The 72,089-nt window shown below is 37.9% G+C and overlaps 3 protein-coding genes, 2 long non-coding RNA genes and 1 pseudogene across 15 annotated transcripts in view; 3 read left to right on the forward strand and 3 right to left on the reverse strand.

Moving 5' to 3' along the window:
• LOC113327796 overlaps window positions 1–4,311 on the reverse strand; it is an 8,083-nt gene extending 3,772 nt beyond the window's left edge. For 2 of the 3 annotated variants that reach the window (XM_026574928.1, XM_026574926.1), the window contains exons 1-3: window positions 3,870–4,311; window positions 3,576–3,746; window positions 2,964–3,479 (exon numbers count right to left, since the gene is read on the reverse strand). In XM_026574928.1, the coding sequence (XP_026430713.1) occupies window positions 2,964–3,479; window positions 3,576–3,746; window positions 3,870–4,116 (934 nt within the window). In that variant the 5' untranslated portion in view covers window positions 4,117–4,311. The remainder of the gene's footprint in view (window positions 1–2,963; window positions 3,480–3,575; window positions 3,747–3,869) is intronic. The other variant, XM_026574927.1, reaches the window with a different exon arrangement.
• Window positions 4,312–40,947: 36,636 nt separating this feature from the next.
• LOC113327963 lies at window positions 40,948–41,887 on the reverse strand (annotated as a pseudogene).
• Window positions 41,888–42,906: 1,019 nt separating this feature from the next.
• Window positions 42,907–46,614, forward strand: LOC113328251 (DNA-directed RNA polymerases II, IV and V subunit 12-like). Of its 3 annotated transcripts, none has more exons than XM_026575363.1 (5): window positions 42,907–43,086; window positions 43,972–44,025; window positions 45,345–45,416; window positions 45,543–45,635; window positions 46,360–46,614. In XM_026575363.1, the coding sequence occupies exons 3-5, from the start codon at window positions 45,374–45,376 to the stop codon at window positions 46,380–46,382; spliced, it is 159 nt and encodes a 52-aa protein (XP_026431148.1). In that variant the 5' UTR covers window positions 42,907–43,086; window positions 43,972–44,025; window positions 45,345–45,373; the 3' UTR covers window positions 46,383–46,614. The 3 variants fall into 3 exon arrangements, with proteins under 3 accessions (XP_026431148.1, XP_026431147.1, XP_026431146.1); XM_026575362.1 differs by having other exon boundaries at window positions 43,972–44,016; XM_026575361.1 differs by having other exon boundaries at window positions 42,923–43,039.
• A 592-nt stretch (window positions 46,615–47,206) lies between these two features.
• LOC113327964 lies at window positions 47,207–47,965 on the reverse strand. The gene has a single exon (XM_026575068.1). It carries the CDS (start codon window positions 47,963–47,965, stop codon window positions 47,207–47,209), a length of 759 nt encoding a protein of 252 aa, XP_026430853.1.
• A 186-nt stretch (window positions 47,966–48,151) lies between these two features.
• Window positions 48,152–50,712, forward strand: LOC113327640. 2 transcript variants are annotated; one of them, XR_003349105.1, is made up of 3 exons: window positions 48,152–48,492; window positions 48,596–48,796; window positions 49,474–50,712. It is a non-coding gene; the product is annotated as an uncharacterized LOC113327640 (long non-coding RNA). The 2 variants fall into 2 exon arrangements; XR_003349104.1 differs by having other exon boundaries at window positions 48,596–48,785.
• An 18,001-nt stretch (window positions 50,713–68,713) lies between these two features.
• The window catches only part of LOC113327632, a 3,965-nt gene continuing 589 nt past the window's right edge, over window positions 68,714–72,089 (forward strand). Inside the window, exons 1-9 of one of the 6 annotated variants that reach the window (XR_003349095.1) lie at window positions 68,714–68,930; window positions 69,077–69,846; window positions 70,244–70,330; window positions 70,563–70,695; window positions 70,951–71,045; window positions 71,166–71,228; window positions 71,317–71,388; window positions 71,474–71,591; window positions 71,686–71,902. This is a non-coding gene — a long non-coding RNA (uncharacterized LOC113327632). The remainder of the gene's footprint in view (window positions 68,931–69,076; window positions 69,847–70,243; window positions 70,331–70,562; window positions 70,696–70,950; window positions 71,046–71,165; window positions 71,229–71,316; window positions 71,389–71,473; window positions 71,592–71,685; window positions 71,903–72,089) is intronic. The other 5 variants (XR_003349092.1, XR_003349091.1, XR_003349093.1 and 2 more) reach the window with 5 other exon arrangements.

Genomic DNA, 72,089 nt, shown 5'->3' on the forward strand with positions numbered 1-72,089 from the left:
TTGTAAAAATTCTTTCTAATTATTTTAACCCTACTGTTCGGTTACATGAAAGTTTCAAGATGTGTGCGAACAAACCGAACTCATAGTTCATAGTTCGGTTATAAGACTAATAAAACTAATGGGAAAAGTGGTAAGGTTCGGTTACATCCTCAAAATTTCTTTCTAATTTTTTTAACCCTACAGTTCGGTTACATGGAAATTTTACAATTTCTTTGCGATCGAACCGAACTCGTAGGTCATAGTTCGGTGCTTACAATACTCAAAAGAATGAGAATAACAGAAAGGTTCGGTTACATAAAAAAAAAATCTCTCTAATCTTTTTAACCTTACATTTCGGTTGCATGGAAATTTTACAATTTCTTTGCGATCGAACCGAACTCGTAGGTCATAGTTCGGTGCTTACAATACTCAAAAGAATGGGAATAACAAAAAGGTTCGGTTACATAAAAAAAATTCTTTCTAATTATTTTAACCCTACAGTTCGGTTACGTAGAAATTTTACAATTTCTTTGCGATTGAACCGAACTTAACCTTTAAAAAATTAGAAGTTTAAGGCTTGAGTTCGGTTACTTGTAAAATTGTGTAGGTAACCGAACTCCGCAGTTCGGTTACATAATCTGAATCACATATAACCGAACTGTTCTTCGTGTTCTTCAATTCAGTGAGTTCGGTTAGGAACCTAGGGCAAATAGAAAACACGATCTAACCGAACCTAACACTGTAACTACCATTCCAAACCTATTTTGATGATTTCTATTCAATTGAATCGATGAAAAACCAATTAAAATGAATGGGTTTGTCAAAAAATACCCGTGTATGATTTCTATTCAACTGAATCGATGAAAAACAAATTAAAATGAATGATTCCTATTTTGATGAAGACGAGTTTGAAATGAAGAAGAGGAAGAGGAAGACAAGTAGGGAATGGTTGAGTGGGTGCGAAAGTTTTTTTTTTTAGATTAGGATTAATCACGGTTAGGGTTAGTATTAGGGTTAATGTTATTAGGTTAAGGGCAAATTAGTAAACTTAATAGGTAGGATTATTGTTAGGACATCCCTTATCATTGTAAGGTGAGTGGCCTAATAAGACCATGGTCCCCAAAAAACCATGGTCCCAAAAAATCGTTCTTTTCTTATCCAGCCGTACCAACAACTCCAAGCCCATTTTGAGAAGCTGCAGTCGAACCACGTTTCAGTTTCTGTACCATTTTCTTATCCCTTTCATTTCTAATCAAGGAAACAGATCTGAGCTCATGTTGTAGACGTCAAGGATTTGACAAAGGCGGTAATTGAATAGGGAAAAGAAGATTTTGGGGTTCGATATGGACTGAAATTGGGTTGAAATGGAAGTGCATGGGACGGAATTGGTGGCAGTAGTTGTTACAGCAGCAACACGTCAATGGGAGTTGGAGGTAAGTTTTATGTCTTTCTGTGTGGTCTTGCTGTTATTGCAGGCAGTGATTGATTGGATATGCTGTGTTGGTGTTGAGATGAGAAATGAATGCATCATACAGTCTAGAATTGGAACCTAAATTGATTTCATGATGGAAGAATACACAACAATTAGGAGGTGAGTGGAGATGGCAAAGACTGATGTTCAAATTCAATTAAAGAGGAATCGAGAAATTGATTCACCAAATCAATTAGGTGAAGACATGATCGGTTAGTTGAGATTTATGACAAGATACAGATGGTGGAGGAAGTGAATAGATGGGGACTGCCGTTACTGGGAATTGAATGGAGATGGTTAGAAGCAATTGAATTGATTAGTAGTTCTAGCGAAGAATTAAGTGGATGCAGTTCTCAAAATGGTGATCGTATGGGAAGTTTGAATTGGAATTAATCTTATGGTGGTGTTGCTTGTAGTGGGAGGTAGCGGTGGTGCTGGTAGCGATGGAGGCAATTGAATAGGGTGGTGATGTTCTTAGAGCGGTGGCGGTAGGAGTGGCAGAGGTGCTTCTGTGGTGCTGGTAGTATCGGAGGAGGTGTGTTCCATATTGTAGTAGCAGTGATAATGATTTTGGCAGTTATCATGGTTGTGGTGGCGGTGGCATGGTACTGGTGGCGGTGTCAAAGTGTTGGTGCTGCTGGTGATGGTGATAGTTGGTCGCGGCGGTGTTGAATTCGTGAAAAATAATACAGAATGGTGGGAACCAATGTTAATAGAGTTAGGGCATTTTAATCTTTTCAGCCCACCAAAATTTCCAATTTTTTTCTCAAATTCCAACTTTTAGTCAGGTTTCGATTGACAAAAAACCGGTCATAAAAGGACTCCCTCCTTACGGATCCTCCGTTCCGTAACCCGTCTTTGTTAATGTATAGAGCTAAATTTGTTTTATCGATATTATCAAGGCTACTGATATGGCACACCGTTATAGATCTTACAGCTAGGTATATAAAACAATCTCATCTCTAACATAATCACCAGTTCTTCCCAAACAACTCTTTATTCACATCACCAACAGTAATCCCATTGGAAGAAGCAGCAGCAACAACCACTCGTTCGTTTGATAGTTTCACAACTTCTCAATGAATTAAGGGTGGTGAATCGGGTCATCACTTCATCTTGAGATTATTAATCAATAGCAGATGGTGATTTAAAATCGAACTCTGTTACCTTGTAATTCTTTAACTGTTAGTTTTTCGGCTAGTGTTCACTAAGCACTTCTTCTGTTGGAAGTGACCGAGCGGCGTAGAGGAAGAGATGAAGAAGGAAAATAACAAGATAAGCAAGTTACAGCCGTTCATTTAAAGTAATTCTTCACCGCACACGGGCATTAGCTGTCTTAACGTTTTGACCAAACTTTTATGCTGACCAACGGATCAACGATCCAAATACTAAATTGGGCGAACTTAGGACTCGAACACCAAGATATACCAAAATCTACGACCCAAACACTAATTAACTCTAGAAATTAACTGCATGGTGAAACCTCCAAAGAGTTAAGGATTTATACACATACCGTAAAAGCCAGCATCAATCGTCCGACATAAAAGAGATTCACCTTGACTACCAGAGAACGGACTTGGGTGCTCGTGTCTAGTTACGGAATAAAGATACTCAACTGTCTCTCTTTGTCCGGCTGTAACTGATGTTAGAGCACTATCAAGTGGTACCCTTCCTAACCCGTTAACTATCTGAGGCAAATTGGGAGTTTTGCATACCATCACCTCAGCGGCTTTAGCGAATCCATACATAGCAGCATAATGAAGTGCTGTATAACCACTAGTCCTTGTTCTATATTCAAGTATTTCTGGGGGCATGATACTCACAATCTCCTCTATAAACATCAGATTTCCTTCAATTACAGCTACATGCAACACTGTTTGTGAATCACTAGTAATCACTTTTGTAATTGCTTCTGGATTCTTTTCCAAAAAAATTTTAGCCACTTTCCAGTCACTCTTTATCGCTGCACAGTATAGCTCCTGGTATCCATCCAAATAAACTTTAGTCGTCACCTGCTCACCATCTCCAGCTTAAACATACAGGAGCAACACGATCAGTAAAATATCAACAAAATAAAATAAAACAAAATCTAATCTAATATTTCATTTTCGGTTATCTCTTTTACCAGATTTCTCTATCTGATCATTATGATCATTATGTATCACTTGGGTAATGTCCTTATTATCGTTCACTGTTGATGGCTTTTCCATGATTGCACTTAAATTATCCGTAGTAGCAGTAGTGATGATAGTATCTTCTTCTGGTGTCAATAATGTTGATGACGTCGACGCTAAATCTACCAAATATTCATCAAAATTGAAGAAAGCGTGAAAGAGATGTTGGATCACATGATATAGCTAGGAATAATGTGGAAATATTAACCGACAATTTTCTACACAAAACGAATAATTTTACGAACCTGGATGATGAAGAGGATTAATTAATAAAGATGATGGGTTTGTGGCAGTTTTATGTTTTTCTTCGTCAATACTAATAACAACGCCAGTGTTTTTTACAAACTGTGATGCATTTACTTGCGATTCCACAAGTACCTTAAGTAACGCCTCAACCCTGCCAAGTGATTCGACCAATTTCTGTAGACTTAGTGCCATTATTTCCTGATGACTATCCCGATCATTGCCTACTAATTCTGCAGTAGCAGCCATGGCCGTATGAGATATAATTTATTGAGAGAGAGAGATGAGGTTCAGGTGTGGCCTAGGTGTGTCTAATACATGTCCTTCAAACTTCAATCCAACAAAAGGTTGGATTTTTACAGGAGATTGAAGTGCACTTCCTGCTTAATTTGTTCAATCAAATTACTTAGCTGTCTTAATAATAAAAAATCAAATATAGCTTATCCAAAGTTTGAGCCACTTAATCATACAAAAGTCGTTGATGCCAATTTATTCATGATTATCTCACTATATATTGTTTTAATATGCAGTTCATTATTATATCTAGATTCCAGAGTAGCTGACATATTTGATAATAATAAACTGAATATGGACCCGTAATGGCATGCACTATGCATGTTCAGGCAACCACCGTTAATAATTGAACTGAAATACCCCTCTCTAAATATTTAGCTTCTTCTTTTCTTGGAACTTGCCACTTGTATTTACCACGTAAATCAATGCACCATTAAAACGTGGTGCATGAATTGGATAAACAGATTGACATCAGAGAGACTTGGTTCATATGAAAGTACAGGCGTGGGGTTGTGTTTGACAACATTAAAACCAATCCTTCTGACTTGATCAAATCTATGACAAAAGAGTTGGCTTATTTTCTAAATAATAAAGATTCAGGGAAAAATAGCAGAAAGATTTCTAGAGTGTGTGACTGCTCGCATCGGGCGTGCATATTGAATGGTTCAAATACTTCCAACAATGTTAACTATATCATGTTTGATGTTGCCTTCAATAAAAATACTTCAGAAACTGCAATTTATTTTGTGTTAGGTTCCATTTTAACCATTAAAAATGAAAAAAAAAATATCTACTCATGACCTCGTTATTTTTCCATGCCATGTTATAAACCATTACGGGAAAAATCATCATTGACGACTACATATTAGAGTTATAGTACCCCTACGACAACTCCATTTTATGTATTGTGGAAGGGGGGTGTTGTAGTCCAAGCTTTTCTACAATACTTGATTAAGAGTTGTAAAGGGTAATTTGATTCGTGGTTCGACAATATTTTTCCAAATTCTTGATTCTTTTTCGATTTTTTCTTGAAAGCCTAACATAACTCTTGCTTGTGTTGTAGGACTATTTTACACAACAAAGTATGCGTATCGTAGAAATATGTAACACAACACTTGTATAAATTGAAGGACTATCTTAGACAACCTAGGATGTGTATTGTAGAAATATGTAACAACTCTTATTACTATTATGAATAAGATTTGCACGACACTTGTTAGAGTTGTAGAACGATGTTGGACAACACCTCGTTATATCGTAAAGACATTCTTTCACAACCTTTGGTTTGTGTAGTTGAAATATGGAACACAACTCTTATTAGAAGTTGTGTGCATATAACTATTTTGAAAAAAAAAAGATTATAGCTGAAACCGAATTGCTGAAAGTATTTCATATTCATAATTTCATATTAACCTACAAGTGTAACACATTTACATTCATTCAAGACCTGCCACTCCAATTGCATTACCTAGTTAACTTCAAATCAGCTTGTATGTAAATGTGTTGTGCAACGAAAGAAAAGAAAATGACAGATTCTTTGAACATGACTAAAAATATCATATAAATCGTAAAATGCAGATACGGGCCTCCGCTACAAATGTGGCAGTAGTATACCGGTTCCAGTATGGTAGTCTGGGTTACATTGCTAAATGGAAGTGGTCCGTTTTTGCTGCACACTGTCTTCTTGGTAAACTGAACGACGATTACAGACAACATAAAGGTAGATGATACGGTAGGGGCACTGGCTTAGACGTGAAGTGCCATAGTTTTCAATGAACATCATATCAGTTGGCATAGCTTTAGCACCTGCAAATCGCTGGTACTCTTCAAGTACAGCAGGCAAACACTAGTTCTCCATTTTCCTCAAACAACCAATAACACTGCCCGCCATATGCTGAAGTTCAAAGCAAAGGAAAATTTATCAGAAAATGAATACTGCTTGTGAACACACAAATCACGAAGGCATCCGAATGCTCACAACCAATCATCGTAATCTAGAGAGATTTGTGATGATGATATCCTAGTGTTGATTCCTTGGCTCAAAACCTTCGGGTTTATCATAGCCTCATCTAACAACTCCATGCGAGGCGTTTGCGCACGAGATATAGGTAAAAACAAAGAAAGCAAAACGCATAAGTAAAGATCCATGGGATTAGACAAATATAAAGTGCTGAAATGTAAACAAGACCGAGGTTTACGTGGTTCAGCACTAAGGCCTACGTCCACGGGGTTTGTTGTTTTACTATATTCTTCACGGTTACACGAGTAGTCGAATGACTTTTTGGGTTTACATGTTTCTCTCTTCTAAAGGATTAACTTACACTTGCAATCTCTCTCTCTCCTTCCCTTCCTGATTTTTCCGATCCCCCTTCCTCTTGGTGGAGAAGGGGTATTTATAAGGTTAGAATGCGGGACCCATCTCTGAAGGCCGTTGAAACCTTATCTTCTTGAGTTCTTGCGTATATCACGCAGAGGTCTGCGTTTGCCCCTTGATCCCGCAGATATATCCTCGCTCGTTCCACAGGTTGATCGACACGTACACTGCTCAGAGTGTTTAATGCGGGTAGTTGAGAGGTCTGCTCGTGTCAGACAAGTGTCTTCTACCCCTGTCACTTCCGTGTCAGCTAACTTTCTCTCCACCGTTGATCTTAGCTTCTTTTGGGATGAGATAAAGTAACTCCTCGGGGTTTATTCAGTGTTTCGCAGCGCATCATGTTTTGATGTCTTGGCTTGCATGCTTTCCACGTATCTTTTTATATACACGTGTATGATAGTGAGATATATGTGTACACAATTTGCCCCTTTTCTTCGGGCTTGAATGTCTAATGGGTGCCTTGAAGAAAAACCATCGTCGCATATTCTTCTCACTCCTAATAACTTCTTCTAGATACTCGGGCACGTCTTTTATTCGTGCATTAACTTCTTATGTAACGGGCACGTTTCCCATTCCTCCATTAATTTCCTTCTCTTTCTTTCGGGTATATTAAGGAGAGAAAGAAAATTAATTTCATTCTTCCTAAACATTCTCTCAGTTTTCATTCTTTGTTTTTCAGCCCTTAAATTCTCTGTCAGTCTTCATTGAACCTGTGACCTTAAATTCTCTGTCGGTCTTCATTGAACCTGTGACCTTAAATTCTCTGTCGGTCTTCATTGAACCTGTGACCTTAAATTCTCTCCACCTTAGCATTAATCACGCCTTCTTCCACTGTTTGTTTCTTCTGCTGCTGTTTTTGCTGGTAAGTTTTTCTTTTCTTTGTTTCCACTGTTTTACGCTATGTTGATTTGTAAATTCTCTGCTACTGTTGTTCCTTGTTTGTGATGAAGAACTTCTTTTAATGCTTGCATACTAGTTTGCCCCTGTTCTTCATCTTAAATCAAGGAGGCCACTGTTTTGCTTGTATTTGAGTTTTTCAGGGTGTGAATTTTATGGAATTTTGAGCATGTATACTAATTTTAGGGTTTCTGCGTTATCGTGTGTTGATTGCTATTGATGTGGTTTTTTTATCTTTGGTAATGTTTTTGAATTTGTGTGTAACTTGTTCATGATTTTAATCTTTTCGCAGCCATGTCTGACCGTCCGCGGCTTCCTTATCAGACTCCTGGTTCTGGCCTATCGAGATATCCTCCACGTAGAGAGTCTCAAGATGATGTTCGTCGAAGTCGAGTTTATTCTGGAGCGAAGGCTTCGTCTTCTAGGGAAGAGATTCCTTCGACAAATCCTTCTGGGTCCCGAAGAGTCTTCGATCGCGCAGCGTCTCGTCCTCGTGATGATATTAGGAGTACGCAGGCTCCGCCTCGTGCTGTTGCTTTTGATGTTCCTCCTCTACGTTCTGTAGTGCCCGAGCATCATCTGCCGTCCCCTCCAACTTTTAAAGGGAAGAATACGAAGGGTGTAGTTCCGAGGGCTGAATCTTCAAAGAATCCTCCTGTGAAGAGAAAAGCTTCCGAAGCGTTCATTAGTTCATCCGGCCCCGCCGAGGAGGATGAGGCTGCTCCCTCGATACGCAGTGTTTCGGTTAGTAAGAAAAAAGTAACCTTCAAGCATATTGATCTCGAAATATTCAAGGAAAAGCATGAGCTTCAAGCCTTCGAGGTTCGTTTCTATGACCCTGAGGATGATATTACTTATGAGCTTATCTCAAAGTATGAGTTCGATGAATTTCATTTGTTGACGACGGTTGGAGCGTTCGAAGCTGGTCTTATGCTGCCGTTGTACAAATCAGGTGATTCCTTCTACTATGACGTGCTTGCTAGTCGTGAGGGCTCTTCCACCAATACTCACATCCGTTCCGTATCCCAACTATCGGGGAATTATCTCCGCGCCCTGAAGGAGTGCTATCTGCGGAGTAAGGGGGAGACGCCAATGACTTGCTACGTTCCCAATCCCGCGGAGAAGGAATGGTATACTCCTGAGAATTTCAATAACTCCTTCGGTGATTACGTCAATAGTAGGAACCGCAAGCCGTGGAGTGTCAGCCTTCGGAATCTCGCTGCTCCTCGGGGCGAGATTCGTCTGTTAAATGAGGTCAGCGATGCCAAGCTGAAGTATGTTCCTGGCACGGAGGGGTCTAGTCGTCGGAAACTTTTCCCAGCGCGCGAGAGGATCAAGCGCGACCATGACTACGAGTGGCACGCTACCGTTATCGAAATAGTTGGTCCATGGGCTTACGGTTGGATTCCTGGTCCCCGCGGTTGGCGGCCTACCGAGAGTAGCAAGCCACGCGAGTCTCCTCCTGCTCGTTATGGGAATTTTTGTCCCTGGCGTTTGAACTTTGCAGGTATGAATTTCCCTTATGCCCTTGACGTCGTAGAGGGAGACGAGGAGGAAGGTTCTGGTGCTATACTTCCACCGAGGAGTACCTCAACTGCTCAGGTACGCGGACTCTAGCTGCGCTTCTCCTTTTTTAGAAATTCAACTGTTCGGGAAAAATAATTATTTTTGTGGTGTGTTGGTTCAGGCGTTGAAGAAGAAAAAGATTAAGCCGAAGCAGTCTTCTACCATTGTGATGGGCGAGGCTGAGGCCCATGAAGAAGTTACTAGTCCAGTGAACGAAGAGTTTGCTGAGGATGAGGAGATTACAGACGGGGAGGAACGTACTGGTACTTCCCCTATCAATGTCGAAGAAGCGGTCTTCGTGGGCCAGGATGGTGATGAAGGGAGAAACAAAGCCGTGGTGGCTGATGACGGTGTTATCGGTGACATTTTTGTCCCTGCTGGTGATGTCGCGGATACCCTTCCCACCTCTCAAGAATTTTCTTTTGATCGGATGTACTCCACAGGGGAGTTCTTTGACGATGTCCTCGACTTTCCTGAGGACTTCTCTTTACTTTCCCCCGATGATAATTGGGATGTTCTTGGTGGTGATGGTAATAGAGACGCTACTGTAGAAGATGGTGGCGCGGAGGAGCATGTTGCGCATGTAGGTGCCGACATTTGTGCTGAAGGGGCCGTGTCAGAGAAGGGGAAGTCGGTCATTGATGCGCCTGCTGGTAATTTTTCACAGTCGCCGACGTCTGAGGGTGAGGACGCCATAATGGATTGGTTCAAGGAAAAGAATCTTCTATTTGTCCCTCATCCCGCCCCTGTTGTTGCTGGGGAAAAGGAATCTACTGCGTATACCCGTCGCATGATGGAGATGTCTTCCAAGGCGCGGGTGTCTGAAGCCTGGGGAAAAAATTTGAGTGTTCCCGAAGGTACCCTTGTGCCGGAGCCTCCTACTTCGATTGCAGATATGATGGCCATAGCTGATGGGTATCAATATGGCTTTCCGCAGCAGCGTGTCTTGGAGGTAAATTTTCGTACATACTTCTTCGTGACGATCGAATTCTTCGGTGAAATAATGTTTGTCGTCTTGATGTGTAGATGATGAGGAGTGGGCATTGTAACCACGTGCTGTATCAGTTCTTCAAAGCGAAATCTCTGAAGCTCGAGGCTAAGCTTCGTCACAGAGAAAAGGAATTATCTACGGCTGAGGTGGAAATAGAAGAGCTGAAGAAAAGCCTCAAGGAGAAAGAAAAGCTGGGTGAAGCAGAGGCCGGTCTTCGTTCAGAGCTTGTTGTTGTTCGCGCTGAGTTAGAGCAAACTCGCGGCCAAATTTCAGCTTGCACAGGTTTGGTTCTTTTTCCCTCGCAGTGTGTCGTCATTCCTTTATTTCTTAGTTGTTCTGTCTGAGTCTCCCCACCCTATCTCCAGTGGGTGGCGTCCCCGAGCTGATATGGCTTCGAAAGGAAAGAGCACGGCAAAAATCTCGTATTAATGATCTCGTTGAGAAAATTAAGAATGAAGCCAAGAAATGGGATGCTCGGGCTGAGGTATGGCGCGCAAGGCATGTTCAGATGGTCGACATGCAAAATCTGTACAACCATGATCGTGCTTTATTTAACGGCACACTGCTGTGGACACGTGATAGTCTACGGGAAGCCCGTGAGCGTACTTCCTTGCTGGAGTCTAGGATTCAGCTGCTGGAAGAAGAATTACAGAAGGCTCGATCCATTCCTCTTCCAGGAGTTAAGGATAGTATGCTCTGTCTTGTCAGAGAAAGAGATGATGCCCGTGCCGAAGTCTGCGCTCTCAGCAATGCTCTTGCCGCGTCCCGTGCCGACGTAGCTCGTCAGGCTGAGTCTGAGAGGAATCTTGAAGTGTGTATGTACAGACTTAGCAAAGGGGTATCAGAGATAAATAAAGAGGTCGACCACCTTCGTCACATGGATTCGATGAAGCAGGTAGAATTAGATGCATGTCAATTTACTCTCACCAACCTTCAACTAGACTATAAGAAATTATCCGCGGAATATGAACATCTTGATGAAGCGCGAGATGCGGTTGTTAATGAGTATGAAGAGGCTTCGGCTTGTGTCGAAGGTATAACCCTATTTCATCGAGTGTGACCGTGTTTTTTCTGCGCTAACTCCGTGGTGTTGTCTTTTTCAGAGATCGAGGGACACCTTCGCGTCACAAATGAAAAACTTGAAAAGGCTCAATCTTCCTTAGCGCAGCAGGAAGAACAAACCAATCATTTCAAGAATTTAGCGGCAACCCGCGAGAAGGCCGTTGGTGCTGCTTCTAGAGAAGTGAATCGGCTATCTTCGTTATTATCCCAAGCCCAACAGTGGACAACAGTTATTAAGCACAAGGCTCGTTGTCAATTGGCTGAGGAGACGAACAAGATGCTGGAGAGGATAGAACTTGGCCTAAAGAACGAGCATGGTCTCGTGAAGAACTATCCTCGTCGTCTAGTTCCTTCTGCCTTGCCTGGCTCCTCGGAACCCTCTTCTGGTGGGAGCGTCCCTTCAAGTCTTCAGAACAATCCTGCCGATGGGGCGGCATCATCTAGGTAGAGACCGCAGCATTTTGTAGAGACCGCGGCGTCATTATCCTTCCCTTTTTGTAATCATGTAACAAGAATATTTTTTTCTAATATCATGTAAAAGGAATGTTTTTTGATGTGTATCCTTCCTTGAATTGGCCTTCACTTTTTGTAATCATCCTTTATGAAATGGATCCTTTTCTTGATATACCTGCAATGTTGGTTTGTTTTTATTTTAAGCATTTGTGTAAAAAAACAAAACAAAGTTTTAGTGTTTGGGTGCGATACTGAAGGAAGGTACCTTCGTGATCGTCTTGAGACCTGTCACCCCGCTGGCGAATCCTGGGCCAGAGGATTCCCAGACGGTGGGGGCCGAGGCAACGTTCTAGGATATGGGGTTAAAATATTTACACACCCATTCCGTCGACCCGTTGCCTTAAGATTGGTTGGGTATCTCTTTCTGCTGGGTGACGTCCCCCTGGTCTTACACTTATGGACACTGATGGGGGAGCCCTGAGAGATTGTAGATTAACTACTTTCCCCAATATTGTCGATAGATCCTTTGACTTGATAATTTGAAAGCTTGTTTGATTGATAGGTTGAGGCCTGCAATTCCTATTCCAGAGATAGAAACATGTGGAGCGGTCAGGCTCCCTTCTTCTTCTGGTACACTCCAAGCAGATTCAAGTCTGCGTTACTCCTATGGGAAGTATGGTTTGAGCCACTTAGCATTCCAAGGATGCCGGAGGACCTCGCCTTTTAGATTACGAAGGTAGTAGGAACCGTTACCCGCAACGTCGTGTATTATAAAAGGTCCTCCCCACGTCGGTGCTAATTTTCCCCATTTCTTTTCTTGTTGATACCGTGGGATTGTTCTCAACACATACTGCCCCTCTACAAAATTCCTAAGCTTTACCTTTTTGTTGTACTCCCTTGCTAGTCTTCGTTGATAATTTTCCATTTTTTGTAATGCTGCTTCCCTTCTTCCTTCCAAGTCGTCCAACCTTTCTAACATCATATTTGTTGTGAGGTTTTTCTCCCAAGCTTCGGTCTTCGTGGTTGGCATGAGGATTTCCGTAGGGATGACTGCTTCAGCTCCATAAGTTAGAAGAAACGGGGATTCTCCGGTGGCGGATCTTCGTGTTGTCCTGTATGCCCATAACACATTGTGCAGTTGTTCGCACCATCTTCCCTTATGCTCGTCTAATTGTTTTTTGAGTATAAGGGCGAGGGTCTTGTTGGTAGCTTCCGCTTGTCCGTTGCTTTGAGGGTATATGGGGGTGGACTTGTTCTTTCTTATTTTGAAAGTATCGAAGAGCATGTCTATATTTTTCCCCTGTAATTGCTTGCCATTATCAGACACAATTTCAGCGGGTATACCGAATCTGCAAATGATGTTCTGGAATATGAAAGTAAACACATCCGCGTCTCTGATCCTGGCCAAGGCCTTAGCCTCCACCCATTTACTGAAGTAGTCCGTGGCTACTATCAAAAATCGTCTTTTCCCTGATCCTTCGATGAAAGGTCCGACGATGTCTACGCCCCATTTTGAAAATGGCCACGGGCTATCGACGGAGTTTAACATTGTTGCCGGCGCGTGGATCTTTTTGGCGAAGCGCTGACATTCTTCACACCGTCGGGACATCCTCGCGGCGTCCTGTATCATTTTCGGCCAGTAATATCCTTGCGTTTTCGCTTTGTCAGCTAGTGATCTCATGCCGCTATGATTCCCCGCGTCACCATAATGGATATCTTTTAGAATTCGATGCCCCTCTTTCCGGGACAAGCAACGTAGTAATGGTCCAAGGAAGGATTTCTTGTACAGGACCCCATCCCGAAGATCATATCTTTCTACTTTGGAGAGTATCTTCCTAGCTTGTTTCTGATCCGCAGGTAAGCTTCCCTTTTCGAGAAAGGCATGGATCGTCACTCTCCAGTCATCTTCGTTGCTGAAGTCTTCGTCTTGATTTGCTCTTGACAGGATATCTTCTTCGTCAAAGTCGTTATGGATGTCTTATCCTACCTGGTCTTCGATATTTTCTCCACTGTATCTTGATTGGTAGCGAAGGAGAATTGAGATGCAATCGAAGGCTCGTATACTCTTGCTATTTTAATAGCTTCGACATTTTTATCCCTCAGCTTGGATGATATATATGCTAGGGCATCCGCGTGCCTGAGGTCCCTTCTGCATAAGTGCCGGAACTTAATGTTCGGGATTTGTGATGCCAATGTTTGGACCAAGGCCATGTAAGCTGAGAGGGTGTCATCGTACACATTATACTCGAGCCCTATTTGCCGTATGACAAGCTGCGAATCACTTGTCAGCCTTACATCGGTTATCCCCATCTCTATTATTATACGGAGGGCATGTACGACAGCTTCGTATTCAACAATGTTGTTGGTATGCTCTTTGAATTCCAACCTAAGTGCCTGTATAATCCTTTCTACGGTTGGGGTGATAATGACAATGCCTATTCCTGCTCCTTCCTTATTTTTGGATCCGTCGACGAAGACTTCCCATTGTCTTTGACTCGCAGGTTCGAGAATATCCATTGGATCCTTGTTTTCTTCCTCGGCTTCTGGTATTCCCTTAATCTCTTCGTCGTTGTCAAGGGGGAGGTCTGCTAAGAAATCCGCCAGAACTTGGGACTTCCGAGAATGTTGAATTTCATGAATGATGTTGAAATGGTCCAGATGGGTGTTCCATTTGGATATTCGGCCCACTTTTCCCGTGCTTTTGAGGACTGCTTCCAATGGTGCTTTGCATGGGACCCTGACGAGGTGAGTTAGGAAGTAGGTTCTCAGTTTTTGTGTAGCCCACACCAATGCGAGGATGAGCTGTTCAATCTTAGTATAGTTCCTTTCCGCAGGATTGAGGGTCTTGCTGACGTAATAGATAGGTTGTTCTATCTTTGTATTGGTTTTGACCAATACTGCGCTGACTGCGTCTTCTGTTGCTGCTATGTACAGTGCCAAAACCTCGTCAGGATCTGGCTTCTGCAGGATCGGGATTGAGGCTAGGTGTTCTTTGATTTTTTGGAATGCTTCCTCGCATTCAACGGTCCATTCGAACCTGCTCCCTTTTTTGAGAATATTGAAGAAATGTTTACATTTGTCCGAGGATCGGGCAATAAATCTGCCCAACACTGCTATGGATCCATTGAGTTTCTGTACTTCCTTTAAATTCTTTGGGGATGGCATCTCTACTATGGCTTTAATCTTTGTTGGGTCTACCTCGATGCCCCTTTTTGTTACCAGATACCCGAGGAATTTCCCCGAGGTGACACCGAAAGTACATTTATCCGGATTCACTTTCATGTGATGTTTTCTCATCGCTTCGAAGATATTCCTCAGGTCCTGGTGGTGATCTTTATGCAGATTTCTTTTGACGAGCATGTCGTCAACGTAGACTTCTAAGGTTCCTCCAATCCATGGCTTGAAGATAGCATCGACCATCCTTTGGTATGTTGCCCCTGTGTTTCGAAGTCCGAAGGGCATACTAGTGTAGCAATAAAGGCCATGTGGGGTGTAGAACGCTGTGTGAGGTTGATCTTCTTCTGCCAGGGCCACTTGGTTGTAGCCAGAATGTCCATCCATGAATGACAGTTCTTCATATCCTTCTACTGCTTCTACCAGCTGGTCTATGCTCGGCAGGGGATAGTTGTCCTTTGGACATGCCTTGTTGAGATTAGTAAAGTCGATGCATATTCTAACCCCTCCATTTTTCTTAGGAACAATGACCATGTTGGAGATCCAGGTAGGATACTTGACTTCCTTGATAAATCCTGCGTCTAGTAGTTTCCGAAGTTCTGTTTCTACTGCCTCATGATACTCTGGAGCTACTTTTCGTATTTTCTGCCTGAATGGGGGCGTGCCTGGTTTGATGCGTAGCTCGTGTTGGATTACTTTTGGGTCAATCCCCGGCATATCTCCTAGCTTCCAGGCGAACACATCCGCGTATTCCTTAAGTAATTTGGTTAAAGAATGTTCCCTTCCTTCGTCCATTATGGTCCCTATTTTGATCATCTTCGGGTTTTCTTCCGTTCCTATGTTGATTTCTTTTACGGGCTCCACTGGTGTGAACACAGGCTTCGGGTTTCCGAGGACTGGGACGTTCTTTAATTGCTATTTAGCGTGTTTCTGTTCTTCGCTGGTTGTTGAAGTACTTGTCTCTGTGCTTAGGACATTATCATCTTTCGTCAAGCCCTTCCCTGTAGTTTCCTTGAGGAACAGGTCTATGGCCTTCTCTTTCGCGGTTTCTTTATTTTTTACTCTTCGGATTTTTCGTTGCTCTTCTTGCTCGTTGTTGATATGATCCTGAGTGGCCTGGAACTCTCTCGTAGTGACCCGATCTCCCTTGATTTCCATTACTCCCTCAGGTGTTGGAAATCTGAGATATTGGTGGTATGTTGCTGCAACTCCTTTGAGTTTATGTATCCATTTTCGTCCAATAATAGCGTTGTAGGGGGAAGGGGTGTCCACCACACTGAATCGGGTTTCCAGTTTCATGGGCCCTGCGTTAACCTGCAACACGATGTCTCCCAAGGGCTTCGTGGCTGCTCCATTGAATCCGTAGATGGTGTGATAAGAGGTCATTAACTGTTCATCATGGAGCTTCATCCGTTTGAATGCATCGTAAAATAGGACGTTTACGGAGCTTCCCCCGTCTATGAGGATCTTTTTGAGGTTACATCCAGCTACTGGTAGTGTTAGGACCAAGGGATCGTTATGGTCTTCCATATCTTCTTCGATATCCTCGGCATCGAAGATGATAGGATATTCCATTCATTCTTCGTGCTCGTCCACCACTATCCCATCGACCTTATACAATTCGCAGCGGTCTTCGAATTGCTTCCGTAACCTATTTCCTATCTGCGCTGTAAGTGAGGGCCCTATGGCTTCGGAACACGAGATGGTGTTGATTGTTCGGTTTCCTTCCGGAAGTTGGACTGGTTTGGTTCGCTTGGATCTATCCTCGGTAACATCCTTTCGTACGTAATGTTTGAGCTCTCCCGCATCAATTAATTTTTGGATCATTATTTTAAGGTTCTTGCATTTTTCGATCTGGTGTCCGTTGAAACAATGATATTCACAGTAATCTTTAGACTTCTCGGATCTCGGGGGCTGCTTTCCCTTAGACCATGGCCACTCCAAGTTTTCCCTCCCTTTGATCTCTCTTAGGATACGAGCATAGCTAGCGTTGAGTTTCGTGTATACTTGATCTTCAAATTTTCGGTCACCTGTTCTTCGTTCATCCCTTCGTTCCTTCCTATCTTCGTGAGGTCTCTCCACTGAGCAACTCCTTTTGGCCCCATTGGTTTGTTCCGCTGAATTGGTACGGTGAGATCTCTGCGGATATGCCCTCGGGTTTTCCCGTTGAATTTCTTCAAGTCGAGCATGCTTTTCGATAATTATTCGAAGATCTCCCTCTGTCTTAGGCACGCTCCTATGAATTTCAACAAATAGGGGACTCATTCGGTCTAATCCCCATTTGTAGCAATTGATGCTTACCACTGGGTCCACGCTCCCTATGGCTTGGCAGATCTTGTGCCATCTGTTAGTGTACTCCCTCGTGGTTTCCTTGTATCCAATCGCTAGTGAAAAGAGCTTATCCATTCCGGTGTTTACAGTCTTATTGTACATGTACGTTCTTAAGAATTTCTCTGCGAGTTGGTCGTATGAGTGGATGGAGTTTGGTGGCAGATTATCGAACCATGATAATGCCGATCCCTTCAGGCTTGACGGGAAATATATGCAGAGTACGGCGTCGTTCTGACCCCATCTAGCTAAGACACGGTTGTAGTACCGAATATGTGCAGCAGGGTCACTGGATCCATCATATCATTCGAACGTTGGGACAGGGCATTTCAGTGGAATAGGGGTGTTGGAAAAGCGATGAGTTAAGGGCGTAGAGTTAGCTTCTCTCATGACCTCTTCTAACCTCTCCCCGCCTTGTCTATTTTTTAATTGCCTGATCTCGGCCATCATCTCATCTCGTAGCTCTTCCATCGCGCGGTGGTGCCCTAAATTCTTCTGCTCGTTACGGTCTGACTCTCCGTCGTCATAATCCGGGTCGGATACGCTACTTCCCCTAGTCGCGTCTCCATTAGCCGCTATGACGATTCTACAATCTCGGTTTGGCTCTGGTGCTTTGGAATTTGCTTCGTCAAGTTGTTGGCTGGTCTTCGTGCTTAGAGCAATCCGCTCCTTTAAATCTTGATTTTCTCTGGCCAACAGGGCTACAGCATCTGCGTAAACCTGTTGGCTCTTCTTCAGTTCCTCAAGCTCAGCCATCAGTCGATGTGATTGGTTGGACCCCTGATTGGGAGTCCCCGCGCGTGCCACTACGGCCATGGTGCCACCTTCCTCTACGGTCTGCACTAAAGGTGGCAGAGGTTCAACTTCGGTTGCTGGCATTTCCAAATAGGGGTGAGTGCCCCTCTGCGGTGCTAGAGCCGCCGGTATGGTTTGATTTTGATCATTTGTTGGTGGCATTCCAAAAGTTGGAAGGTGCACGGGTTGGAATGTTCTGGATTCATCCACCCTTTCTCTTGGTTGATGAAGTTGATTCATGGCGCAAGTTTTGCTAGCCTCTGCAGCCTTCGGGACTACCGCAGCTGCACCGTACTTTGTCGCCGCTGCTCTGAGAGCCGCTGCTGCAACTGAATTAGCGTTCATAGGTGAAGTGATTTCCGCAGTATCTTGCCTTTGACTGGTCATTTTAGCTTTGTCTTCTTTCTGCTTGCTTCGGGTGATGACCGGGGTTGTCCTGGGTGTTTCTTTCGACAAAGCTTTGGATTTTCCTGCTTCCTGCGTCTTTTCCATCACGGGTCCTTTTGTCGACAATGAAATCTCGCACAAACTCGCCTTCTTTACTCACAATACGTTCTTTCTGCACAAGGAATTTCAAACAAAAAACGGGAATATCCGCGTGAATCGGGTTAGTTGGCGAAATATCTTCTTCTAGGAGAGGATTAATACACACGAGTTACAATATACGGGTTAAAGTTTTATTAAAGGAGATCCTTTTTAAAAATGCAAGTATAAAAACTACGAAAAAAACCCCCCAGAGAGACGGGTTCGCACGAGATCTAAAGAAAATCGTAAATCCACGGATTAAAACAATAAATCTTATCGAAGATAATAGGTGGGTTTTTGAATACAATACAGTTAACAAATGATCTAAACGATCCGAGTTGATAAATCAGAACAATCATATGCCAATTTAAAATGAAATCACGGGACAAGATAAATCTTTTACCGGGACGAAGTCCCTGTTTCTAGCGCCAAATTGTGAACACACAAATCACGAAGGCATCCGAATGCTCACAACCAATCATCGTAATCTAGAGACATTTGTGATGATGATATCCTAGTGTTGATTCCTTGGCTCAAAACCTTCGGGTTTATCATAGCCTCATCTAACAACTCCATGCGAGGCGTTTGCGCACGGGATATAGGTAAAAACAAAGAAAGCAAAACGCATAAGTAAAGATCCATGGGATTAGACAAATATAAAGTGCTGAAATGTAAACAAGACCGAGGTTTACGTGGTTCAGCACTAAGGCCTACGTCCACGCGGTTTGTTGTTTTACTATATTCTTCACGGTTACACGAGTAGTCGAATGACTTTTTGGGTTTACATGTTTCTCTCTTCTAAAGGATTAACTTACACTTGCAATCTCTCTCTCTCATTCCCTTCCTGATTTTTCCGATCCCCCTTCCTCTTGGTGGAGAAGGGGTATTTATAAGGTTAGAATGCGGGACCCATCTCTGAAGGCCGTTGAAACCTTATCTTCTTGAGTTCTTGCGTGTATCACGCAGAGGTCTGCGTTTGCCCCTTGATCCCGCAGATATATCCTCGCTCATTCCACAGGTTGATCGACACGTACACTGCTCAGAGTGTTTAATGCGGGTAGTTGAGAGGTCTGCTCGTGTCAGACAAGTGTCTTCTGCCCCTGTCACGTCCGTGTCAGCTAACTTTCTCTCCACCATTGATCTTACCTTCTTTTGGGGATGAGATAAAGTAACTCCTCGGGGTTTATTCGGTGTTTCGCAGCGCATCATGTTTTGATGTCTTGGCCTGCATGCTTTCCATGTATCTTTTTATATACACGTGTCTGATAGTGAGATATATGTGTACACACTGCTTAATCATTGAGCTACGACCAGAAATAAAAAATAGAGAAAGGAAGTTGACTGTTAGATCATGTTTCCATACCATTCCATGTCTTCACTGCAGTAGAAATCCCCCATCATACGGCTGCACATAAAAGATTGTAGTAAGTAATATGCATTGCAGTAGACATTTGTTATAAGTAGCACCTTTAGTAACCCTAAAACGACCTTTATTAAAGGTTGTGAAAGGGGTAATGGAAAATACTCCCTCTGACCTAAAATTTCTGTCCTCTATTCTTTTTCGTCTATCCTAAAATACTGGTCAGTTTTTGTTTATATTTATATTTTGTAGTCAAATTTTCGAATATACCCTTCAATTTTTTATAATTATAAAATTATCTTTAATTATAACCAATCTATAAACTTTAATGATATCTTCATGAATAGGAAAGAAGTCTACTAAATCCATCCATAAAATTATTTTTAAATATGCCCAATCTATAATTTTTAATGATATCTTCCTGAAAAGGAAACAAATCTCCTAAATCAATCCATAAAGATTTTTATTTTTATCTTCTATTTAAATATTTCTGTAAATAATAAAAGTATTGAATATGTATTCTTCTTACATACTAAATAATTCATACGCTATTTTTAATTTTTGTAATAATATAACATTTAATAGGGGTAATTTTGTACACTCCTCCAGTCTTCTTAATATCTTGACTTAGTCAAAGCAGACTCATAATTTAGGACGGAGGGAGTAGTTATTATTTTAATACATAAATAATTTAGCGGAAATGCATACCAAACTAGTTTTTAGCTTAATAGAGAAAATTTAATAGAAGTGAATAAAAATTTAGCAGAAGTGAATTTTTTTTAGCAGAAGTGAATAAAATTTAACCATCCATTACAAAAATTTTACAGAAGTGCATTGTCATTGTAGAATGCATGTGTTTGTTTAAATAGAAGGCTTCGCACTGTTTGCGGCTCAGTCACATGAGCATTAAAGAACCACAAACTTGACATAACTTGTGATTGTGTAGGTATGGTTAGTGGTGTAGAATTCCATGCAGGAGGCTGAGGATCAAATCCCCCAACCTCATTTTCCATCCAACATTCTATATTTTTATTTCAACAACTCTTATAAGTGTTGTTATACCTTTTTATTAAAAAAAAACACAAAAATCAAAACTTGTGAACTCTAAGGATGGTTGATGATCTAGACTTCCATGTAGTTCAACAACATTCTATCACTATTTTTCATTATCATATTTTGGTGTTCTTCAACAACTCTTGTGAGAATTGTGATAGGCTAAGTCACTACCTTTATGGAACAAATTTGTTATAGCTAAATGTCATCACAACTCTTTTTCCTAAGGAGTTGTCGTTTGTTTTCTTAGAGCAACCCCTTGGTCCTAAGGGTTGGTAGTGATGATATACTACAACTCTTCCTTTGAAACCAGTTGTAAAACATATGACTTTCTACGATGTTTAGGAAAAAGTTGTAAAACTCCAGTTGTAGATGTATATTTTTCCTGTAGTGAACAATACTGCTATATATCATCCACTAGCTTACAGAATTAATCCATTTTTACTCACAACTCGAAAAATCATTGTATTGGTGACAAGTAAACTTTAGATGGGATTCTCCTCAGTATTAAAAATGTCTTGGGTTCGAAATGTAAAAATAACAATTGAGGATAACTTGATTATTACCATGTAGCAATTTTGATGGTTATGCTTAGCAACTTGGAAACGTAAGAAAAAAAAACGAAAACGAAGCAAAAGTGTGATCTAGAGTTTTTATAAGTTAACTAATTCTGTTTTCGAAAGGGGTCGTACCCAGCTAGTTATAATCAAGTTTCCATATTCACGGAAAAAGCAATTAAAACCATTAATTCAGTACATCAGCAATCCCTAGATTTCAGGGTACTCGTCTAGTTATAATCGCCACAGAACAAGATTAGGGAACAACCTTTGACAGTTCCACAAGTTCCACCTCAGGACCAACATCTGAAATAAAAGGAAATTAATTCAAATTATAAAGTAGAAAGGTATTGTTTGGATGGTAAAATATTCTACCTCAAACACGAATCTGATGGTGATTATTCGATGACCGAACCACTACCTTTCTCTCCACGTAAATAGTGAACGGAAATACCTGTAAAAAATCCTCCGATGCTTAAGTTAGCTAGAATTTTTTTATAGGGGCTTGTGTAGAGAAGATTGGATACCTTTTAGGATTGTAAACCCATGTTTATATATCTCGCAAATTTGGGTGTTACTCTAATTTCGAGGTCAACATAAAATGTATTAACTTTCCTTGCATGCCTCATGGCATAAAAATTGTATTCATTTCCCTCCTGGCATATACGCCTATCATGTCTGTTTCAGAGAACTCGATCTTTGTGCATCTAAGTTCCAGAATTTCTGTTCCATTTCAACTAACAAAGTCGATGTAATTTTGCATGTACCATTCCTTTAATTGCCTGAGCTTTCTCCTAGTATCGTTTTCTGATGCATGTATGGTCATTGAATGGATCCTGGCGTGACTGACATTAATCACATGTGCACAGGTAGGGCTGCCAACGGGTACCCGTTTACCCGGAACTGGACCGGACCTGGTTGATACGGGTCCGGTTCTGGGTCCTAATATCATATCCGTTAGATGTTTTATTACCCGTCGGGTAGATCCAATAAGGAACCGTTTAATATCGGGTCCTTATCGGGTCTACCCGATGGTGATGAGTGCCAAATATTGTATATATTTGCACCTTTTTATTGGCATTTAACTCATCATTTGTGCACTAGCGCTTCATTTTATCCCATATTCGATGTTTTCGTTGTTTTCAAGAATAAATACTTTTCTTAATTAATTTTGCATTTTTAGGTACTAAATAAAGCCTGGTTAACTCACGGAGCGAAAAGAGGAAAGGAACGGCAAAGACTCCCACGGAAAGGCAGCGAAGAATGATGTTTGCAAGAGCCGGATCAACTAGAAGTGGGCTTGAAGAGGAAGAATTGTCCTTAAAGAAGATATGGGATTGGAATACCCAAGGCCCAAAATCCTTACCCAAATCCATTCCATTATCCATACCCATTTCCATGAGAGCCGTCAGATTGGATCCATCTCATCATCTAATGGTGGCCTCATCACCGAGCATTAAATCTTGAAGCTCATGTGAAACATCATAGCACCTAACTCCATCTTGAGCCGTCAGTTTCGTTGTGTCACGCATACAACGGTATCTCCACGTCTGTCTACATCTCGCCGTTAGATCCGTTTCAGAAGTTATCATCCCACGGCTCAGTTTCGCGAAACATCAAAAATTTCTATGCCCGCTTCACACTATAACAACCTACACCTATACCCATCGCCAAACACTCCCCTCCTTCTTTCCATAGAACCCATCTTCTTCCTCCCACTCCCTCTGCAACTACTCCACTGTCACCACCTTCTCCATCATCGCCACTAACTGCTACCAAACGCCATGATGGCTACAACCCATCTCCTTTCTCATCATTTCCCTACCACTCTACCCACCTAATTCATCGATTTCTCCTCTTTTCTCTGAAACCCTAGATGAGAAAATCAATGAATTAGGTCGAGCTAGAAGATCAATTGAGGCATGGGAATGGACCAGGAGAAGAAGGGAAGAAATGGGTCGACCTTCTTGAGTGATTTGTCACGTCAAAATTAGGTAAAAATCAAACCCTAATTTCACTGATTTGGTGGAAAAATTGTATAAACCCTAATTGAGACTTTGGGTATAAATAGATGGTGAATGGGGATGTTGTACACATGCCTGGGCTAGCCACAGCTTCACCCAAGAGGACTGGAATAGCCAGTGCCTCATCTGTGCTTTTTTGATTTGTTCTATCAATGCTCTGTTTATGTTCAATGTTTCAATTCCAGTTATTTAATGTGTTAAACATGTTCTAGTTTAATTTGTCAGGGTTTAGATGAAACCCTAGCTTAAAATTTGTTATCCATGCTCTTGTCAGTAGCCATGATGTGTTTAAATGCTCAGAGTGAAACTCCATCTTAGGGCTTCAACACTAGCCTTCACATTGGATGTCAGGCATCCATTGTAGTTAGAATCATCTAGTGTTGCTGAACTGCAACTCATGCTTAATTTTATATATTTTTCTTTTGATTAATTGTGATTTAGCTAGACAGTTAATGCTTAGGAGGAGTACCTTAGTTGTGATAGGAGATTTCATATCAAAATGACCCTTGCTATATAGAGGATTGACATCCCTCTTGCTAGTGGTTATAGAAAAACAAAGTTACTGTCAGTGATGAATAATCAGTGTGAGTTAGAGGTGGATTCAAAGACCTTGGTATTTTGTTTACATTTGTTTCCAAATTCTTGCTTCATTGTTTGCTTCTAAATTTTATACTTCACTTCCTTTGGCTCATTGCCATTGTAACTGTCATTTGCCACTGTCACTCTTTGCTTCATTAGTTCACTGCTCAGAGAATTAGCTTAGGAAACTTCAACTCACACCCTAGTCCTTGTGGATTCGACCCGTATTTTCACAAGCTACAACCGACACCGTGCACTTGCGGTATAACCATGTAGGCTTCCCTTATACTCTTATTTCATACATCTTTCAAAGTCTACCAAGTTTTTGGCGCCGCTGCCGGGGACTTGGCTGCTGTGTAGTTGAACTGTTGTCTTAACTGTTTTCTGGGCTAATTTATGTCATAGCTGTGTAGTTTTGTTGTGCATCGTAGTCCCTGTATTTTAGCTCATGTGCATCTTAGTTCCTGCATCTTCTGTGCATCTTAGTCTCACTTGGCATAACTTAGTTCTGTAAGCATTTAGCTCACTTGATGTGCATTTAGTGTAAGCATACTTGTTGTTCTTCTTACTTGTTGTGCATTTAGTGTAAGCTCACTTGCTGTCTTGTTCTTTGCATCTTTTAGCTTAGTGCTATTCTTGCATCTTTTAACTAAGTGTTGTTCGTGATTCTTGCATATTCATCTTACTTGCATCTTCACTGCATATTGTTCTTGCATTTATCTTTGCATACTGTTCTGCATCATAACTTGCATCTTTCAATTAATCTTACTGCCTCCTGCATTCACATAATCTCTGCCTTCTTGCTGTGCATCTCATTGCATTTCACTGAACTTTCAAATTTTGCTGCTGCTGTGGTGCTGTGGAGCTGGTGTTGCTGCTGCTGCTCTTGGCTGTGCTGCTGCTGTTGTTGTTGTGTTTCTGCTACTGAGCTGCTGCTGGTGGTGCTGCTGTGTTGCTGCTGAAGTTGTTGTTGCTGTGAACCAAGACCAACTGGGCTGTGCAACTAAGAAAGCCCAACTGGGCTGTGCCAAAAAGGGGTAAGCCTAAACCCATTAAGTGAACCCAAATTGTGAGCTTCCAATTTCTGTTGGCTTTGTAATTTGATTGAACTGTGGGCTTGTTTTCAATTTTTTGGGTTTATTGTTCAAGAATTCTATAGGCTTGTGTAAACTGTGACTCTTGAACTGTGGGCTTAGCCCAACACAAAGTTTGTAAAACAATGTTGTTTTAAAAACTGAAACTGTTATAACTGTGGGCCTAACCCAACTCAAATTTGAAAAACAAATTCCAAGCCCAAGTGGGCCTTATGTTAGGCAAATTTTCAAAAGCGACACAATCAAAAACACCCATTTGGGCCTAGTCTTTTAGCTAGTCTGGGAGCCCAAATAGAAACCAAAGTTTCTCAAGCCCATCAAAAACCAAATTTCTTTTTCCTTAAAAAAACCAAGGTTTCTTTTTAAACCCAACAAAACCAAATGTCTCCCATTAAAACCAATTTTTTCCCAAAAATACAAACCCATTAAAAACCAAAAAGTGGGCTTTTTAACATTTTTACTTAGCTTTTGAGCCCAATCATGTCTAGATTTTTGTCTACAATTGGGGATTACAACAAATCCCTTAGAGAAACTGCAATGGTGCGAGTATAACCAAAGATCAAAGACCAAAAAAAATGACCAAATTTGAGTTTAGTCTAGTGTGTGACGTTACGGGTGGAAGACTAAATTTGATCGAGCGTACACTATATACTCGCCTGGTGTGGGGCGTGGGCTATACGTCCGCCTGATTGGGGAGATTCTGAAAAAAAAAAAAAAAAAAAAAAAAAAAGAAGTGGGGCGGAGGTATAAAGCCCGCACTAAAATTGTTTTGGAAAACAAAGAATGGGGCGGGGGTATAATGCCCGCCCCATACAAAATTTTTTTTAAAAAAAATGGGGCGTAGACTTTGCGTACGCCCCATGTGGAGCGTAGACTTTACGTACGCCTGGTGTGGTGCGGGGACTTTACGTACGCCTGGTGTGGGACGTAGATTATATAACCGCCTGGTGGTGGGGCGTGAACTATACGACCGCTCGACTATATTTGGGTTTAGTCTTGGTCCCAGACCAAATATACTCTGGGTTTTAGTCGTCGATCAAAATTTGATCGATAGTACGTTCCACTACGTCTGTTCAAAAGACCAAATATTTGGGTTTAGTCGCCCACTGTGGACGCTCTTAGAGAACTTGCTTATGGACATACTTCACGTTATGAACCTACCATAGACCATGATGCCAATAGTTATAGGAATTATTATGGACATTTTCAAAGACCCGAGCTTCAATACATGAACCCTAATGACTATTCGCACATGCATCATTCGCCACAACGTGAAAATGAACATTTAGACAATATCCAACTCACACATTCGTCACTTGTGAATCAGTTAGAGGCTCGGATCACTGCTTTAGAAATGCAAACACATGAGAAATCTGTAGCATCTAGTTCACATAGATGACCTGAAATCTATGCATGTACCTTATGTGATGGTTTATACCACCCGGATAAATATTGCTATATTTTGCATGATTATAGGCAATTTAGAGAATCCCATGAAAATCCAAATTATGAAATGCCCACAAATTGTGAGGCTGGTAGTCATTGGGACCATAATCAATCCTTTGAGGGTTGCGATCAATCTTTTATAAACCCTAATGACCATGCACACATGTACCATTCACCACAATTTGAACATGAAGAATTTTGTACTCCCATGAATTTAGACTCCACCACAGAAGCTTTCAGACTCAGTGAGCAAAACTTTGCTAGGTCTACATCACGAATTCATGCATATTTAGATCAGATTTTGCATCACCTACAAAAGGAGGAAATTCATGAGGAAATGTATGTTGTCCCTAATGAAGTGTCTAGTCCCATTCATTTAAGTGATGTTGAATATGAACCTAATTTAGAGGAACATGAATTGACTAAGGACACCACCATTGTTAATGAGAACCAATATGCATGCTACCATGATGATGATTATGATGATTATGATGATATGTTAGAAGAACATGAAAATATTGTGGAACCGGTTGGTTCAATAACATATGGCTTCTCGCCCTCGACCTTCATGAATGTTGTTTTTTCTAATACTCATTGTAATTCATATGATTTTGATATTGACATGGGATTCGTATAATTATTCTGTGAAGATGAACATGACATAGGAGAATTTGAATCTTCTGTAGACACTAATGTTATTATGCATGAAAATGAATTTGATGTGTCTGATTCCTTGCCTAAGTCACAAAATGTTTTTTCTTCCGGTGTTGATTTGAGTACTTCGGACAATCATGATACCGATTTAGGTCTTGATGTTTTGTTCGATGAATGTGAGCATGATTTACCCATTTCTGATTTAGGGAAAGTATGTGTTGGTACTATTGATCTTATCCATGAAAACAATTTAGAAGTACCTACTTTCTTACCCAAATCACAGATTGAGATTATTCCATCCAACCCGGATTTGGTTTGTAACAAAAATTTTAAACCAACTTTTCTCAAAATTCCTAATCTAGGATTGGAACTGTGTGCCTCCCAAGTTCTCTTGGACTATTTTGCATCCAAATACAATACTTTTAAGGAGCCACAATTGGAATACATTTCTTTGCCCATCCCGAAAAAAGTCCATTTTGAGTTAGACCTTGTGAATCCCGAACCCCTGAAATTGTTAGATTTTGTGCTTAAAAATAAATCCGTTGAAAAATTTAGGTTTAGGGGTGATTCATTCGGTTTTTCACTCTCACTCCCATTTAAGTCTAATTTTATTGTTTTGAAACTGTCTATGTTTCAACACTTTGTCTTTTGGGTTGATCCTCCACTCTTTAGACTTTATGTATATAGTGAATTTTTTGTATATAATCCGGTAGGTAGTTTTTAGTGGAATTTTATGTTTCTTTTTCTTTATATTTTGCTAGTTCATGGCGATCGCGGCTGAAATATGTTGGATTCTAACTATGAATAATGGAGTTCGGTTCTTTCTTTCGTCAAATCGGGTAATCTCTTTCCTTTCTCTCAAAACTCAACATGTTCTTCTGATTTGTCCAAGTTATAAATCTGTTTATCATTAGAAACATTGAGGACAATGTTTAGTTTAGGTTTAGGGGTGAAAAGTAGATACCTTGATAACATGCTATAATTGAAAACAAAACTCCTCCTTCCTTTTGAAAAAAAAAATCAAAAAATATATAATTGAAAAAAACATAAAAATGGAGCTCGTTTACCTTGAAATGTTGACTCTTGTGCATGTATGTAAACATAAGGATTCTTAGTCTAGATATTTAGGCACCCTGATTCTAGCACAATTCACATAGTGATAAGAAACTTGCACGCGCACGATCTACCAATACATGTATAGCCTCATCCTTGAGGTGTTCTATCGGAAGTCACGATTGCCAATCACTTTAGAATACTAAACGAAACTTGACTAGCTTGTTCTTTGGTTGGTTGAGATAGAAGGTGGAGGTTACATTAAGAAAAACAACCATCGAATTTAACTGGGTGCATCAAAAAGCGCTACCTCTTGCAAAGTGTCATGTAATTTTTTGTTTCTTTTTTTTTCTATGTATCAAAAGTGTTTCCAAATTCAAAAAAAAAAAAAAAAAAAAAAAAAAACGATGTATATATTCAGAAAAATATCAAAAAAAAAAAACAAGTATTTATCAATTCCATCCTCTCTTGTTCCAAAAATAAAAAAGAGTAGTTAATGTAAATAAGAGTCATGTAAAGAGTCATCTTTTGTGTTCTGGTGTAATAAGCAAGGAAGGGTGTATGCCATTGATGTACAACGCGAGTAATTGTGAAATACCTCCAACTCATTCACAATTCTCGTAAAGTCCGGACAGCTAGCTAGATTTCGACCTCGGTTCTTAGCCTGAGAAACTATCTCTTGGTGATTAGTAGTCATAACATCCGATCTTTCTTTACACATGTGTAGATACACTTTACACTCTTATCGCATGTCTTTATTTGTTATCAATGATAGGATTGTGCCTTTGATAGCTAGATTGACATCTCCATTTTGCTGTGAGCTTCTACTGTCTTGCACATGTCACATTTCATGGAATCTGAGCTTATATTTTGGCCTAGAACTTTGTAGGTACGTTCTAAGCAAACCTTCACGAGACTTCACTCGTCCACTAGGGACACTTAGTGGTTCAAAAGGCTTATTGCATTCGCTAAATGCAATCGAGAGACCAGCTACAGTGGTATAGGTAGGATTTCCTTAGTTTTGTTTTACTTGAGGACAAGTAAAATTCAGGTTTGGGGGTATTTGATGAGTGCCAAATATTGTATATATTTGCACCTTTTTATTGGCATTTAACTCATCATTTGTGCACTAACGCTCCATTTTATCCCATATTCGGTGTTTTCATTGTTTTCAAGAATAAATACTTTTCTTAATTAATTTTGCATTTTTAGGTACTAAATAAAGCCTGGTTAACTCACGGAGCGAAAAGAGCAAAGGAACGGCAAAGACTCCCGCAGAAAGGCAGCGAAGAATGATGTTTGCAAGAGCCGGATCAAATAGAAGTGGGCTTGAAGAGGAAGAATTGTCCTTAAAGAAGATATGGGCTTGGCATACCAAAGGCCCAAAACCCTTACCCAAATCCATTTCCATTATCCATACCCATTTCCATGAGAGTCGTCAGATTGGATCCATCTCATCATCTAACAGTGGCCTCATCACCGAGCATTAAATCTTGAAGCTCCTGTCAAACATCATAGCACCTAACTCCATCTTGAGCCGTCAGTTTCGTTGTGTCATGCATCCAACGGTATCTCCACGTCTGTCTCCATCTCGCCGTTAGATCCGTTTCAGAAGTTATCATCCCACGGCTCAGTTTCGCGAAACATCAAAAATTTATATGCCCGCTTCACACTGTAACAACCTACACCTATACCCATCGCCAAACACTCCCCTCCTTCTTTCCATCGAACCCATCTTCTTCCTCCCACTCCCTCTGCAACTACTCCACTGTCACCACCTTCTCCATCATCGCCACTAACTTCCACCAAACGCCATGATGGCTACAACCATCTCCTTTCCCATCATTTCCCTACCACTCTACCCACCTAATTCATCGATTTCCCCTCTTTTCTCTCTGAAACCCTAGATGAGAAAATCAATGAATTAGGTCGAGCTAGAAGATCAATTGAGGCATGGGAATGGACCAGGAGAAGAAGGGAAGAAATGGGTCTACCTTCTTGAGTGATTTGTCACGTCAAAATTAGGTAAAAATCAAACCCTAATTTCACTGATTTGGGGGAAAAATTGTATAAACCCTAATTGAGACTTTGGGTATAAATAGATGGTGAATGGGGATGTTGTACACATGCCTGGGCTAGCCAGAGCTTCATCCAAGAGGACTGGACTATCCAGTGCCTCAACTGTGCTGTTTTGATTTGTTCTATCAATGCTCTGGTTATGTTCAATGTTTCAATTCTAGTTATTTAATGTGTTAAACATGTTCTAGTTTAATTTGCCAGGGTTTAGATGAAACCCTAGCTTAACATTTGTTATTCGTGCTCTTGTCAGTAGCCATGATGTGTTTAAATGCTCATAGTGAAACTCCATCTTAGGGCTTCAACACTATCCTTTCACATTGGATGTCAGGCATCCATTGTAGTTAGAATCACCTAGTGTTGCTAAACTGCAACTCATGCTTAATTTTATATATTGTTCTTTTGATTAATTGTGCTTTAGATAGACAGATAATGCTTAGGAGGAGTACCTTAGTTGTGATAGGATATTTCATATCAAAATGACCCTTGCTATATAGAGGATTGACATCCCTCTTGCTAGTGGTTATAGAAAAACAAAGTTACTGTCAGTGATGAATAATCAGTGTGAGTTAGAGGTGGATTCAAAGACCTTGGTATTTTGTTTACATTTGTTTCCAAATTCTTGCTTCACTGTTTGCTTCTAAATTCTATACTTCTCTTCCTTTGGCTCATTGCTATTGAACTGTCATTCGCCACTGTCACTCTTTGCTTCATTAGTTCACTGCTCAGAGAATTAGCTTAGGAAACTTCAACTCACACCCTAGTCCCTGTGGATTCGACCCATATTTGCACAAGCTAAAACCGACACCGTGCACTTGCGGTATAACCATGTAGGCTTCCCTTATACTCTTATTTAATACATCTTTCAAAGTCTACCAGCTGGGTACCCGATTAAATGCGTATTGAGTTTGAGGATATATGCGACCTAAAAACAGGAAAACATTAGAACATTTCACATTTCATCTTGTGCGGCCTCCCAAACTTTGTCTCCATATATCCCAGTCCGTGAATCATCTCTCTAACACCTCTACTTATAAACTTCTTTCTATCTGATTCAATCTTTCCCTCTCGTACAAAGTAATCAACTGATCTTGAATTATATCTAATTTTTATCACTATATCTATGTGGCTTTTGATATATAGGTATTTTCATGCCTCAAGATATTGATTGGATCTTTGAACACCGCTGTTACACTGATCTTGAATATGGGTATTTGTGTTTACAGTGTATAATTTCAATAGAATGCTAGATTCAGTTCACTTCGATTCTTTCTTGGATAGATCTAGTTTTTGATGGTGTGATGTTTGATTTATTTTGTATTAGAAAGATGTAACTACTCATATTATGGAAACTCCTTCACTTCAAGGAAATTCCCTAGTTTCAGCAAACTCTTTGGATTCTTGAAATTTCACTAAGTTCATGAGAAATAATATAAAATTAGGGAAACCCGTGGGACGGGCCATAGCTGGCCGTCCATGCCCTAGCCGGTCCCACACGTCCCTTTATTTTATTATTATTATTTTTATGTTTCCCTCATCTCATGGAAACTCCTTGATTTCAACAAATTCCTTGATTTTATGATATTTCCCTAAAATCATCAAAAATAGTATAAATTAGGAAAAGTGCCTTCATTATTTTATAATTCTATTCCTTCATCTCATGAAGTTTCACGGATTCAGCAAAAATCCATGATTTCTTCATATTTTCTCAAAATGTTGCTCAAATGCACACCGGAAAATATCAAAACTTTCAGGGACACGGACATTATGGTGACGCGAGCATGTTTCCTTGTCTGACCAAGGCCGGCCCTGAGGCTTGCAAATAGCCGGTCCCGCATATTTTAAGGATTTTTACCTAATTTGCTCAATTGCTCATACTGGGTCCAAACTCTTCTCAAACAACTTAGAGTTTGCTCATAGGACTATCTGCTGGTCCCATGACCACCAAGGGACGGTCTCATGATCCCTTGGTCGGTCCCTCATCTCTCCATAATCAGATCTACTACCTGACGCTCACATGAGCACCATCTGAAAAATGATTAAACCAGCATTTGATCATCCTGTCACTAACGGATCTTCAAAAGATTTTGGTATTTTTATCACTTGAGCATCTAGGCACTACATGGTTGATTCATCATCTCATGTTTCCGATCCCTCCTTCATTTCACGAATGGTTTTCAGTAAATCATCAATTCAGGAATTGATAAAAATTAGGGTTTCGAATCCAGAGCTCTGCAAAAACATAATTCTGATCAGATTCAAACGCTAATAATTTTACGTTGATCCCGTGATCAATACTTTAAGAATTATGCTTGGCTCAGATGCTAGCATCTTGAATTAGCATTTTGCTCAGACAATCAATATTTGCTCAATTAAGAGAATATTGGTTCAACTATCAATATTCGACGATGTCAATAATTTATTAAACGAGCAACATTTTCTCATACGAGCAATGTTTCTTCAAATCATGAATATTGGCTCAACTGTCAATATTCAATAAATAACTCATGTGAGTGACATTTGCCCATGCAAGCAACATTTGCTCATACGAGCAATGTTTGTTCAAATCACGAATATTGGCTCAACTGTCAATATTCAATAACTCATGTGAGCAGCATTTGCTCATACAAGCAGCATTTTATCACATGAGCAATATTCGTTCTAATCATGAATATTGGTTCAACTATCAATATTCGATAATTCATCAGATGTGCAATATTTTCTCAGACCATGAATATTGGTTCAACTATCAATATTTTCTCAGATGAGCAACATTTTCTCAGTCCATGAATATTGGTTCGACTATCAATATTCTATAAGTCAATCAATACTTTCTCAGTCCATGAATACTGATTATTAATGTTCAACAGTTTATCAAACGAGCAACATTTGCTCGTACGAGCAATATTTGCTCACCTTAACAATCAACATAATTATATCTTTGTCTCAACAGACATGTTCAGTTCATGAGTCTCAGAACATTTGCAAATTATATTCAACTCAGCAATACAAGGGACCAATGTCCCATAAAGTCCGAAACTAACTCCACAATCATGAGATGTCAATCGTGTCACATGGGGGGATATTAACTAGGGTTTTGGTCTGGCGGTCTACGGCATGTGTGTTCATACACACGATGAGAATGTGAGCAAGTCGTCCAATCAGTTGGAGGAGTTAACAAAGTAGTGGGTGGAAAGTTAACCAAGTCTCTGCACGATGAGCAACTGGTTTTCAACACGATCTTCCACTTCCCCACTCTTTGGCTTCAGCAACTGTCACACTTCATGGCATCACAATGTTTTCAATTCAGCAATATAAAAAGGTCTCTGAATCCTGATTGAAACAGAAAAATTCTAGAAGAAAAGAATTTCTCGACAAGTTCACACGGACAATCTTTCGTCTAGACGAACTCATCGTCTGAGCAATCACTCTCAACTGAGTAAAATTTAATCATTCAGAACTTTCTTACCCGTAATACACAACACACCTACAATCTCGATCACCATTGATCTCACAAATTTCTCCGCTTCCCTCCTACAGATCAACCCATCATCTCTTGTGACCGAATTGACTCTGGAACGACCATTGTCTTGGTTTAGGCCGGAGTCCTACAGATTGATCTCTCGAACTTAAAGAGCTCCCTTCTTGCAGTGCATCTGTGTGAGGTTGAGCATTTGCTCGGTTCAAGCAGTCTCCTCTGCAAGGTCACCTCCTCAATTTTGTAAAAAACAGCAAATCGTTTTTCCCCCATCTACAGAAGGATATAGTTCCAACTAGGGAGAAAATATCATTTTAAACAAAACATAGATCATCACTGTAGCTTCTGCAATCATTATATGGAAACCAGTGCTCATATTTTTAGAGATTATCCTTATGCTAGGTCAATCTGGTTAGGTGTGAATGTTAATATCTCAAATGTTTTGCAGGATTTTAGTTCTTTCCATAAATGGATGGTAAGTTAGTTCTTAGATCACACTAATGAACAGGGTGCTAGTTTTGATGCTGAAAGTTTAACTTGTAAGCTAATGTGCACTATCCGGTACATTTGGAAATATATATGCAATTTAGTTTTCCGGAATACTAAACCAAATGCTAATAGTACAATATCTAGAATTCAAAATCTGTTTCAGCAGTGTACTCTTTCTTATTCTACTGCTAGGATAAATAAGAGTCATCATGATATTATAAAGACTTGTTTACCACCTGAAACAGATTATGTGAAAATCAACATTGATGCCTCTTTTATGTATGATACTAAAAAGGGAAGTGTTTGACTGATTATTCGGGACTGTGCAGGTACCACATTTGGAGTCAAAGGAGTTAATCTAGATGAGGAAGTTGAGACAGAATTTGGAGCTGAGTACTTTGAGTGCAAATCTTTGTTATCGACAGTTGATTGGATGGAACATCTAGGTTACAAGAAGGTGATTTTCGAAATGGATTGTGATAATGTGGTGATCTCTCTGTAAAGTGGGGAAACACAAATTCATTGGCATAAACAACATTTGCTTTCAGCAATTAAAAATAAGTTTTCTAGACTCAATTTCTTGTTTTGTAAGTCAATTCATAAACTAGGTAATAGTGTGGCTCATGCTATAGCAGGAAAAGTAAGGCTTGAAGCTAACAATTTTCTTTATATGGATAATTATCCTCCTGATATTATGAAAATGTCAGAGAATGATTATGTAAGACTTTAATTCAAGCAATAAATAAATTCTAAGTATCGAAAAAAAAATCTAATCAAAATAACTCCTAATAATGCTCAACAACTAGCTAAACTATTGCTTATATCTGACCACTACTCCCTCTAGTAGAGTACTACTCAATGTAACGTTAACAAACTCCCAAAATAATAGGATAAGTATGCACTAACTTGTGACACCTTTGTCCGGTTTTTTATAGAGGATTTCAACCTTCTCCTAGTGGAGATTAAAATTATAAATTCTCAAATTATTCCTAAGGAGTCAGTTTTTAAATGTAGTAGGTTGATATGCAAAGACTGGAAAAATAACATTGTGCATTATTGTCTTCTAGGTTACGGCAGGTTTGTGTTTAGGTGGAGTGGTTTTTTAACTTTTGCAGTACCCTGTCACAAAAAAATTAGGGTATTTCGTTATGTGAAACCCACGAGATTGTCTTACTCCATGGAATGCTTTTGCACTGATTTGTTAAGGAAAGCCTAGTTGAGTTGGAACGGAAGGTCAAAGGAATTAACTGAAGCATGCTCAAGCATTCCTTACAAAAAAAAACTTTTGTTTTAAAAATAAACTTCCCAGCTGCTCAGGTTCTGCTGGAATTACTTCGACCATAGACATATATATTTTATAGCTGTGTACTTACAAATGTTGTAAGAAACCAAATTTTCATTCCTATGTAATTTGCTTAGTTGGATATGATACTGAGAGATTATAGTTGATAAAGAAGTTATTTTCTGAAGATCAACAAATGTCCTAAACAACATGTAGAATCGTTTTTGGAACATACAGCTGAAGTGATAGAACAACAAATGAAATGAAGATTAACCGTCTAAACGAATGATTTCCTCATTGCTTCCGAACAGAACTTTGATGCATCTCCAGCAAAACTTCTACAGGTATCAACAACCATTTGTGCAAAAATATTTTACCTTGCCGAATCTATAATGTGTTATGTGGGGTTTAGGCTTATATGAAAACGCATGTAAGCCTAAACAGTAATCTTTTCTCCTTATTGAACTCAAATTCTACTTTTGTATCACTGAACGACTCTCCAAGTGAGGGGGTCAAAAAAAAAAAAAAAAGTTCACCCCACAACTAAAAGGACAGACAAATATTTATATCTATATCGGAATATTTTTTTTCTTCTTCTTAAGTGTTTGTTATATAGGAGACATATGCAAATACGAAACTTAGATACAACTTTAATTCACTTGGGATTTCGATACGCGTGCAAGAATTCACTTGGGCTTTTAACAGGGTGTGCAAAACCCTGTTTGGGCGGGCAAGGGTGTGCAATTACATTGGCTCCGCATGCTCCAAGTTTGGTGGCCATGGTACTTACTGGGCCAGTTGGGCGCAAAAGGGGAGCTAGATATGAATAAGTAGAGGAACTCCTACTCTTCGGTATCTTAGTATTCCACGTATAAGTTTTATTTTACCAGACCCAACATACATTCCACATACAACACCGTCCTACATAGCTAACTCCTTATGATCCTAATATATGAAGTGTGTAACCACTCCATAATAGACCATATTTTCCGTATATTGACCATTGATTGGGTCACAGTATTTTGGGAAACCTTGTAAAACAATATATATCCTAGTTTATGGAATAATACAATTATGGGAAAAATATCTTCCAATATGGTATCAGCCAAAAATTGATCCATCATCTTCTTCCTCTTCTTCTTCTTCCCTAACAACTTTAATGGCGGGTGATAAAAAAACCCTACACCCGGCCTTTACGGTCACCAACATCAAAAACCTCGTACATATATTTCTAGATATCAAACAAGATGAGTACTCTTCATGGGTTTCTTGTTCAAACTCCACCTTCAAGCACACAAAATAATGTTTCTTATAGATGCATCAGCCCCGCCGTCGGATCTAGACGCTTCCACCGTTCTTCAACTGGATGCTCTCTGCCGCCAATGGATGTTCTCCACCATGGCCAAAGATTTGATGCTCACTGTTCTCAAATCCGGAAACACCGCGAAAGAGATTTGGGATCATCTTCAACGTCTTTTCCAAGACAACAAAGGTAGTCGTGCCGCAACACTTGAGAGTAAGTTTGTAAACCTCAAATTTATTGATTGCAATGATGTTGATGATTACTGTGATAAGTTAAAGGCACTTGCAAATCGATTAAGTGACCTTGATTTTCCCATGAACGATAAACGATGGGTAATACAACTTGTCAATGGACTTCCAGAGGAGTATAATACCGTTGCTTCGTTTATTCAACAATCCATGCCATCGTTTGACGCCGCTCGGTCTCAACTACGCACTGAGGAGATTCCACGTGAACAACAATCCAATTCCGGATTACATACCTCCCTTGCCGCTGCGAACATCTACTCTCCTTCATTTGTTGCCGCTGAAGTTCGTCATCAAGGATTTTCTGCGTCTCCTGTACACCGGCAGCATCTCTCGTTCACGCCTGATGTCCAGCCCACTTCCAATCTGGGCCGACAAGCACCACTCCTCCCAACCCCAGCAGGCCCAAGATACCCTTCCACAGCTGCTGCTACCTGGTCTCCACACTGGGCCTCTACACCGAGCCCATTTCCTGCTGCACAGAACCCATTTCCTGCTGCACACCATTCGGTCCCCTACTGGGCTACGCACCACACAGCTGCTGGACAGAGCCCACATCAGCCGGTCCCATACTGGGCTTCACAACATGGCGTTGCTGGAAGGGGCGGGGTAGACAGAACCGTGGGCGTGGCCGTGGTCGTCATCGCAACACCTTGCCAGCCCGTTCACCGCAAGCCTTCCTCACTCCAACAACCGAATACCTACAGCCAACGGACATTGCCGAGGCCTATAGTTCCATGAGTCTACACACACCGGATGATGCTTTCTACATGGACACGGGTGCAACATCACATATAACGTCCGATCCAGGTACTTTAAAAAAGGTCTCTCATTCTAGTAGTATTCGTTCTATCGTGGTAGGAAACGGTAATAGTATTCTAGTCTCTGCTAGTGGCTCTAAACTTCTAAATCTTCCATCTCATCCCCTTGTCCTCAAAGATACTCTTGTTGTCCCTTCCATCATCAAAAAATTAGTCTCTGTTCGTAAGTTTACAAATGATAATCATGTGTCTATTGAGTTTGATCCTTATGGTTTTTCTGTGAAGGATTTGAGTTCGAAGAAGACTATCCTACGATGTGATAGTGCTGGGGAGCTCTATCCTATAACCACTTCTGCCGTGTCTACCTCATCTTCGTCATCTCAACACCATATTTCTCTTGCCGTCTGTTCACCTGAAATTTGGCATCGTCGCCTTGGTCATCCTGGCAAATCTGTTTTAGATGCTCTAAGATCTCACTCTTTTATTCAATGTAAAAAAGATCATTCTCCTGATCTATGTCATTCTTGTCAAGTTAGCAAACATGTTCGTCTTCCTTTTTATGACTCTCAGTCTAATAGTGTTGCTCCTTTTGATATTATTCATAGTGATTTATGGACGTCACCGTTGAACATAGATACGGGATTTCGTTATTATCTTCTTTTCTTTGATGATTTCACAAATTATTTATGGGTGTTTCCTTTAAAACTAAAATCCCAGGTTTACATCAAATTTCTGGAATTTCGATCTTTTGTTCAAACACAATTTGAATGTCCCATTAAATATTTCCAATGCGACATGGGCCGCGAATTTGACAATTCCTCTTTTCATAACTTTGCCAATCAAAATGGCTTGGTTTTCCGTTTATCTTGTCCTCACACCTCTTCTCAAAATGGTAAGGCCGAACGCATGATTCGCCGTATCAATGACATTACTCATACTCTAATGTATCATGCTTTCGTTCCCCCAAAATATTAGGCTCATTCACTTCTTATGGCAGTCTATCTTCACAACATTCTCCCAACTAAAATTCTCCAATTCCGCTCACCCGCATCAATTCTCTACAAACGTCAACCTACATATCATCATCTTCGCACTTTTGGTTGTCTTTGCTACCCCAATCTATCTTCCACAACACTGCACAAACTCGCTCCTCGCTCCACCAGATGTATATTCCTTGGTTTTCCACCTAATCATCGTGGTTATCGTTGTCTTGACGTTGCCACAAAGAAATTTATTATCTCCATACATGTCACCTTTGATGAAAATGTCTTCCCCTTTTCCGAATCATCTTCTCCAGATCTGTCCACCTCTTCCGACCACCTACAGTCCACCATTCATCCTCTTTTGCGCTCACTGACGCAAATTTCCGCCTACCCCTCGAATGTTGGTCCACCAGGAAACACACCTCCTATGCTGTACACACATCCTCATCGGCGTGTCGGCTCATCTTCGGGTGCTTCAGCGCCCACTCCGTCTTCCCCAACATCGTCTCATGTATCCATTCAGTCTTCGCCAGTGTCAGCTGCTGCCACTCCTCCAGCTGATCCCCCGTCAATACGACCAGCCACTCGTGGCATTTTCCGTCCCATCCAGCGTCTCAACCTCAATGTCCAGCATACCTCTTCCGTTTCTTCCCTTCCACGCTCTCACATCCATGCCCTTAGCGATCCAAACTGGAATCCTGCCATGAAAGATGAATACACTTCTATGATTGACACACATACCTGGGATCTCGTCCCTCGTCCTCGTAACGCTCCTATTATTCAATCGATGTGGTTATTTCGTCACAAATTTAATTCGGATGGCACTCTACAGCGTTACAAGGCCCGACTAGTGGCAAGTGGAAAATCTCAACAGGTTGGAGTTGATTGTTTTGAGACATTTAGTCCGGTTGTTAAGCCTGCGACTATACGTACTGTACTCAGTATAGCCAGTTCACGGTCTTGGCGTATTCATCAGTTGGACGTCAAGAATGCCTTTCTTCACGGTGACTTGGCGAAACCGTCTATATGCATCAACCACCAGGTTTTGTTGATTCTGCTCATCCTGATTATGTTTGTCGCCTTCGACGGTCCCTTTATGGCCTCAAGCAGACTCCTCGAGCATGGTTTCAGCGTTTTGCATGTTTTATTATTGGTTGTGGTTTTCGTGGCAGTGTTTGTGATCCATCTTTGTTTGTTTATAACTCTGGTTCGGAGACTGCATACTTATTACTGTACGTGGATGATATTGTGCTCACTGCTTCTACGGATGCTCTTATGGATCGTTCCATTGTTTTGATGAAACGAGAATTTGCTATGACTGACCTCGGTCCGCTACACCAATTCCTGGGTATTATTGTGACACGCTCTACTTCGGGATTATTTTTGTCTCAGTCTTCTTATGCACAGGATATCATTGCTCGTGCCTCTATGAAAAACTGTAATCCAGCAGCTACTCCAGTCGACACACAATCCAAGCTGAGCGCGGCATCTGGTCCCGCAATCAAGGATCCAATGTTATATAGACATCTGGCTAGTGCTCTTCAATACCTGACTTTCACTCGTCCGGATTTCTCCTATGCAGTTCAGCAGGTTTGTTTATTTATGCATGATCCTAGAGAGCCTCATATGCAGCCCCTAAAACGCATTCTCAGGTATCTTCAGGGTACTATTGATCACGGACTATTCCTCTCGGTTTCAACTGTTAGTGGTCTGACTGCATATTCTGATGCAGACTGGGCGGGTTGCCCGGATTCTCGACGATCAACATCTGGATACTGCATTTTTCTTGGCAATAACCTGATCTCTTGGTCCTCTAAACAACAAGCCACTGTGTCTCGTTCTAGTGCAGAGGCGGAATACAGGGGGGTCGCCAATGTTGTTGCTAAGACCACTTGGCTACACAACTTACTTCTAGAGCTCCACATTCCTCTACGGCGTGCAACTATTGTTTACTGTGATAACGTCAGTGCGGTGTACATGTCTGGGGATCCTGTTCAGCACCAACGCACCAAACATGTGGAGATTGATATTCATTTTGTCCGAGAACGTGTACGTATTGGCGATATTCACGTTTTGCACATTCCATCCGACATCCAATATGCAGATATCTTCACCAACGGTCTACCGCGAGTTTTATTTATTCGTTTCGTTCTAGTCTAAACGTTTGCTCCTCTCCCATTTCGACTAAGGGGGTGTAATAGACCATATTTTCCGTATATTGACCATTGATTGGGTCACAGTATTTTGGGAAACCTTGTAAAACAATTTATATCCTAGTTTATGGAATAATACGATTATGGGGAAAATATCTTCCAATACTCCACTCATTGTCAATTGATTTTGAGTTGGAATCCCACACGTTTCTAACAAATCTCTAACGAACATAAATGTTGGAGCTTTAACGATTTTCATATCTCTCAAGAATTGCATACAGTTATCATTTTCATCTCCATCCACTCTTGCGAAAACTACAGTATCCCCCATTAGTCGTGATAACATTAAGACGGTTGGATATACCTTAACACATGGTCCACAATGTTCAAACCGTAAATCGAGAACAATTAATTTATTATCCATTCTAATTGAATTACACCTGAATGATTGTCTCCGTAGTATAGTATGTCTCGCATGAGTTCATCCCGACAAATTATACCTTCTTCATGAATTTTCTCCATACTATTGTAAAAATTAAAGTGAACTTTTTCAATTTTTTCTCTTTTACAAAGCGCTTTTGTTTTCTTGGATTCATCACCCATTAGTACGAAAACTCAGCATTATTACATTTTCTACTTAAATCTACCATGAAAGGATATATTTGACGATTATGTTTACTATGACTTGCGGCCACTACAAGCTTGTGTCCCGCTGTTTGAAGTGCTTTGTCGAATTCTTTACTACTATGAACTTGTTGAACTCTCTAGTAACAATTTTTTCCATTCTTGGTTGTAGATATTATCGCTTTTGTATCAAATTTCTTGTGAGTTATCTGGAGTTTTGTAGTTCATAATGGTTTGGATAGTGTATGTAGGAAAAGAAATGGAGTTTTGGAGGAATATGTGTGTACTTTTACTGTAGAAGAATGTGGTCTTAATAAGAAGTTTTTGGATGTAGAAATGGCAGCCATGATACTTGAGAGTTAGAGTTTTGGAAATTGTGTTGAAGAGAATGGACTGATTTATGCAGCTTCAAATATTCGGAGAGGGATAGAAACCTAGAAATATATAGCCACGAGAGAGATGAAAACTATGCTAAGACCGATAGATTTATAAAAGATATAAAAAATCATGCGTAAAGTATTATCTAAGGAAAAAAGAACTATGATAATAAATCAACTAATAACAATACTTGGTGTTCTTATATAGGCTTCAACAATTTCATATAGCACTATAAGAAACCGACCTAAGAATTTAGAAAAAGAAATCATGCGGTAAGAAACTTTTGTAGCAAAAATGTTTCCACAACAAACCTCGAGATTCGTATTGAAAGACATAATCTTAACCGCTAGGTGAATTAAGATTTATACCTTATAAATGAATTCTGATGATAAAATATGAACCGTTGGATGATTCAGTCGTATTTTTTTGTGATGCGTTCCTGACGTCTGAGAATTTTCTAGCTGCTTGATGAATCAGTTTTCCTAAAGATTTGGCTCTTCAAGAATATCCTACATTTAGAAACCAACTAAAATTTGAGGTTTTGGCCGGACCTGCCCACAGGACAATCCCGATGGTGCAGATATATCTTCTATCATTCCAGAGTCTCTCTGCTGTTCTTCCTTATTGGTATGTCATGCATGTAAAGCAATGTGGATTGGTGGCCAAATCATATCCCATGGAGTATTATTGCCAGCTGCCTCATTAATCCCCCACCTCTGGGTGATGTTAATTTACTTTTGAAAACACCACAATTCCTTTGCCAACACATGTTAGTGTACTGTATTGTTTGGTGTTAGAGGCAGATACTTCAAATGGAAACTTGTACTTAATTGGAATATATAAGATTACATACTTTTCGGTTCGGATTTTTGGTTCAAACCGGATCCAGTATTTGGAAGAGTTACTAAACCCATCAGGGGTAGCTAGGTAATTTCAGGTTAAAAAATAAAGACAACATGAATCGTGAGAAATCTTTAACACCTGCTCCTCCTCCTTTATAGGCTCTCGTTTTCTCGTCTTCTGCTTCTCTGGTAATCAGAGAATCCAGATAACTTGACTGAGATCTTGAACGTGATTTGATTACTTGGAGTTGTTGATTATTGTCTGGTTTTATAAACGAGGTTAAGAAATTACCCCTTTCTGTTCTTCAATTTGGAATCGATTGGTGGTGAGCGGTTTTTACCCAAATGATCGAATATGGTTCTTACCAACTTGAGTATTGGTGTTACTACACTTGATACATGTTGTGATTCAGTACCTAGTCTTTTTAATTTTATCAGTGATGTGAAGTTGATGTAAAAAACACGGAAGTTAGGGTTTATCACAGCTTGGGGTTTTTATAAAATTAGATGATTAAACTTCAAATTTGGATTATATTAGAGCTTGAGTTTTCTGTAATTTCAACCTTGGGTTTTCTTGATTAACTAATCTGATTTGGGAAAATTGTTGAGTGAGGTTTATACATGTAAATTTTGGAGATTTCCCCAAATAAATTCATGTATAATACTTGAATGAGTTTGAAGTACATCCATAGAATTTGTGGTTATAAGTCATAATAACTATATTTGTTTAGAATTAGATTCCTGACTTGTAAAATGTTGTTTTGGATGATATCTCAAGAATCATGTTTGATTATGTTCTACTGCAATAGTTGACCCTGTTGGATCTAGTTAGTTGGTCAATCGTTGCGCCTCAACATGAAAGATATGATGGCCATCTCTTGGTTGGGAAGTGCTTTTTATTTAATTCCTTTAGTTTATCAGGATTGGAAATATTTGGCTTACTGGTGTCTTCCTTTGAAGGTTGTGGTTGAACTTAAGCCGTTATGTAAACTTCATTCTTACCGTAATTTGATTAAGCTATGGTCGTATCAATGATACAACATGCTATGTTTTATTCTTTTTAGGGCTGTTGTTGGCGGTAAAGGTAGAGGAGTTATAGATTCAAATGGATTTTTCAATTTGCAAATTTGTGTTTAGTTTTTGATTTCTAACTTTGTTTTTGTGTGAATCTTTTTATGTGTGTTCCATCTTTGGGATTTTCGCTTCAAAAGAGTTAAAGCCAGAAGCCCAGAAGTACTTTTCATTTCCATCAGAGAGTAAGTGAGGTACTTTTGCTCACTCTTACTTCTTATACCATGTTTTGTGGTGCTCTATTTTCAATCTTCTATTACTATTAGAATCTTCGGAAATGAGTATGTTTGTGTGTTTTTAAGTCTTATGGTTCTAGGTTGATAGATATATGATTTTGAGTATTGGGTTTTGTTTATTTGGGGTCTCTTACTATTGGAATCCTGTGAAATGAGTATGATCTTTGTGTGTGTTTGATTCTTATGCTTCTAGATTAATAGATCTGAAGTTTTGAGCCGGTGGTTATCACTTGTGAGTTATTTGGAGTATTAGTTAAAACTATGTCAGTGGGTTATCACTTGTGAATTGTTGTGAGTAAATTGAATTCTGTAAGATCTATCTCTAGAATCTCCATATTTAGCTTTGTCGAAAAATGCTAGGGAAAAATGAAATGTATGTTATGCTGCTTTTACTTTTGGCTGTAGTCTGTTATAGCTCAAATGTTGGTTTGCTGTTATGAGTATGTCATGCTGGATCTAGGACTTGTCCAGTGTGTCAGGTTTGTTGCTCTCTAATCCATATCAGTCATGTTAAGTTCACTTTCATGTTTACGCCTCTTTGGCTGTTTTGCATTATATCTGTAGCTCTTAAGTAGATGTGTCTGTGTTGTATATACATGAACTAATGGATGTTCAGTTCCTGCAAATTGTATTACATGATATGTGACATGTGTATTGCTTGCTTGGTTGTCGCTGTATTGTGAATATAATTGAGATATAAAATCTGGGTTTCGTAAAAATGTTGAAAAGCCTTAGGTTGTCTAGAATACATGAATGATTGATCTGTGTAGGACTGCAATTTGATACTTAGTGGAGCAAAGAATTGTTATTTGTGTTCTATATGTTGAGTCTGTTTAACTGCTATTACATCGTTAGTTCTGAGCATTATACGTGTCAGAATTCAGTTATCTGAAATGGGTGCTTGATCGCTTGCTTGCTTTAGAAGAAGAGTATTGAAAGTGGGAGGTTTTGTTATCTAAGCCACCAACATATTTGATGCCAATTTCCAGTAGTGATACAATTAGGTAAACAATTTGAACCACCTGTCAGCTGTCACCTGTAGTTCCAGCGGGTGTCAATACTCAATAGTAATATTCGTCGTTTATATTTTTTATGATTGACCACTATTTCTTGGAGACGAAGCCCCTTTTAAAACCCTAGCAAAATCCCGTGTTTACAAACATTCTCTTCTCTTCTATCTTAAAATCCTCTCATTATAGAACAGAAAATTTGAACTTTTGATCTTTTAAATTTGTTTCTCCTTTAAGACCCTAATTTGAAATCTTCTTTTTGTTCAGAAACCCTTAATCCTCCGACTTTGTCATCCATGGATTCTCAACCTGCTGAACCAGTCAGTTACATCTGTGGAGGTAATGTTTACAATCTACTATCGCTTTGATTTTAAATTGTTAGTGAAATCAACTTTAATTTTTTTCCTACTGAAAGGGACTCTCTTCGTGAATTTTGTTTCTTAAATACCTTGTTTTTGTTGTTAGATTGTGGGATGGAGAACACACTGAAGCCGGGAGACGTGATTCAGTGTAGGGAATGTGGATATCGCATCCTTTACAAGAAGCGAACCAAACGAAGTAAGTAGCTTCTACTGAACTTTAGACTCTGAATTAGCTTTTCATCTTTGCAAAGTTAGTTATGTTATTTCGCAAAACTGGGTGTTCGACTTTGGAATGCTTCCGATATGTCTTTAGTCTGTAAGATTTATCAATGAATTTTCATATTTGTCTGTGATTGGTGTCTTACAGCATTTTATATTAGGTTAAGAAAACTCTCATGTCGATGAACTTATACCACTGAGCAGAAGTCTTAGCATTGGGGTTTGATTTTGAAGTAGTTGTAGTAACTAAAGCTTAAGAAAATGGAACTTTTGTAAGTGCTGCTGAGCAACACATTGTCTCATAGTGTGCGAATTTCCCATGTCAACACTTCTCATTTGTGGCTGTTTCTTAGGCACGATTATACTTTTTGTGTGGTGGCTGTTGACTGCCCTCAGCACATAGTTAGGCGTTGACATATGAACTATAGAAAAGATACCTGGCCCTCACATATGTTATGGTATTTCTGCTAACAAAGGGGTCTCTACATGTAATTTTGATTGGTGTTTGACCCCCTTTGAGATCGTGATATTATTATGAACATTATGTATGCATTAATTTTCTTAAAAAAGCTATGTTGAATTATGATTTCTCCGTAGAAACCTTCCTATATTTTCTGAAAATGTATGTTCATCCAACAGGGAATGTACTTTGATAGTTTAGTTTTGGATCAAATCTAAGCTGATGGTTTTGTCTGTTGCAGTTGTGCAGTACGAAGCTCGCTAAATACGAAGGGCAACAAATTACTCACGGATATTAAAGGCTATCTAATGGTGTTAGATATTAAACTGAAATTGTAGTCTAATGCGTTGTTTGGAGAAATGCGCTGTTTGATATTGTTCGTCAAGTAATTCTCTGTAGTACTCTCCTTTGATATTGTTCGTTAAGTAATTCTCTTTAGTAGTCTCCTGCTGCACTTTACTTATAATATGATGCTTATTCTATTTTGAACGTAACAGCTAGGTTTATCAGTACCACTGTGCCACTTGTTTCAGTGATTCTATAAATCATAGATCTCGTTTGGATAGAGCTGGATTTGAACCTAGACCTTAATGGTAGAATCATAGAACTGTATGTTCCCATCAGGCTAAAAATATAGCACAAGTTTATTTTGGGGTTGAGCTTAGTTGGTTTCAAGTTCCCATTGTTTGGCCACCCTCTTTATCAGTTGGATACCCACTTTTTTTTGGTATTATTCAGTGATGTATAAATCGAAGGTAACAAACAGTTGGCTCCTAGTCTAACCACCGACTTCTGTTTTCCGTTCAGTTGTAAGCAGCACCGATCTGCAGATGCAATTGCAATTTTGGTTCCTTATCAAAGTGTAGATCATTAGATGTGATTGGATTAAAAGATTACATGAAAAATCGGATGCGATTAAAAAAAATTTAATGGTAATTTCTCAGAGGTTGATAGCCACTTTTAGCAACCTTGTGATTTTTTTTTTTTTTGCTGAATCACATTTTCTGTTGAATGAAAAACAAAGTCACGAGACAAAACAGGACTGACTCAAGACAATTACAAAAGATCAAAAGCCAAAAATTACAGACTCAAGAAACGTAAAGATACCAGAATGTTAAATTTTGGAAAAAAAAAAGCATGATTTGGCTCTCATATGCGAGCCCAGATCTGCTTACAATCATTCTGTAACTACCCTCATGAACTTGCCGAATGATCCTTCTTTTAAACTTATTTAGATTAGGTTTAATTTCACTAAAACGCCTGGCATTTCTCTGAAACCACAGCTCTTTCATAGTAGCACAAGCAGCTGTCATCCACAACTGATTTATTATTTTACCTTTGTGTTTTGCCACCTGACAAACATCTGCAAAAGAGTTAGGCTTTGGAAATCTAAAAACTCTAGTCAACCAATTCCAAACTGCAATACTGAACTCACATTCCCAGAGAGTATGATTAATATTATCTTGATCTGCACAACAAATACAGCAGATTGAAGCCATTTCAAATCCCCTCTTCACCATGATAGCATCATCTACATAGACTTCTTGTTGTAACTTCCATACATTGCTGACTATACTAGGATGAAGAAAATGTTTCCAAATGTATTTTGTCCATGCCAAAACTGGTTCTTGAGATCTTATTCTTTCAACTGCAGAATGAGTTGAGAATTTACCATTTTTATCAGCATTCCATAATCTTATATCAATACCACCATGAACAGCAGGCAGTTGATAATTAGAGATAGGTTGTTGCAGCTCAACTGGAATGTGCCACTGACCTTCAGATAAAAGTGAATTCACTTTCAAACCTTGTGATTCATTCCGGTGTTCACTGTCACTATGCTTCATTTTGGTTTGCCATGCCCCATGTATGTCAAGCTATTCCGGCCAAGTGAGCTTTTAGGGTGTACTCTGATCAGAAAAGAGAGTTCCTTTAGAAATTACACAGTCCTGTCAGAAGGGCACTTTTGGTAATTACAAGGATAAGATCTAAATCGTCCACTTAAAATCTGAAATCCAAATCCAATAGAGAGAAGAAATTATAAAACCCTAATCAGTCCCAGTCCGCCTTTGCTTCGATTTTCAGATTTCCATAGTTTCAGATCTTATCTCAAGTTTTGCAGATCGATCCATGAAATCAATTTCCCCACAAGTTTCAATTCCTATTTCTCATTTTGATCTTCCCCGAAATCAAAACCCCGATCACTAAGTAAGAAGACATTAAGGTATCGATGGATACTTTAAGAAGGAGTATTGATTTTGTTGTATGTGATTCTGGTGGAGGGATCGGAACACACAAACAACCACAACATGATCATATTTCCTCGATCAAAACAGAACCTTATCAATTCACGAGGACTTGGATAAGGAACAAGGTATTTTTCTGCTACATGAACTCCTCAAGGAAGTTATGCTTGATTGATTTTATTAATCAATTAAGTAATTGGGACTAATATGTGGTTTTATTGATTTTCACAGGATATACCAGCTTATTCCCCTTATTTTGACAAAGTGTTGTTTGATATGAACGGGAAAGGTTTAATAAGGATGCTGGAGGTGTGTCTCTGGTTTCTCGGTTGAAGGTGAAATATCACATTTACCTGTCAAAGACCAGGACGGCATGTACCAATTTGATACTCGTGCTGATCTAGCCGCTCTGGCCTCTAAGGTTATTTTGCTGTATGTTATACTAAAAATCACAGAATGATTTACTCCTTCAGTCTTGTCTGACAGACTCAGGCTACTATCCTTATTTTTGTGAATTTTACCCTAGACGTTTCAGAGTTGGAGAATGATATAATGTATCCATAAATTTAACTTGTCTTACAGTAGATAAATTCCGAATCCATGGTTTTGTTGTTTATCTTAGTTAGATATATATGCTGTTGATATTGCTAATGGTGTAGTAGTACATCTTAAAAGAAACCCATCCTGCTTGATAAATTTATGTATATAACTTTGAGAAGGGTCAGATGATGGGTATATTTCTTCTGTTCTAGAACTTTTCTAATTTGGAATTTCGAAACTCATCTTCAAACTGCAATGGGGGCTTTTGTGATACCTAATCCGTGATTCAGTTCTTTTTGTTTCCTCATATGTGGGTTTTCTTATGTTTTTTTGTTTCATGATTGTTCGGCCAGTGCTAAGTTTCTAACTAGATCTGTGTGGATAATTTACACAGTATATTAGTTCTGATTCAGACTGCAATGGGGTTCTGATAGTGCGAAGTGTCTAGTTATACTTGTGTCGATAATTTCAGTTGATTTTGCAACTGTGTTTTCATCTGAATTTGCCAGCAGTCATGTTAGACACTTTTATCTCTCTCCAATTTTACTGATTTTGTAAGTGTTGGTTAGGTATCGCTTGCAAGAGGAGAAAACTCAGCGCGTGGTCTTTGTCGCTGGATATGCTCGTGGAGAATCTGACTACTAACGTCGAAGACACTCCTGTTCTGAAAGTTGTTCATACTTTTCGAGATGATTCAGTACCTTCCCTGGCTGCTCACAATGATATGGTCCAATTCTTAAATGCAGCAAAAACACACCGCAAGGATTTAATCGCTAAAGGAAGTACGACTCGGCTCATTTTATTTGTTTAGTTAGCTGGCAGCCGTTCCGCTTATCTGTTGCATTAGTCCTTCGCATATGAAGACAAAAGCTTCATCGCCTAATATTAATGTCATGTATGCCATGGTCATCTCTGCCTGGGTATAATTATTCAAGGTAACAACATTTTACCGTTTCACTGCTTGTTAACTATTAGATACACATGATTTAGGTTTTACTTTTTTGTTATATACCTAATTGACGTGCTCGTGAAGAAGTGATCGAGGACTATGCGTTGATGGATTTATCGTCTGCATCTCAATTTACCAGTACGAAGGTCTCTCCATTGATGATGAACGTTCTCATCCATGATTTTCTTTATTGTTCTTTGGAGCCACATTTTGAGAGTCTCGGTTATAAATGAAGAACATAGATGCGACGTGATAAATCCTTGCTTTAAATTAGGAGGAGCTGACAAGTATCAACTTGTTGGAATCTAGAGATAGACCCATCAGACCCTGAATGCGTGAAATGCTTTTGTAGATTGATGTATAAGGAGGTTTATGATGAGACCCCTACTTTCTTATGAACCAAAACAATATGATTTTGTTGTGGTCAAACTACTACAGATGACTGTAAGGTGTTGGAGCAGGAAAGAAGTGTCTATTCTATCTGTTCTCTTAATCTGCATACAAGAGTGTGTTTTTTTTTGTTTGTTTTGTAATTTTAGTTCTGGGTTATCATGTAGTAACCTGAAAGAGGTCTTCATGTTTAAAATGGATTTCTGATGGTTATTTTAAGTTTAGTTAGTTCAGAATATTTTGTATGTAGACTGTGCAAAAATTGTTTGTAATTGTGTTTACACATTGTGAACATCTTCGTGTATCATTGCATCCATAAGAAATGTCCGTCTTCTAAACCAGGTGGTCCATACTAGATAAAAATAATGCAATTTGATGTGTCGAAGCACTGTTTATTGATTGAATGGTTTTTTTGTATTACCTTGTTTATATTTCGAAATTAATCAGGCACTAAAACTTTCTTCTTTTTCATAGAGACCAAAATGTTAGAATAATCTCAAAGTTGGGAATGATATTATGGAAAGTTACTGTAAGATGGAGATGAAAGTGTAATTTTCATGAACTCGATGTTTTCGATATGCAGGATTGTCATCCAGAGGCAGTTCACATTTAAGCTTCGAAGGCTCTATCAGTCAGCGGTCGCAATGAGAGGACAGGAAAATAAATTTCAGTCCAGTATTTGAAGAACAAATCTGCACCAGGCACTGATGGACCTGGCTCTGCATTTCCGAGGCGTGCTCCATATCTAATACTGCAACAACTTTCGGTCTTGAATTTGTGCATGCATTCTTGGATTCGTATTGATAAACTACTCCCTGTTCCCCCTTTCCATTATTTTTACCGACAAGAAGATAATTTGACTAGGTGCTAATGTTCTATACTTTTTACTAAACGTAGCATATCAAATTGGTTGTAATCAAGCAATGAACTAACATCCCACTAAGAATCTGTTTGAATACTCGTGATTGTTACTTTAACCGCAAGGATTGTCCACTAATTAATGATTGTCCCACAAAGAGAATCTAAATTGTATTGGTTAATTAAATAATTTTGTTGCTGGATTTTTAGTGATGCATATAGCTAATTTTATTATGTATGTGGCTTGACACAAAACATAAAACTCTCTTAGAATTGAACGATTAAAGGGACCATTTTTTTTACATCAACCCTAGATCAAGATAACGAAGTGCCGTTACAGCATGGTCTATTAGAAAAAGAAATTTCATGCGTATATCATGTTCGAGAAAGAAAAAGGATAATAAGAATAGGTTCCACAAAAAATTATAATTCAATAATCTGACAGAACCCATCAAAAATATCAGAAAAAATTATAAAGGAAGGCCAATAAAGAGTAGAATGCTCTTAGGACAATAACTTAACAATGTTGTTTGGGATTTACATCCATACTTATTCCTATTTCCCTATTTCATATTAACATTTATCCTTTTTGCTCCACATAGAATTGAAAATGATGGACGGGGCCAGTATCATCCTGTAGGGACGAAGAATTGACTAACACCACATGTTTGGAATGTCATGTAGGTGTCTTCATCGGCATAACACATCTGATTCACGGAATACGAATTATAAGCACCATTTAGTTAACGTTAACCCGCATTGTACCTTGCGATAGACCAAAACCTGGAATTTGTGTCAAGCAAATGAATATGTGTGTCCCCACTTCCCAAAATTTATCATTTTTAGATCATGAACACGTGAACTGCAGTAACCATTATGAACAAATAATCTCAATGAACTAAACATTTGTGTAACTCAAAATATCATATCGTGAACAACATTACAAAAAATAATAACAAAACGATTAACCACCTACTTTTGTTATATATATTTTATTTTGAGAAAATTATCATAATAAAACAGAAAATAAATAAAACAAAATAATCAACCTTACATCGCATCTTCATAAGCTAAACCCCACTACTGCACACCACCATTTTCCTCCACAAATTCTAATGAAAATTACTCCACCATATCAGCTACCTTCTCTCAGCATAATTGTTAGTAGGCATCTCCTCAACCGGTAGAAAAATATCTAATAACAAGTTTTATGTGTAAAATGCACCCACAAATAATCACACTTACCCCATTCTAATGAAATTATTCTGGAATTGGTCTCGCACCTGAAACACAGAGATAGTCAACAAACAAACTATAACCTTATCAGAAACCGAATTGAAACCTAAATAGAAATTAGTACTTAAATGTCACATTTTTCAAACAGACACTTTTGATGAGATGTCGACTTCCTAAACCACCTTTCCAAACGAAATATTTTGATTTTTCTGAAAAGATCAAACCCATAAACATCATGCACGACTTCCTGATGTGTCAGATTCCTAACCAGGCACTTGAAGGGGGGGGTATAAACTTTCCCCGAAGGCTTCTTGCCTACATATACACACACCAGACATTAATTTTTTGCATTTGCTTGTTACAAATAAAAATTTCTTAGAGAAAAAAAACAGCAACCTAGGAACCTTATTGATGCATATCCAAACTGTGACACTTGAATGGGTTTACATATCATGGAAATCAACTGCCATTGCTCCCTCTTCGATGTGATTTTTTTCAAAAGTCATAGTCGATATCTTCTGTTCGCTACCTTTTTTTCTCAGAAACTGAAAGTACGTGGGTTTGTATAGCGCTGAAGAATGATTTGTATCTTTTATATAGTTGTCGGAAACTTGGCTCTAAAGAAAACCTTTACAATTGTTATAAAATTAATTTCTGTTATATGGCAATATAAATAAATATAACACATAATTATGGTTTTAATCAATGTGACTTGAACAATGGTTACAAACTTTACCATATTAACCATTGGTTTTGTTTATATTAGTAAATTAATTGTATTAATGGAACCCGTAAGTTTGTGTTCAGGTAAATAATTAGATTTTTTCAGATACTCTAAACATAAATATTAATTTAACTTCACCATATTAACCAATGGCTTTGTTTATATTATTAAATTAACTGTATTAATGGAACCCGTAAGATTGTGTTCAGGTAAATAATTAGATTTTTTCAGATATTCTAAAACATAAATATTAATTTAAAATATCAACTAATATAGTAATTTTTAGATGTTCTTATTAAATTTTTTAGATGTTTATCATTAATATTAAAACTAATATGTCATTTCTAGATTTTCTTTTACTTATAAAAGAATCAACAAATACAAATCTTATAATTTTATTCCAAAAATATGTTGAATTAATTTTTATTCATTTTAATCATAAATGCCAAAACTAATATAGTAGTTTTCTTTACCATTTTCAGAATTTTTTTTGAACCTACAAATGGGGGATATCAAAACTAATTGGGGGATATGAATTACTTCCCCCAACCAAAGGTGTCTGCTAAGGGGTGTTTTTTGGGGCGAAAATACTAAAACTCCCTTCCCTCAAAATAAAAATTAAAAACTTAAAATCAGAAAAAAAAAAAAAAAAACAAAAACATATCCCCCTTTTCCAACTTCACCTCTTATTAATCTCTTTTAGGGTTATGGCTTTGAAACTTAAATATTCCTCACTCCCTTTCAAATTTAAGATTTTCCCCGCTCTCTTTCAAATTCTCTTCTCCTTCTCTGCCTGCTCCTCACTTTGAAAACAATTTTTTTCTTTGTCGGACTCGGAAGTGATGAAGACATGTCGGAAGTGATGAATACCATGCCGGAAGTGATGAATACCATGTCGGAAATGATGAAGACCATGCCGGAAGTGATGAAGATCATGCCGGAAGTGATGAACACCATGTCGGAAATGATGAATACCATGCCGGAAGTGATGAAGACCATGCCGGAAGTGATGAATATCATGTCGGAAATGATGAAGACCACACCAGAAGTGATGAAGACCACGCCGGAAGTGATGAAGAATACGTCGGAAGTGATGAAGACCACACCGGAAGTGATGAAGACCACGTCGGAAGAGATGAAGACCATGCCGAAAATATATTTTTTTACATCGCCGGAAGTGATGAAGACCATGCCGGAATTGATGAATTCAGTGCCGGAACTAAATGTCGGCATGCTCGAGAACATCCTATCAATGCCAGTAGTCAAGTGAAAAAAAAATCAATTTTCTGGATACTTTTCATCATGTGCCGACATAGAAATTTAAGCAACATACTATGGCGGCATAGGTACCGGCATGCTCGAGAATTAACTAACTGTGCCGGCAGTGGACTGATTAAAACAAATTAAAATAGGTTTTGAAGATCAAAACTAGAAAAAAATTCCCGGACCCCTCCGGATAGTGGCAAACATTTATGAAAATTTCCAACAAATGCCGGCATGGTTTTTTCGGTTGATTACAATGCCGGTACCGAGCTATTTCAGCTGCCACAATGGTGGATTCAAAGAAAAAAAATCAAATTTTCAACCTCTTAGCAGCAATTCTCTCTTCACAATTATCCTCCACTTTCACCAAAAAAAGTTCTCTCTCAAAAAAATTTCCTTCTTTCTACTCTCATCTTACTCACCCAAATACAAATACAAATACACACTAATCATTTAACAAATACTTAAGATTTTTACTAATTATTATTAACCACTAAACCTGATTAATGAGGGGTAGATTAGGATTTAAAAAAATACTTAGAAAGGAGTGACCCTGATTTGATATTTGGATCCAGTTTTTGTCTTTTTCCTTTATCCCCCAATTAGTTTCCATATTCCCCAATTGCGCATTCTTTTTTTTTTCTTACAAAAGATTTTACAAATTAAAAACTTATTATTTTATTCTATAAATATGTTGAGTTGATTTTTTATTTCAGTCATAAATCTACGAAATTAATATAATATTTTTTATTATTTTCTGGATTTTTTACAATAGCTACATGAAATTGTAAAAGATTATAAGATTAATATAGTATTTTTTGTCATTTCTATAGTTTTTCTTTTTTTTTTTCCTTACAAAGTATTTTATAAATATAAATCTCATTAATTTATCCATAATTACGTTGAATTGATTCTTTTTGTATTTTATTCATAAATGTAAGAGTTAATACAAAAGTGTAAAATCTTAATCCATCAAGAATTAATATAGTATTTTTTTTATTTTCTGGATTTTTTCTAATATACATGAAATTATAAAAGATTCAGAAAATATAATTTTATTTTATTCCATAAATATGTTGAATTGTTTTTTTTTATTTTAATCATAAATGTATGAAATTAATATAGTAGTTTTCTTTATTTTCTGGATTTTCACAATAAATGCACGAAATTAATATAGGAATTTTTTTAAATAATGAGGGTCATCCGTCGCGTGTGTCCCAACAATCCACCCAATTTACACCGCACATTGTCAGATCAACGCACCATATCTAACAAAATTTCATCTGACGAAAACGAATGGTTTCTCAATTAGCCAATGAGAGCGCGAGGTTACACTCACCAACCAATAGGAAAGAGAGTAAGCTCCACCAGTGCTACTTTTATACTTGAGTGAGGGATGATATTGAGTTTTTAGGTTGTTGATATATTTTCTGGTGGGACTAGAAGCTCTAAGAAAAGAGCTTTGTTCAGCTTTTAACCACAGCAAAGACAATTTGCCTCAAACCATTTATTATTATTATTATTATGAAAGGGAGCCACTGAGGCATTTATTATTATTATTATTATTATTATTATTACATAAAACTAGTTGGAAGCCTAACAAGCTAGGCTCCAACGACATACTACTACATTAATTGAACAGGTTGTTGTGCTAGCCTACCAGCGGGCCTCATGGGTAACCTTGCCAAAGGGAGCCGAAACGGCGGGATGGGGGCGAGATTGTGTCACAAGGGGGCATGCCAACTCTACCTTCCATGTTAATTCCTGCAATATTACGTCATTGGAAACTCAAACCTGGGACCTCCTGGAGAGCATCAAACTTTGGGGAACGAGAATAACCAGCTGAGCTAGGGGCCCGTTCTCTTATTATTATTATTATTATTATTATTATTATTATTATACTATCATTATTATTAATTAATTAAGTTGAAAATACTAGAATCACCCAACTAAATGGGTTCTATATTTTCAAGCCCCACCAAATGGATTCATTACTATAAACTTCATATTTAAACTTTTTGATATTTCTAGGCCCAGAACTTTAGATTTCAGGGATTGGTAATAAGGTTTAGGGTTTGGAAGAAATTAGTAATACCAAAATACCCTTTACTATATATACCTAATAAATTAGGCTATGAGTTTCATTTCCAGATTCATTTCCTGTTTCACTTTCTCTCTCTCTCGGCAAAAGATCTCTCGGCAAAATTGTATCTGCATCTTCCTTTCACTAGATTTTCTCTTCATGATATCAAATCTTCCGAATTCGAATTGTTTCTTCACAAAATCGTTGCATTGAAGAACAACAAACAGGTGTGTTGATGTTTGATTCGCTGTATTGAAGACGAGAGGAAGAACAACACATATTTCCCAGAAAATCGTTGAATTGATTCAGTTGTTTTCAGATCTGACGAGAGGAAGACGCTGCATTGAAGAACAACAAATAGGTTTGTATCAATTTTTATTTTCTGTTTGTATAAAATAGGTTTGATTCACTAGTTTTTCTGATCTATTTTTTAATTTCGATTTTCTACTGATTATCGTTTTTTTTTGCTTGGATTTTGTTGAGTCTGAGAAGAGGAAAAAGAAAGGTTGGAATAGAGAAATCAACATAGTGTGTTTTCGATCTAGTCTTGAATTCCATTGATTTCGATTTTTATGATTTGGATCTTTCTTATTTTGTTTTTATATTTTTTGATTTGGTTGATACTGAGAACAAGATTTGGTTGATACTGAGAACAAGAAGAGAAATAATATTGTTTCAGAAGAAGGAAAACAACAAATCTAGGTACGAATTTTATTTGGCTTGATTTCAAAACTTTTTTCATTTTTTTTCGATTATTTGTTGTTCTTGCATGTCCGATCCGAGAATTTTTTGTGAATTTGTTGTTTATATTTTGTTGATACTGAGAGGAGGATGAAGAAACAATTTTGTTTCAGAAGGACAACTTCAAATTGATGTAGACATGCTGTTTTTTGTTACAGTATGTGTAACTTGAGGTTACACATATGTATCTTGTTGTATTTTTAGCATGAAATTTGTATTTTTCTGTTGTTTTTTGTGAATTTGTTGTGAGTTTTTTATTTGATACTGAGAAGAGGATGAAGAAACAATGTTGTTTCAGAAGAACAACTTCAAATTGATGATGTAGACATGCTATTTTTTTATACAGTATGTGTAACATAAGGTTACACATGTATATCATGTTGTATATTTAGCATGGAATTTGTATATATATCTTTATGTTTTTTTTTTTTGTGAATTTCTTGTGAGTTTTTTGTTTGATACTGAGAAGAGGATGAAGACACAATGTTGTTGCAGAAGAACAACTTCAAATTGATGATGTAGACATGCTGTTTTTTGTTATACAGTATGTGGAACATATGTATCATGTTGTATTTTTAGCATGGAATTTTTATTTTTCTGTTGTTTTTGTTTTTTGTGAATTGTTGTGAATTTTTTGTTTGATACTGAGAAGAGGATGAAGAAACAATGTTGTTTCAGAAGAACAACTTCAAATTGATGATGTAGACATGCAGTTTTTTGTTACAGTATGTGTAACTTCAAGTTACACATATATATCATGTTGTATATTTAGCATGTGTAACTTGAAGTTACACATACATATCCTGTTGCATGTGTATTTGTAAAAAATTGTAGCATTTGTATCTTTAAGACACATTGTATCTATTGCTTTCCGCATATGATATATTTCTCCTATTGAATACGTTGATGGCTTATTTTATGTTTAGCTTGCTTCATCGGACATATTTTTCACGAGGGGGAAACGCCCCTGAGTGAATTGCGTTCGTATGATTTTTGATATTTTTATTGTATGTTTGTATTTTTCAGGTTGTCATGGCTGTTGTGAGTTGCATGGAACATGGGACATGGAAACTTCCAATATTGGTTTGTCTTGGTTTGGTATCTACTAGTTACACATGCTTTCTAAAATTTCCAAAAAAACTTTTAATGAAATTGTGCTGCTATAAGCATGTGTATCTACTAGTTACACATGCTTTCTAGAATGTGTATCTTCTAGTTACACATGTTTTTAGGATGTTTCAAATTTCAGTAACAATCTTGCCCAAACAGATAAGCTACATGTTCTGTGATTTCTCATTACCTTAAAGTTAATCTACATTTTTGTACCTTAGCAAAAGATAATTTAATTCAATATAATCTTATAATGCTTGTCCATGAATGTAAGTTTCTGAGTTTCAATTGGTAAGAAATGAATCAAAGTATATCTTTAGTGTTTCTGTTTTCAATTGCTAGGACAGTATTGACCAAATGAAGTTTCAGAAAAATAAGGTTCCTAATGACTCTATACATTGTTTACGTGTATGTATGGATTGCAGGGAGTGGTGGAGTTGATATTGATACCACAAAAGTGGTTAAGCAGATGAGGATGGTGTTGACGAGTGAGCTTCAGGTAAACATGACTCATAAAATTTGATTGTGATTTTCACATTTCTAGGTATCCATATATGTTGGCATATGGATGTCTAACTGCTAGTTATCTGAAACATGTAACTAGCAGGATGTGTAACTGCTAGTTACACATCCTAGGATATAAAGTTTATGTTCTATATTTGCAGGTTCTTATGAAAAGGTATATCATGCATATTGGAATGACTAGATAACATTGGTTGTAAGTTTCTTTATGGCCATCTTGTTCTTAGTAAAGGGCCATCATTCAGTTTGGATGATGATCTAGCAGTAACTAGCAGTTACACATCCTGGGATATAAAGTTTATGTTCTATATATTGAAGGTTCTTATGAAAAGGGATATCATAAGAAACTAAGTGGATGCGTAACTTCTAGTTACACAAGCTACATAGATAAGATAATTGTTGCTTACCTTCTAGGTACAAAAACTAAGTGGATGTGTAACTTCTAGTTACACAAGCTAAATAGATGTGTAATTTCTAGTTACACATGCTAATTAGATGTGTGATTTCGAGCTACACATGCTAATTAGATGTGTAACTTTTACTTACACATACTGATTTTGGGTACACATACTAATATGAATGTGTAACTCCTAATTACACATGTTATATGCATGTGTAACTCTCAGTTACACAATTCAGATGCATGTGTAACTGCTAGCTACACTAGTCAGATGCTTGTGAAACTGAATATACATTGTTGTATGCACTGTTCATTTTAATATTATAAATACTGATTGATTGTTGTTATATTTCAGGTTTCAGATAATTTCATAAAAGCTAATTGCTTAAACGTGGTAATGGTCTCGCAGGAACTGCAGTTGACGCTGAATACACAAGTCAGATGCATGTGTAACTCTCAATTACACTAGATAGACACATATGTAACTCTCAATTACACTACAGATGCGTGTGTAACTTCTAGTTACAGATGTTAAGAAATTATTGTAAATGAATATTAAATTAATAATTATATTTTTTTTTGTGTTTTCTTTTTGATGTCTATTTTTTGCATATATATACAAGTGTAACTTTGTATTACACATGTCATAAGGATGTGTAACTTCTGGTTACACATGCCATATGCATGTGTAACTTATGTTTACACATTCGCACTGTACTTTAATAATTTCGGGCCTAGATTTAAATTTTATTTAATTATGGGCTTGACAATATGCATAAGGGTATCAAGGTCTTTTAATAACTTGGAGTCTAGATTTAAACTTTCTTTAATTAAGAGCCTCATATTATGGGTTATCCATGGGTGGGGCCTGAGCATAATTTTCCCATTAATTAATAGGATGTAGAGTTTTGTAACAGGTGGGTCATTTTCATTGCCTTAACCCGTCAACCTGCTAGTTTGACCCGTCAAGCGTTGGCTAAACTTGCCAATCTGTGCACCGGTCTAGGGTCGACCCTATCTCAGCTGAAGCGGTTTAATTTTTTGTTTTTTTTGAAGCGGTTCTCAGTGTTCATAGAATAAACAGATAATATGTATTGTTAGTAAGATTTCCAGTAACTAGGTACACCCATGCTTTAATTAGTGGAAAAAATTCCAAGTGCATATGTACTTGTTCGCCACTTATTTTATACCATCATGTCCCTGGTAGATAGAAGTGATCCACTAGTTATAGGGCAAAGCTAGTGAGTTTATGGGGATCTCTGAGAGAGTGAATGAGTGAGTTTCAAAAGTAATTATGGAGATCACTAATTTAATGTCATCACTGATTCACCAAACCATTTTCTTTTTTAAAGAACCCAAACCATCTCTATCATAATGAGATTTTTTAAGAGTTTTTTTTTCCATTGAACCCGCCTGACAAGAAACTATTTTGCGACATCAAAATGATTAACACCTGAACTCTAACTGAACTCAAAGTACAAGTTGCCATCACTTCTATTAGTATACATTCTGACATTTCCATGGAGTTTTCATTCTTTATTTGCTTAACCATGCATCTCTTTATGACTTTTCTTAAATATAGCTCACATTTTTATTAACCATAGCTCAAAAAATTTCAGTTAAAATGAAAAGTCAAAAATCACAATGAAAAGTCTTAATTTTTTGTGGTAACAATTAAACTTAAATCATTTTTACTCAAAATCAAAAGAAATCCTAACTTTTTTTTTCTTAATCATACTTAAAATTAATATAATTGTTTCTTTAGTATTCTCACAAATTGAACAATTATATAAAATCATAATTCTTACTTTTTCCCCCAAACAAAACAAACTCCAATTCTTATATTTTCTCTAAATTTAATTTTTCTTAATCATGATTATATCAAAATTGATATACATATATATATATATATATATATATATGTGTATATATATTCAAAACTTCTCTGAAATAATACATATACGATAGTCATTTGGTTTATAAACATAATATACAACATAATAAACATAGCAGAAGTTAACCACTAATTAATGAACTCAACCCTTGAACCTTTCGCTGCGCAACTCTAATCTGTCTCTAAAACTGAAAGTGGGAAAGGGTGAGCATATCATCCCCAGAATGGGTGCCCAGTAGGAATAACATATAACTTTTAAGTAAACATTATCATGATTTGGAAAACAATACATGTTTTCCTAAACATAAAAACGTCAGTACACTTAAATTAACAAACATGTACATGGAAACTAACTCCTTTATTTCTGTGGTGACATTCACACACCGGATTGGTGACAATTACACACCAACCATTATTTCTGTGATGACATTTACACATCGTAATACTGGTGACAATTACACACCTCGATAGTCTGTAGGTGAATGTACACACCTGTAATATTGGTGACAATTACACACCTAGATATTCTGGGTGACAATTACACACCCAAACGTGCATGAATGTATAAATGAAGGAGCGTATCCTATATACCACATAAGGAAATTATTATTTCCCATATCAATTCATAAATATGAACAAAGCATTAAAAATCCTTTCCCAGCAAGGAAAGATTAAAAGAAATAACAGAACTTTCATAATTCAAAGTTAAACAATGCACTCCTTTCCAAACAATGGAAATATTATCAGAATCGACATAACTATCAGAACTTAAATTAAACAATGCAAGGAAAGCATAACCAAAAAATGCATGAGTTGATAAACGTAAACTTTTGTAAAAGAAAACAACAATGGTCACAAAAGAGTTAAAAGTAAATTCCCACCTCTTATGATGACATGCCACGTCTACCTTGAGATCCATGATCCACTGATTCATCCTTTGAATCGATCGTTGTTAATAAAGACTAATTGTTAATCACACAAGAAGTCTACGAATCTAGCCACCAAAATGACTAACACAAGAATCATACAAGTCCATCTAATGGTTCTAAGTCCATTTGAAAAATCTTAAGAATATCTACAACTTTATAGAAGGAACCAAAGGCTAAATAAGACCATAAGGGTCCAATATATGCTCATTAAGAAAACTAGCTATGAGCCCAAGTTCACTAAACAAGCCCGATAATCCAAGTCCTGGTTTAACTGTTCAACTAACGGTCTCTAACAGTTATCTAAGCCAATTAACGGTAAACATCAGTCAAAGGTCGAAGTCCTGGTCAAAAGTGTCAACTTAGTCAAACCGGGTCAAGGGTCTAACTCAGGTCAAGACAAGTAAAACTCAGTGAGCCACAGATACGACTCGGTCAGATACACTGAGTCAGCTAAATAAATCGAATCAGACTGAATAGGCTCAGTCAGACAGACCAAGGGTTCTTTTAATACAACTGCAACTCTAGCTCTACAACCTAACTCAAGTTCAAGTTCAATATAACAATGTTTTAATTCAATCATTCAGTAAACTTCAAATTTCAATAACAATTACAAACTATGCCTACCTGCAATTGCAGTAGCTCAGAACATCCACCACTATACTTCAATACTTCCATTACATCACCTCAACTTCTATTTTCCATTCCACCTGCAATACTAGTTAATCTGCACCTCAGCTTAACAACCACCAATGCAGTCAGCTCCTAACAGTTCAACTACATTGCCACAAGTCCCAATTACTGCAACCATGAGCCATTCATTCTTTCTGCAAGATTCTTAAGCAGTCATCTACAACTACCATTGCAACACCACCACCAAGAACTCAACCACAGCAGCAATCTCAGTTCAACAAACCACCTCCAGTATCCCAACTACATTTTCATTACACTTGCACAATCAAACTCCAACAACTGCAACTCCAGCAGCCCCTGCAGCTGTGAACACCAACACCAACAATTCCATTTATGCGCAATTGACTAGCTACACATACATGCTCTGCACTTCAACCCACTAAATCTTATTCCCTGCCATTCACCTCAATTATCCACTCTACAACAAAACTCAATTCATGTATCCTCTCAATTCTTTGTAACTCAAGATAAATCCATAGATTCAACAACAGAATTGCAGAACTTAATTAAATTCACATAGAAGAACAATTACCTCAATTTAGGAATGCTCAGGCAATTGAATTCAGTTCTCCTTCACCTGATTCCATTCATCAACTCATCTCAGGACTAATAACAACTCCTCAATAGCCATCCTCATCTTTACACGAGAATCAAACCCAAGTTCTTCATTAGCTTCAAACCAACCTCTAATTCAAAACTTGAATTCCTAACTATCAAACTCAGGGCGTTCTTCAACCTCATAACCCAATTCGTGTAAAACCCATCTCCAATTACATTTCATTCATCATTAATCGAACCTCTAAACAAACCTCTGAGAAACTCTAGTTATCCGATTTATCTTCTCTGCTGAGTTTGAAACAAAACCTGGTTCAAACCTTAACTCTTAGTTCAGTTCAAACCCACAATCAATCATTCTTCTACAACTTCAATTTCATCTTCTAGTTTTCTTCTGTAATTCTCATGAAACCCTAATTCAAATTTTACAGCAACATCAACCTCGTTTTCTTTCCAGTTCCATTAACATCAATACCTCCTCCAGCAATCCATTCTTACAATTTCCCCTAAATATCTTTTTGATTTCACGGCTTCAGAATCGCCAGAGGCGATGAAAAGAAGAAGAAGAAGAAGAAGAAGATGAGAGAAGAAGAAAGAAGAAAATAAAAGAATGAATGAATTCTTCTCGATCGATTTTAGTGATAAGACTAACAAAAAATGATAAAGGCACTCTTCACTCGGATATGGGAAGCCACAGTCGGTCTAGATTAAAATTGACTATTTTTCCCTTCATGCATATCTGATGATATCATCTTCGCCGATATCCGAATGACACGTTCGAGCAGTCCATTCTGCATAAATTTTCGAGATCTATCTAATGATAGTAGTTTCGTATCTTATCACTGTTAGATTAATTCCTATAAATTAAAATTCATGTTAAACTAATCGAGTCATTAGCGACCAATTCGTTTCTTGACTGGTCTAATTGCGTTGACGAACTTGAGGGTCCTTACAATGTTCTAACAATCTCCCCCTTTGTCAATTTAAGTGACAAAACTATCAATACATGTGGAATACAAAAATAAATAAATTAACTTTTGTAGCTCATATTCCACATGCCTAATCTTCAACATTACTCGAAATCTTCGTCACTTTCAAGTACTCCAATGATCCCAAAGGTTGTAAGTTCGGCATCATCGTTGGAAATCCGTAGCTATAACAACGAGAAAACAAGAGTTCTCAATCATTGTTATACAGTGTCATAGTATCATTATAAAGTATCAAAGTTCAATTGTATCACAACTTCGACAACAATACTATGGTGATGTCTATCACTCCCCCTTAGTAAATACTCCATCTCACATGGAAACCACTCCCCCTTACATAATAATCCGAGAACCATATGTATTTGTAGTGTGAACTATATATTAATTCTCCCCCTTTTTTCAATAAAATTGGCAAAGGTACTAAAAAGGGATCCTAATGAAATTTTCGAAAGAGACATTTCATGACCAAAACAAAGCACACATCATCTTATTTAGATGCAATCATAAAGCCGAAGCTAAATGCATTCATGAAGGAGTTTATAAAGATACAAGATCACCCCTATAATATTCCATAGCCGCACTCCCCACAAAGATTTGGCAATTAAGCACAAGTTCAATTAAGAACTATCCCCCATAAAAATGTCATTCCCGAAAGAAAAACAAGAGCAACCTTAATTTTAAAATAAAATAAGGATTTATTTGGACATAACAAATCAAATACAAGTATGAATTTGAATCCAAAATCCTCAATTAAATTAACCGGAAATGCTCAACATAAGTGAACTTATGGAGACTCAAAAAATACTCAATTATATTAATCACAAGATAACCTATAATTAATCTAATCGTAAATGCACAACCATATTAACCACAAGAAAGTAAGCAATTTAATTGGTCTTGCTCGACATAAGAGAACTTACAGAGCAACAACTAAACAACCAAACAGAATGATTAATTTAGTTGAACATGCTCGACATAAAGTACCTCACGGAACAACAATAAGCCAAAAATTAACTCACTCGATAGAGCTCAACATAAGACACCTTATGGAGCAACACAATATATACAAAAATTGTGGATCAACACATGCGTATCGACAAGGATTCATTCTATCTTCCATCACCATTTGCACAATGACATATAATAGACATAATCCTTGTAAATAAAATATTTTAACCTATCTTCCACCAACAATTGACATAATAGGCTTAACTTTTGTATTTTTCAAATGTTGATTCATTCTTTATCAACACATGCGTATCGACATATAAAGTACTTAACTTTTGACAAGGTATGGGACATTCAAGTTCACGGACGCAAACACACATATCCTATAAAAATTGCAATATATAAAACCATAAAGATTAATACTGCAAAAATCATCTTCCAAACAAGTTTAGAATTTAAACCAATAAATCTAAAAAAAATGAAGATGAAAAAACGTTAGACATAGATATGTGTAATCACAATAATGACTATTCCAAACTCTAGTTATTTTTCTAAACAAAACAAGAAAATATAAGATTTACTATACAAACTAAACTTTAGAGAACATGATCTGAAAACGCTAAACCCGGTCAACAACTAGAGATTGAACGTGGACAATCTCCTCATTTGCTTTGTTCATTTCGTTTTTCAGAAAATCAAAATTCCTTGTTGCAATTCCAAGTTGTTCACGTACTATTTCAAAATCTCGAAGAAGATTTCCTACAAGTTGTGAGGACATCTGAACTGGTAGTTTGTTTTCATGATCAATGGCATGATAACATGTTATGAAAACAAGATTCTTGTGAAACTTAATAGTCTTCCCCTTCTTGACTTCATCATCTTTGTTACACGAGTCTATCGTGTGACCACCACTGACACCCATCCCCAAATACAAAATCCCCTTCTGTTCGGTCTCCCGAATCCGACGCTCAGTGTTCTCGTACCATTCGTTACCACCATCAATAATCGTATCCCCTTCCTCCATGTACTCCGATAAAGTCGATATGGTCTGATCCACCGGAGTACCGGCTTTGACTAAAATGATAACAGATCTAGGTTTTTGCAAAGATAATACGAAATCACGAGGCGAGTAATGACCTGTTAGTGGAAGATCTCCTTCTGATTTTGCTCGTTCGATTGTTTCGTCGACTTTGGAGGTGGTTCGGTTGTAGACTGAGATTGGGAACCCTTTTTCTGCTATGTTGAGTGCTAGGTTTTGGCCCATTACTGCTAGACCTGCTAGTCCGATTCGTGATAATCCTGCTGATGCTTCCATTTTTAGAGATGGAATCAGGAAATCGGAGATGAAATCAAGAAATGGACAATTGAGAAATGGAGATTTGGGTAAAGAGAGTGATTTTGGAGAGGGGATTGGGGGAAGAGATTTATTGGGGTTTTGATTGGGCGAGTGACGGACTCATCGAGGGAGTGAAAGGTCAGTGTGGTTGGAAAGGGTAGTCGTCGTTGGTTGGTTTCCATGGCTCTATCTGTTTAATGTTATGATATGGTACAACTAGGTGTAACAGAAATTCGGTGAGAACAATGATTTGGTTTTGTCTTACTACGCCTTGTTTGTTTTGAGCTGACTCGAAATCTGAATGTCATTAGGTCTGACTCGGAATGAATCAGATGCCTATCGTTCCGATGTCTTACCAGGGTCATCTGGTTCCGATGTTTTTTTTGTTTTTTTGATTCCGATGTTTGATTTCAAGATATTGCTAATCACCACAATGCAACATATATGTTTCAGCTCAATAAAAAAATTATAGTTTATAATTTTTATCTTTTTAATAAATTTACGCCAGATTCAGATATGATAAATCTAGTCAATTCATCAAGTCAGAAGAATTTGATCCATAACAAAGCTTCATAGGTACGAATTTAGCTTTATATCTTAGTCCGTATACACACATTGACGTCAACACTCGAAACCTTCATGTAACTTTACTCTTTGGCCACTCACAGAGAATTTTGTGTAACTTCGATCTTTGGCCCTTTATTATGCGGATAAATCATGAGTCAGATTCATCGAGTCAGACAAATTCCATCCTAACCAAAAAAAAAAAAGAAAACTTAATAGTCTTCCCCTTCTTGACTTCATCATCTTTGTTACCTACGTTCACTGTGCACACCAAAATGGTAGAACTTTTTGACCTTACAGAAATAAGTACCAAGAGATGACACATGAGTGTATATAAACAAGTTTCATGGAAAACCCTAAGAAAACTTGTATTCGTTCGTGTAGGTCAGGTGTTTGTGCACATGTGGTCACGAGTCTATCGTGTGACCAAGAGAATAGATGCCAAAATTAAATTTCTTTTTGAGAGCTCAAGAGGCAATTTAACCAAGGAATGAAATTCGTGTGTCATGAATAATAGTCGAGAACCAACTATTTGGAGGAAACTCTCAACAACAGGGAATTTTTCTCTAAAGAGGATGATCAGACAAATCTTCAGGAGAAGAACTGGAGCGAAGCTCAACATATTTTAAGATCAAAGCAAAAGAAGGAAAGAAAATATACAACCTTGACAGCATTCTCAAGACACACTTATTGAGACTATGAGCATCCTTCTTAAACTACAAGAAGAATGCTACATCGTGCATTAGTCACGTTGTGTTTAGATGACCATTTTGCTCATCAATATTGACTTCTTCTTTTTCTCCTTTAAGAGGATCTATAGAAAGATCACTTGACTTACTTAAGGAAGCTTTATCAAGAGAGGAGCAAGAAGTACATGAGCCAGCCACTTTCCTTGTTTGTTTGATGCTCATCCTGAGTTTGTTTATGCTGATCTTGAGCTATGAGACTTGATTATTGATATGAATGAAGTCTGGAGCAGAAGGCTTGGATCCACAATCCTTTTTAGAGAGAAAGAGAAGAACTCAGCTTTTCTTTCTTTCCTACGCCTTCTTCTCTTTTCAGAGTTAATTAAGAAGGCAGTTGCCCTTCTGTCATTGTTGGTGATTTTTGTTTCAAAAACACAATTTAGAAAAGTCTCATCACAAAATTTTCCTTGATCGTTGACTATTCCTTTTACTCCAACAATATGAGAGACAGGTTTAATAACTTCTCTTGACATCCATGCAAGAATGTTGTGAAGTTTTTCATTACTTAAACAAAAACGACATCTTCGCTAATGAGAATAGCGCGCTAAAAAACGAAAAACGCTAATCAGATTCTGATTAGCGTTTTTTTTATCCGTAGATTTAAGATGAGCTGTTGAAAACCTAATGGCTTAGAAAAAAGCGCTAATCTTAATAGCGCTCAGCGCTATTCTGAATAGCGTTTTTTAGCGCTAATCTTAATAGCGCTCAGAGCTATTCTGAATAGCGTTTTTTAGCGCTAATCAGAATAACGCTAAAAAACGCTATTCTGAATAGCTTTTCTACTATTCCACCACTAGACTTGCGATTCCATCTACAGTTCCGAATGCTGAGGTGGCGTGGAATACGGAAGATGGAACTCTTCCACGATAAGACTTGCTCTTAGGAGAGGAAAAAAGAACTCTCTACTTCTCTTCTCTTACCCTGCAACTTCATCCCTAAAGAATTAACTAAAGTCATGAAATTTAACCTTGATTCTTCATCTTTAAACCAGATCTGTAACTTTCTTTTAGGGTTTTTGATTGCATGATAAAATTGTTGATGTTTTTCTCTTTCTGTACAACAAAAAGGGTGAAACTCTTTCTTCATATCTACAGCAAAATGGGTAAAACTTTGTTACTCAATCTCTTCTCAATTTTTCTTAAATCATTCCTTTAGTTTAACTGCACCGTTTGCAGGTTTTTTATTTTAGGGATTTTTTTATTTCAGGGTTTGTTATTAAGGTCTATCTCATTCTCTTAATTTTTGTAGGTGGTAGTGGTTATGCTGGTCGTGGAGCTGGTGGTGCAATCTGATACTATAGAGAATCGAATTAAAGGGTTTGTAATAATTAGTTTCAGTGTTTTCTAACTGACGAGAAAGAGGAATATTTTGTCATAAGATTTTGATTTAGCAGTTTTTTTTTTTTTTGTTAAGCTACTGGTTTCCTCTATAAGCAAATCTTAAAGTTCAGATCTTTCGAGTTGCAGTTGCAACATAGTTTTGGATTTAATTGAAGAATCAATTGATTTAGTTCTTTAATAAAAATCAATTTGGGGGTTTTCATCAAATGAAACCATGGATTTCTGTAGGTGGGGATTTGTATGATTTTTTTTTGTTTAAATCTGTTTTGCTTACCAGTTGACTGATATCTATGGGGATGGATTTTTGTTTAAATCCGTTTTGATGTTCTTAATTTTGTCAGCTTAGTTACTGGAAATTTTATTAGGGTTCTTGAATGAGGCCAATGGATTATGGGTTTAACTTGGATTTGTTTATAGTCTGCTGCAACTACTCTATTTTAAGATTGTGGTTTCCCATCCAAACGCTTTGGTTTGGGGGATTAATGATTTTGTTGGGTTTGATAGGTGCTTATAAGTGGTTTGATAAGTGCTTATAAGTACGTTTCTGAGTTATGGTGGAAGAAGCAATCCGATGTGATGAGGTTTTTGCAGAGGTGAGGTGCTGGGAGCCAACATCCTTCGATTTTCCGTTTTACCCGTTCTGGTAAGGCTAGACGTTTGGGTTAAAAGTCCAATAAGGTAATTGAAAGTCTTAAATCTTGGCTTTATTTTGTTGTTTTTAGTTGGAATCAGTTTATTCGTTGAATACATTGTTTGGTATTTGTGATTTCCATGAAGTCTTAAATGGATAAAATGCCCCTTGCTCTGTTTTTCTACCATGTTTGAATAGTGTCAGGTATATGTTCGTATAATTATGGCCGTTAGACCTCAAAAATGTTAAATAACGAGTTATTACTTATTAGTTGTATATAAATCTAAGGTTCCTAGACAAGTTCGAGTAAGAATTGTGTCGTCGGGTTATGTTTGATTTTGCAATGCATATTGTGTTGGTTAATTTTGCAATTCATGGAAGTCCAGGTTCTGTAATTATGTACTATTGTAATGTTCTAATCATCTGATTTCTGTAACCAAACAGGTTCTCAATGATGCCTTCTTATATATGACACCAAGCCTAAGCTTACTAGTCATGGCGAGCTCTATAATGAAGGGAAAGTGTTTTGAGGTATAAATTATGTCAATTCTAAGGATCATTTGTTTGAGCTCATAAAAACCAATCTAGTCATACTAATTACAATTGTCTTGTTGTGAATACATGTGACGAAGAGAGAATTAGATGCTGGTCGAGACAAGCTCTACAGATTATCTTTCAATAAATGTATAACTAAAAAAATATGTTTAACCAGTTCTTAAGGATAATTCACTTATCCTCTTATGTCGATGTGTGGTTCTTGCAGGCGATTAGCTGTAGAAATCATGGAGACAGAATTAGACAAATGAACCTGATTATATTTAAGAGAAAACACGCTTGTCGTGAGCCTGTATAGTGTTGTAAATGGTGTTGATGGAATTGAACCAACAATATTCGAGGTAAAGCTCATAAATCATTCGCATTACCACAATGTAGTTTACTTATTCTTCTGTAGTTAATTATGAAGCTTTTATTATATGCTTATTCTTTATTTTCTTTCTGATCACCATGAATAAAGTAAAGTATGCTTAATTAGTGTGAAGAGGTATGTTGCTCTTGGCTCTATTGAGGGGATACCATTTTATCCATCATATTTATATGCTTTTGTGTTTGTTTTAGTTTGGGGAAGTACTTACCGTTACTTGATTGTGCAGAGTCGAAAGTTGTTGATCTTGAAGTTGCAAGGGCGCAAGCTGAATCTGAAGTGATGACTGCAGAGAATAGAACGTAGATTTAAATGGCTCCTAAGGTTAGCATTCTTAGTGATCTCTTATAGTTTCCTGCAGTAGTCATAAGACGCCTAACCTTCGGAGTCTTTCAGACAGAAACTTATAAAATAAACTCTTATCTATGATGATGATTTTGCCAGATTCAGGTGCAGGTGGCAAATGTCTATTGTTTGGCCATAATAGGAGGAAGAAAACTTCTACGGGTCAGTATAATATATAACATAACTTGTCTTTTTTCATTGTACATCTGCCTAAAAAGCGATGGGTTGATTTACTTATCTGCTTAATCAGATCTCAAATTTGGTAGCACATCCTAGTCTGGGTTAGCTGATCTTATTCATGTGAGGAAAACTTCTGTAGGAGGTACAAGGATAATTAGGTGTCTACGTGCCAGTGAGCATTGTGGTATTTCGTAGCTCTCTAACTTTTTTTTTATTATTCTTTTTAGTGTATGTCTTGATTCTGTTTACTTCATGGGTGTATTAATGGCTAAGGAGAGCAAGACGTTGCTGGTATGAATTGCGTCTCTGTTATTAAAGTTCAATGATCTCACTCCCTTTTCATAGGTGTAACTGTAATTTCTTTGAGTGTTATTTTCAAGTTATTTCTTTTGATTCATGCTTTGAATTTCGTTTGATTCGGTTTGGTTTTGTTCTGCAGCTGAATACAAGTGATTGAATGAGTAATATGGAAGTGGATAACCACCTGATGAACACCAATAGTGATTCCATGAACATATAGATCCTGGTGCAATCGGCAATCTCTTTGAGTTCTCCAACTCGTTGAAAGTAAAGACGGAGGTTATGTACTTCGTGCTGATGAAGATGTGGGTAGGGAAGGTCTAATTTGTGCAGTTAGATTCCTCAAAGATCTACTGGTATACCATCACCATCACTGTTACCTTTTTTTATTACATTTAAACAAGAACTGTTACCTGATTTGAAGTCCTGATGGTATTACTTTGTTATTAATAAAGTTCTTAGAGTTCTTTTTTATTATTACTATTATCTATTTGTGTTTCCGTTATATCATTTGCATACTGAAATCACTTTTATTTATTAATT

Source organism: Papaver somniferum, unplaced genomic scaffold (genome assembly GCF_003573695.1).
Source record: "Papaver somniferum cultivar HN1 unplaced genomic scaffold, ASM357369v1 unplaced-scaffold_107, whole genome shotgun sequence".
NCBI classification, from domain to species: Eukaryota; Viridiplantae; Streptophyta; class Magnoliopsida; order Ranunculales; family Papaveraceae; genus Papaver; species Papaver somniferum.

Bases quoted from the DNA above. Each gene is read 5' to 3' on its own strand.
- LOC113328251 (XM_026575363.1), top strand. From the start codon at position 45,374: ATGGATTCTCAACCTGCTGAACCAGTCAGTTACATCTGTGGAG. The intron at 45,417-45,542 runs GTAATGTTTACA...TTTTGTTGTTAG, and splicing joins AGTCAGTTACATCTGTGGAG to ATTGTGGGATGGAGAACACA. The intron at 45,636-46,359 runs GTAAGTAGCTTC...TGTCTGTTGCAG, and splicing joins CAAGAAGCGAACCAAACGAA to TTGTGCAGTACGAAGCTCGC.
- LOC113327964 (XM_026575068.1), bottom strand. From the start codon at position 47,965: ATGAAGCATAGTGACAGTGAACACCGGAATGAATCACAAGGTTTGAAA.